The 70,862-nt window shown below is 44.3% G+C and overlaps 5 protein-coding genes and 1 pseudogene across 8 annotated transcripts; 2 read left to right on the top strand and 4 right to left on the bottom strand.

Annotated features, from left to right (window-relative positions):
• Positions 1-28,009: 28,009 nt before the first annotated feature.
• LOC125533742 (cyclin-dependent protein kinase inhibitor SMR1-like) lies at positions 28,010-29,134 on the top strand. The gene has a single exon (XM_048697105.1). It carries the CDS (start codon positions 28,279-28,281, stop codon positions 28,690-28,692), a length of 414 nt encoding a protein of 137 aa, XP_048553062.1. The 5' UTR covers positions 28,010-28,278; the 3' UTR covers positions 28,693-29,134.
• Positions 29,135-30,164: 1,030 nt separating this feature from the next.
• LOC125512766 (syndetin) lies at positions 30,165-40,352 on the bottom strand. Of its 2 annotated transcripts, none has more exons than XM_048677851.1 (25): positions 39,808-40,350; positions 39,540-39,707; positions 39,382-39,456; positions 38,973-39,051; positions 38,668-38,732; positions 38,493-38,582; positions 38,092-38,181; positions 37,740-37,826; positions 37,501-37,584; positions 37,276-37,395; positions 36,992-37,020; positions 36,352-36,484; positions 35,425-35,865; positions 34,405-34,874; positions 34,256-34,319; positions 34,055-34,157; positions 33,764-33,936; positions 32,489-32,614; positions 32,324-32,394; positions 32,092-32,154; positions 31,663-31,735; positions 31,279-31,398; positions 31,117-31,194; positions 30,657-30,707; positions 30,165-30,568 (listed from the first exon to the last, which is right to left on the bottom strand). In XM_048677851.1, the coding sequence occupies exons 1-25, from the start codon at positions 40,063-40,065 to the stop codon at positions 30,458-30,460; spliced, it is 3,222 nt and encodes a 1,073-aa protein (XP_048533808.1). In that variant the 5' UTR covers positions 40,066-40,350; the 3' UTR covers positions 30,165-30,457. The 2 variants fall into 2 exon arrangements, 1 of the variants encoding a protein (XP_048533808.1); XR_007285543.1 differs by having other exon boundaries at positions 30,315-30,568; positions 31,279-31,426; positions 39,808-40,352.
• A 3,046-nt stretch (positions 40,353-43,398) lies between these two features.
• Positions 43,399-51,975, bottom strand: LOC125512756 (annotated as a pseudogene).
• Positions 51,976-54,470: 2,495 nt separating this feature from the next.
• Positions 54,471-55,381, bottom strand: LOC125512745. Its single transcript, XM_048677840.1, has 2 exons — positions 55,113-55,381; positions 54,471-54,993 (listed from the first exon to the last, which is right to left on the bottom strand). The coding sequence occupies exons 1-2, from the start codon at positions 55,285-55,287 to the stop codon at positions 54,656-54,658; spliced, it is 513 nt and encodes a 170-aa protein (XP_048533797.1). The 5' UTR covers positions 55,288-55,381; the 3' UTR covers positions 54,471-54,655.
• A 245-nt stretch (positions 55,382-55,626) lies between these two features.
• On the top strand, positions 55,627-58,332 carry LOC125512714 (probable glucuronosyltransferase Os03g0107900). Of its 3 annotated transcripts, none has more exons than XM_048677822.1 (4): positions 55,627-56,363; positions 56,471-56,718; positions 56,844-57,317; positions 57,461-58,332. In XM_048677822.1, exons 1-3 carry the CDS (start codon positions 55,794-55,796, stop codon positions 57,301-57,303), a joined length of 1,278 nt encoding a protein of 425 aa, XP_048533779.1. In that variant the 5' UTR covers positions 55,627-55,793; the 3' UTR covers positions 57,304-57,317; positions 57,461-58,332. The 3 variants fall into 3 exon arrangements, with proteins under 3 accessions (XP_048533779.1, XP_048533766.1, XP_048533772.1); XM_048677809.1 differs by having other exon boundaries at positions 55,628-56,363; positions 56,844-57,299; XM_048677815.1 differs by having other exon boundaries at positions 55,628-56,363; positions 56,844-57,338.
• Positions 58,333-58,493: 161 nt separating this feature from the next.
• Positions 58,494-60,806, bottom strand: LOC125512738. The gene is made up of 7 exons (XM_048677828.1): positions 60,504-60,806; positions 60,305-60,422; positions 60,047-60,208; positions 59,879-59,925; positions 59,183-59,342; positions 59,037-59,100; positions 58,494-58,940 (listed from the first exon to the last, which is right to left on the bottom strand). Exons 1-7 carry the CDS (start codon positions 60,696-60,698, stop codon positions 58,886-58,888), a joined length of 801 nt encoding a protein of 266 aa, XP_048533785.1. The 5' UTR covers positions 60,699-60,806; the 3' UTR covers positions 58,494-58,885.
• Positions 60,807-70,862: the final 10,056 nt, after the last annotated feature.

The following is a 70,862-nucleotide window of genomic DNA, read 5'->3' as shown; positions in this document are numbered from 1 at the left end:
TCAAATTGTTGATGTTGGACAAGGAAGACAACTTAATGAATTATGTTTACTTATATTCACATAGAAGTTATATTGTCATAGATTCTCCAACATGTGGTGCTTTCCCAATATCTTTGCTAGCCAAAGATCCGCACCAAGTAGAGATACTACTTGTGCATCCAAAAACCTGAAACCCGGTTTCATGTCATTAGAGTCCACTATACCTACCTATGGATTGAATAATACCCTTCAAGTAAGTTGTCATCGGTACATAAAGCAATAAAAAAATTGCTCCTAAATATGTATGATCTTTTATTGTAAGGAAAAATAAGCTTTGTACGATCTTGTGAGGTAAAGAAATAAAAGCGGTGAACTGCATGATAAAGGTTGCTACCACAAGGGGCAATATAAAGTGACATTCTTTGCATTAAGAGCTTGCGCATCCAAAAACAAAAGGCGTGTGACAACCTCTCTGCTTCCCTCTGCGAAGGGCATATCTTTTACTTTTATGTATTTACTTCTTATATAATAGTCAATAGTATTCTCCCCTATTCCTTTTTATTTTTCTCTTTTGTAAGCATCATGCAGTGGGGAAAGATCTAAGCATATATATCATGCTGGATATGAGAGATCATGAGTTATTATTGTTGACATTACCCTTGAGGTAAACAAGTTGGGAGGCGAATTATAAGCCCCTATCTTTTTATGTGCCTAGATGAAACTTTTTGCTCCATATATACATTATGAGTGTTAGCAATCATAGAAGACTAAATGATGGTTGAGTATGTAGACTTGCTAAAAAGCTCCTACATGAGACCCTTCGTGAATATATGATGAACTGCAATTGCATTGTTGACTGAGAACATAGTTTGTTAGTTTTCAAGAAAGTTTATGCCTTATACTTCATTGTTGTGATTAAATTTTCCGTGCTCATGAGAAGTTCTATGATAATGAAATTGCTGCTATAATAATGATAATGATGTTATTATGTTCGTATTTTGTTTTCACCAACACATCTCTCTCTAAACATGTGGACATGATTATCGATATCAGCTTTCGCTTTGAGGACAAGTGAGGTCTAAGCTTGGGGGAGTTGAAACATCCATTTTGCATCATGTTTTCCTACTATTATTTATAGTTTTTGTTAATTAATATAACATTGTGTGGAGCAATTCTAATGCTTTTTCTCTCTTAATATGCAAGATTTACATGAAGAGGGAGATTGCCGGCAGCTGGAATTCTGGACCTGAAAAGGCTATGTTAGAGATACCTATTCTACACATCTCCAAATGAGATAACATTTCACAAAGATTTATTTTGGAATAAATAAAAAATATTGGAGAAAATAAGTACCAGAGGGGCCACCCAGGTGCCCACGAGGCACCAAGGCGCGCCCACCCCCCCCCTAGGGCGCCCCCTGGTGGCTTGTGGGGCTCCTGGCCAGCCTCAGGTGCCCATCTTCTGGTATATAAGCCCATTTGCCCTAAAAAATAAGGAGAATACTTTTCGGCGGAGTGCCACCGTATCGAGGCGGAACTTGGGCAGGGGCACTTTTGCTCTCGGGCGGAGCGATTCCGTCGGGGATACTTCCCTCCAGGAGGGGGAAATCAAAGCCATCATCATCACCAACAACTCTCTCATCGTGGGAGGACCAATCTTTATCAATATCTTCACCAGCACCATCTCATCTCAAAACCTAGTTCAGCTCTTGTATCCATTCTTTGTATAAAAACCTGATATTGGTACCTGTGGGTTGCTAGTAGTGTTGATTACATCTTGTAGTTGATGCTAGTTGGTTTATTTGATGGAAGGTTATATGTTCAGATCCATTATGCTATTCAATAGCCCTCTGATCTTGGACATGAATATTATGTGTGAGTAGTTACTTTTGTTCTTGAGGAAATGGGAGAAGTCTTATCACAAGTAATCATGTGAATTTGGTATTCGTTCGATATTTTAATGATATGTATGTTGTTGATTCTCTTAGTGGTGTCATGTGAACGTCGACTACATAACACTTCACCGTCTTTGGGACTAAGGGAATGCATTGTGGAGTAGTAATTAGATGACGGGTTGCTAGAGTGGTAGAAGCTTAAACCCTAGTTTATGCGCTATTCCGTAAGGGGCTGATTTGGATCCATATGTTTAATGCTATGGTTAGATTTATCTTAATTATTCTTTTGTAGTTGCAGATGCTTGTGAGAGGGCTTAATCATAAGTGGGAGGATTCTTCAAGTAAGAATAGCACCCAACCACCGGTCCACCCACATATCAAATTATCAAAGTAGCGAACACGAATCAAACAAACATGATGAAAGTGACTAGATGAAACTCCAGTCTGTCCTCAAGAACGCTTTGCTTATTATAAGAGACCTGTAACACCCCGTATGTAACCTGCCATATTTGTATTCCAACTCTTGCCAGTCCCGGCACTAAGTTATGATATTTCCTTGTTGTCGGGTTTCTGTCTTCGTGTTGCTTTTGTCTTTGTCATGCATCTCATATCATGTCATCATGTGCATCGCATTTGCATACATGTTCGTTTCATGCATCCGAGCATTTTCCCCGTTGTCCATTTTGCATTTCGGCGCTCCTATGTCCTCCGGTGTCCCTTTCTACCTATTTTCGTGTGCGGGTGTTAAACGTTCTCGGATTGGACCGAGACTTGCCATGCGGCCTTGGTTTACTACCGGTAGACCGCCTGTCAAGTTTCGTGCCATTTGGACTTCGTTTGATACTCCAACGGTTAACCGAGGAACCGAGAAGGCCTCGTGTGTGTTGCAGCCCAACACCCCTCCAAAGTGGCCCAAAACCCACCTAAACCCCCTCCATCATCTAGATCGTTCGATCACGATCGCGTGGCCGAAAACCGTGCTCAATTTGGAGCCTCCTAGCTCCTCCTACCTATAAAAAGGTCTCTCCCCAAAAATTCTGGATCCATACCACCCCTAACCTAGCCCTCTTCCCCTCCGCGCGGCCGGACGCGTCCGCCCGCCGCCGGACACAACCCCCGCCGCCAACCGCCGGGCGCCACGTGGCACCGCGCGCCCACATCGGCGTCTCGCCCGCGCCGGCCCGCCCGGGCCCAGAGCAGGCCCTCCCGGCCCGTTCGTGCTCCGCCGCCCGCGCCCGGCTCCTCGCCCGCGCCTCGCCTCGACGGCCGCCGCCTTCGTCCGCCCCGCCGCCTTCAGCCGCCTCACCGCCCGCCGCCAACATCGCCGCTCGCCGCCCGCCACCGACATCGCCGCTCGCCGCCTCGGCTTCCGCGCCGCTCGAGACGTCGCGCCCCTCATCGCCTCGCTACGCCGCCGCGGGTGCTCGCCGGCGCCGCCCCGCACCGGATCCGGCATCTCCTCCTCCCGGCGACCTTGAGCAAGAGCTCCGGCGAGCTCAAGTTTCCGCCTCGGTTCGCGTGCCGACGAACCCTAGATCCGATCTGAGGGTTGATTTTTTCCCTCTCTCCTAGTAATTTTTTGCACACTTTCATCGCATCATATCTCTGCAACCGTGGCTCCGTTTCGGGCGTATAGCATATCAAATTGTTCGTCTCGGCGAGTACTTCATTTCATTCCATTACATCATGTTCATTTGAGCTCATCTTGATGCCCTAAATGCTGTTGCAAGAGTGCTAGTTTCTGTTAGTTTCAGACTCTTATCAGTAATTGGACATTAGTCATTTTTGCCATGATTGTTGTGTGCCTCCTATGAACTTGAGCCCTACATGTGTTTTGAAGTATGACATGCCATCTTTACAGGGGTGTATGCCATGTATTTTTGTGATCTTTGTGGTGACTAGCACAAGCATGCAAAGTAGCTCTCGTAATGTTGCTGATTTCAGGGACTTAGAAATCTTCTAAGTCTTTGCCTTGTCAATATTTTTATGCCATGTATTCTTGTTGCTACAGAGTGATCCATGCCTATTTTGAGCATGATCAGTAAGGATGTTTTGTAGATATTGTTGTGCTCTATCCATCTGTGTCTTTGTTTGCAATTATGGAGCACCCTAGCTTGAGTCAATCAAGCTCTACTTTTGCTATAAAATGTTCCTGGCAGAATGTTTACGTGTTAAGCATTTTTGCCGAGCTTGTTGTAGTTGATCCGTGCATGCTATGTTGTTGTTCTTGCCATGTTTAGCTTCTATGCCATGTCTACTTGCTGGGTGTATGCTTAATTTGTCATGCAATGCCTTGTGGTGAGTGCATCGAGCTCGTAAACATGCCTACTTGATATCTGTTTTGCCATGTCCCAGTTTTCTACTAAGTCTGAATCTGTTAACGATAATTGCTATGGTCACATGGATGCCATTGTATTTTCTGATCCCTTTTGGCTTATGGTCAGTAAGGGACTTTTGTTGTATGCTTTGAGTAGCTTCATGCCATGCCTTGCTTTGCCATGATATGTTTCTGTAGCATGTTGTTTTCTTGCTCTAAACATTGCTTCCTGATGTTAAATTCCTGACATGTTATTTTCACTAAGTCTGTAACCTGATATCTTTTGCACTTTTGCCATGCTTGTTTGAACCTGCTATTGAGTGAATTTGCCGTAGCTCAGTTTTCATCTTTTGTCAAGCATCTTGAGTGGATCCCTGCCATGTGTTTTGTTGCCATGTTAGAGTGCAGTAGCTTGTTGTTCTTGATGCATTTAGATGGTCTCGTGCTGTTAATCGCAGATCGGTGCCATATTTGTTTTGCTTGTCATTTCCAAACCGTGCATCCGATTCCTGTGATCTTTATATCGATTTTGACCGAAATCAACTCCTCTTTCCAGTGGCAGTCTTGGATTTCCCAGTTGAGGCTAGGTTCAATCTTTCCTTTCCAAAACATGCATATGCATCGCATATCACATCCCGCATATCATGCCATGTTTTGCATCATGTTGCTTGTGCATTGCACATGGTTGATTGTGTCTCCCTTTGCTTGTGTTCTTGCTTTGGGTAGAGCCGGGAGACGAGTACATGATCGAGGAGCCTGTTGAGTACGTTTACGAGGATCAAGCTAACGTCAACTCGGAGAACTTTGCAGGCAAGATGACCATACCCTCGAAATCACTTCTATCTTTGCTTGCTAGATGCTCGCTCTTTTGCTATGCCTATGCTACGATAAATAACACTTGCTTATTATGCCTCCCATATTGCCATGTCAAACCTCTAACCCACCATGTCCTAGAAAACCGTTGTTTGGCTATGTTACCGCTTTCCTCAGCCCCTCTTATAGCGTTGCTAGTTGCAGGTGAAGGTTGGAGTTTGTTCCTTGTTGGAACATGTTTATTGTTGGGATATCATTATTATATCTTGTCTATTTTAATGCATCTATACACTTGGTAAAGGGTGGAAGGATCAGCCTTATGCCTAGTGTTTTGTTCCACTCTTGCCGCCCTAGTTTCCGTCATACCGGTGTTATGTTCCTTGATTTTGCGTTCCTTACACGGTTGGGTTATAATGGGAACCCCTTGACAGTCCGCCTTGAATAAAACTCCTCCAGCATGGCCCAACATTGGTTTTACCATTCGCCACCTAGCCTTTTCCCTTGGGTTTCGTGGACTCAAGGGTCATCTTTATTTTAAACCCCCGGGCCAGTGCTCCTCTGAGTGTTGGTCCAAACTGAGCTGCCTGCGGGGCCACCTCGGGGAAACTTGAGGGTTGGTTTTACTCGTAGCTAGTCTCATCCGTTGTGCCCTGAGAACGAGATATGTGCAGCTCCTATCGGGATTTGTCGGCACATTCGGGTGGCTTTGCTGGTTTAGTTTTACCATTGTCGAGATGTCTTGTAACCAGGATTCCGAGTCTGATCGGGTTGTCTTGGGAGAAGGAATATCCTTCGTTGACCGTGAGAGCTTGTGATGGGCTAAGTTGGAACACCCCTGCAGGGATTTGAACTTTCGAAAGCCGTGCCCGTGGTTATGGGCAGATGGGAATTTGTTAACGTCCGGTTGTGGAAAACCCGAAACTTAACTTAATTAAAATGAATCAACAGAGTGTGTGGCCGTGATGGTCTCTTTTCGGCGGAGCCCAGTAAGAGGACACGGTCTTGGGTTATGCTTGAACGTAGGTTGTTCTAGGATCACTTCTTGATCATAGTTTATCGATCGTGCCTTTGCCTTCTCTTCTCGCTCTCATTTGCGTATGTTAGCCACCTTATATGCTAGTGCTTGCTGCAGCTCCACCTCATACCTTTTCCCTACCTATAAGCTTAAATAGTCTTGATCGCGAGGGTGTGAGATTGCTGAGTCCCTGTGACTCACAGATTCCTTCAAAACTAGATGCAGGGACCGATGATACCACTCCAAGAGATTCGTCTGAGCTCAAGTGGGAGTTCGATGAGGACTCAGGACGATACTATGTTTCTTTTCCAGACGATCAGTAGTGGTGCCCAGTTGGGGCGATTGGGGACATTGTTGCATTTTGGGGTTGTCTTTATTTTGGTTCCGTAGTCGGACCTTGATTGTATCTGGATGAATATAATGTTATTTATGCTATTGTGTGAAGTGGCGATTGTAAGCCAACTATGTACCTCTTTTCCTTATTCATTAGATGGGTTGTGTGAAGATTACCCCACTTGCGACATTGCTTACAATGCGGTTATGCCTCTAAGTCGTGCTTCGACACGTGGGAGATATAGCCGCATCATGGGCGTTACAAGACCGTTCTAGGTTGTCCTTTGCAACAAAAAGGTTTGGGCTACCTTGCTACACCTTAGTTACTATTGCTACTTGTCACTTGTCACAAATTATCTTGCTATCAAACTACTCATTACCGATAATTTCAGTGCTTGCAGAAAATACCTTGCTGAAAACCGCTTGTCATTTCCTTCTGCTCCTCGTTGGGTTCGACACTCTTACTTATCAAAAGTACTACAATTGATCCCCTGTATTTCTGGATCATCGGCATGCTATCATCATAATAAATTTGCTCATAAAAAGTAGGGGGCTAAAAAGATCATCTTCAGCAAATGTAGCCTCCCCAAGCTTATGGCTTTGCATATCATTGGCATAATGGATATTCGTAGAATTAATACTAGCAACATTGCAATAATTCTTATCATTCGAGGAACTCACATTAAGAATTTCATTAAATTATTTTCCTAACACTTTAGCACAATTATCGGAATCCATATTTTCAAGAAAGACTTCATAAAGATAAAGAATTTGATGCAACTTCACTTCCATTTTTTATAATTTTGTTTTATAAACCAAACTAGTGAAAAATAAGAGAAACTTTCAAGCAGTCATCTCGCCGGCAATGGTGCCAGAAATAGCTTGATGTCTACTACGCAACTTTATTCTTGTAGACTCCGTTGGGCCTCCAAGCGCAGAGTTTTGTAGGCCAGTAGAAAATTTCCCTCAAGTGGATGTTCTAAGGTTTACCAATCTGTGGGAGCTGTAGGATGGAGATGGTCTCTCTCAAAGATCCCTAAAATCAAAATACAAAGAGTCTCTTGTGTCCCCAACACACCTAATACAATTGGTAGTTGTAGAGGTGCACTAGTTCAGCGAAGAGATCATGATATATGTATAATATGGATGGTAGAAATAGCTTTTTATATTTTGAATAAATAAAAACAGCAAGGTAACAAGTAGGAAACATCGAGTAAAATGGTATATAATTGCTTGGAAACAAGGCCTAGTGTTCATACTTTCACTAGTGCAATCTCTCAACGGTACTAACATAATTGAATCATATGATAATCCCTCAAAGTGTGGCAAAGAATCACTCCAAACTCTCAAGTCTTATCGAAGAAAGTAGGATGAAAACGTGTATCAACCTTTATGCCTAGATTACCCCAATGTCACCACGAGAATCCTCAAGTTGATTACCAAAACATACATCAAGTGATCTCAATAGATTACCTCATTGTCACCACGGGTATCCACAAGCAAGACATACATCAAGTGATGTCAAATCCAAAGTATTCAATCCGATAAAAAAAGACCTCAAAGAGTAATACTCAATGCACCACAAAAGAGATAGAGGGGAAGAACTTCATATGATCCAACTATATTAACAAAGCTCTATATCAAGATCGTGTGAAATCAAAGACACGGTAGAGAGAGAGAGAGAGATCAAACACGTAGCTACTAGTACATACCCTCAGCCCTGAGGGTGAACTACTCCCTCCTCGTCATGCAGGTGATTATGGCTTGAACTACGTCAGTATTTCCCCAAAGAGGAAGGGATGATGCAGCACAGCGATGGTAGGTATGTCCCTCAGTGATGAGACCAAGGTTATCGAACTAGTAGGAGAATCACGCAACACTACATAAACAGTACATGCACACAAAGAACAAATACTTGCAACCCGACGTGTTCAATGGGTTATCAATCCCTTTTGGGTAATGGTGCCAGAAATTGTCGAGTTGACGGGATAAAAATATGATAGATTGGATAAATAGATCACGAATAAATGCAAAATAAAATAAAGTGCAGCAAGGTATTTTTGGGTTTTTGGAAATATAGATCTGAAAATAAAAGAAAATAAAATAGATCTTGAAGGCAAATATAATAAAGAAGAGACCCGCGGGCCGAAGATTTCACTAGTGGCTTCTCTCGAGAAAAATAGCATACGGTGGGTAAACAAATTACTGTTGGGCAATTGATAGAACTTCAAATAATCATGATGATATCCAGGCAATGATCATTATATAGGCATCACGTCCAAGATTAGTAGACCGACTCCGGCCTGCATCTACTACTATTACTCCACACATCGACCGCTATCCAGCATACATCTAGTGTATTAAGTTCATGGAGAAACGGAGTAATGCAATAAGAACGATGACATGATGTAGACAAGATCTATTTATGTAGAAATAGACCCCATCTTGTTATCCTTAATAGTAACGGTACGCACATGTCGTTTCCCCTTCTGTCACTGGGATCGAGCACTGTAAGACCGAACCCATCACAAAGCACCTCTTCCCATGGCAAGAAAATCGATCTAGTCAGCCTAACTAAACCAAAGATTCGAAGAAGAAATACAAGGATGTAATTAATCATGCATAAAAGAGATCAAAAGACTCAAATAACTTTCATGGATAAAAACATAGATCTGATCATAAACTCAAAGTTCATCGGATCCCAACAAACACACTACAAAAAGAGTTACATCAAATAGATCTCCAAGAGACCATTGTATTGAGAGTCAAAAGAGAGAGAGGAAGCCATCTAGCTACTAACTATGGACCCGTAGGTCTACAATGAACTACTCATGCATCATCGGAGAGGCACCAATGAGGATGATGAACCCCTCCGTGATGGTGTCTAGATTGGATATGTGGTTTCTGGAACTTGCGGCGGCTGGAATTGATTTTCGTCGACTCCCCTAGGGTTTCTGGAATATTGGGGTATTTATAGAGCAAAGAGGCGGTGCGGGAGGCCACCAAGGTGGGGACAACCCACCTGGGCGTGTCTGGGCCCCCAGGCGCACCCTAGTGGGTTGTGCTCCCCTCGAAGCCCCCCTCTGGTACTTCTTTGGCCCAACAGGTGTCTTCTGGTCCAGAAAAAATCTCCAAAAAGTTTTGTTGCGTTTGGACTCCGTTTGGTATTGATTTTCCGCGAAGTAAAAAACAAGCAAAAAACAGCAACTGGCACTGGGTACTATGTCAATAGGTTAGTCCCAAAAAATGATATAAAGTTGCTATAAAATGATTGTAAAACATCCAAGAATGACAATATAACAGCATGGAACAATCAAAAATTATAGATATGTTGGAGACGTATCAGCACGCAGCAGGGATGATGAAAATGGCCTCCGGTGATGGCTTCCCCCCTCCGGCAGGGTACCGGAAAAGGCCTTCGTATGAGATCACTTCGGAGCAGAGGCTTGCGGCGGCGGAAAAACTCATCTTGGTTAAATTTTCAGAGGTTTCTGAATATATAGGATTTTTCAGCGTTGGAATCACTCCAAGAGGTGCCACATGGGGCCCACAAGGGGGCAGGGCACGGCCACAGGGTTAGGCGCCCCTGCCTTGTGGGTCCCTTGTGTGTCTTCTGGTGCACCCCCGAAGCTTCCTGGGTCTCTTTCCTTCCAGAAAAAATTGTCAAAAATTTTCATCGCGTTTGGACTTAGTTTGGTATGGATTATCTTGAGAAACCAAAAACAAGCAGAAATAGCAACTGGCACTGGGCACTAGATTAATATGTTAATCCATGAAAATAATATAAAAATGCACCAAAACCATATAAAATTGTTGTAAACATGGCATGAATACTTCATAAATTATAGATATGTTGGAGACATGTCAAGGCCTTTGCAGTACAATTGGTGAACAAACCCAAATTACAAGTACCATGCCTCGAATCTAGGTGGGTGGGAAGACATGAACCCCTTTCCACCACTAGGCTATGCCTTATTCTACATGTCTAGGGAGAGTGGAACACATCCAGACCTCAAAGGCAACACAAACTCCTTCGAATATGTGACCAAGGATACACATTTCATTCTTCAACTAGCGATGAACAAAGTCAATGCAAAACGTGATGAGCGCATTCAAGGCATTGACGTTGAAATGTGAGAAGTCAAAGCTCATAGCGATGAAATCTAGGATGAGCACTTGAAAGAGCTAACTGGAAATTTTTGCAACATCATAAACAACCGCACACCGCTAGCCGACCTCATACCATTCTAGAACATCATCAATTTCACATCGTCCGAGCATAACTCATTGTTAATTTCACATTGATCTAGACAAAGTTACAACTCCATGGACTGAGAGGTCATCATTCTCCACTCCTCCTTGTGGAAATGGACTACAAGAACAAACTCGAGACCGTAACGCAAGATCGTGAAGCTTGTGAACAACGTGAATGTGAAGAACGTGACCGCGCCCACCAAGACCGCCAAAGCCAAAGCCAAATGATTGGAAGAAGAAGCTCGCTTTCACACATCAATGAAGAATCCCACCGAGTGTCATGCAATACGTGAGAGTGGATTTACAGTCATATTTTCCTGAATTTAAACATGATATTCTCGTATATATATTCTCTATGATTTTCACTTCACCAATAATCGCAAAGATATGCATATCTTAGTGTTTTAATGCTCCGCTAGAGATATTAATGTAATATGGAGGGAATGAAGACACAATCAGGCAATACATAAAGTGAGTATCATTTCCATATAAAAGATGTCACTAGAGGTGACTCTATAAGAAAAAGACAACCTTTGATTGCATCGCGCGATAATCACCTGATACGTCTCCAACGTATCTATAAATTTTTTATTATTCCATGCTATTAAAGTATCATTCTTGGATGTTTTACATTCACTAGCAAAAGAGCCCGTGTGTTGCAATGGGAGAGAAAACATAACACACTCTCTTAACTCAACAGCCATCACTCAAGACCACAATAGGTCCATCTCCTTTATTTTTGTGAGGCATCATATTTGTGTTGCCACTTATCCTCCTTCTCACCCTCGCCAGCGATGGCCTCGGTGTTCACACAAAACAACAAAAAATGTGTGTTGAATATGGTTAATCCTAAGGCGTCTCTCTCTCTCGCTCGCTCGCTCGCTTTCTCTCACTCTCGCGATGAGAAATCTATTGTTTTCCCCTGCGACATTTTTCAGAGGTATGCATGTGTAGTTATCGATGTTTTCTTTTCCGTATATGGTTATAATGGGGTGTTTATTTGCAATCCGGATCGCCGCCGATATGAAAAAAACGAATCTTGTGCTATAAATTATAAGTTTGCTTCCATAACAATATTTTAAAAATATTTAACAGGTAAAATTAACATCATATTTAGATTCCACGCATTTTTCTAATAAAATTTCATATATAATATGTTAAAATCGAAGTTATGATTTAAAAGATATAGATAATTTAGAAAATCATTTGGTTTGACTCAAATATTTTCCAAAATAATATTTAAAAATACTTAACAGGTAAAAATAATCTCATATTCATATTCTACATATTTTTCTAATCAAATTTCATATATAACATGTTTAAATCGGAGTTATGGTTTAAAAGATATGGATGATTTTAAAAAGCATTTGTTTGACTTAAATATGATCCGCGGATGAATTACCTAAAACATCAGGGGGGGTTCGAAAAATGTAAAATAACGGTTCGTGTGTAACTTAAATACGGATGGCGGGTTGATTTTAAGAAAAAACAAGGACTTTTATGTAAAATACGAAAATAACGATTCGTTTTAACTTAAAACAGGACTGCGGGTTGAATTCTTTGAAATAGAGGGACTTTTTTGAAAAATTCCATGACGGACGAAAGAAACCCAATTTGCTTTATTATTAGGTAAAGATTTACTAGCAAATTTTTTATATCATTTTTTGGGACTAACCTATTAACATAGTGCCCAGTGCCAGTTGTTTTCTGCTTGTTTTTTACTTTGCAGAATATCAATACCAAACGAAGTCAAAATGCCATGAAACTTTTCGGAGATTTTTCTGGACAGAAGGCACCCAGGGGGCCAAGGAAGTGCACTAAAGGAGGCCCGTGGAGTCCACTAGGCACCAGGGCGTGCTAGGGCCCCCAAGCGGGCCCTAGTGGGTAGTGGGGCCCACATGAGTCTTCTCCACCGACTATCAACTCTATAAATACTCTAAAAATCCTAAAAATCTAGGGTGGTCAGCGAAACACAATTCCAGCCGCTGCAAGTTCTAGAACCACGAGATCCAATCTAGAGGTCTCCTCCGGCACTCTGTCGGAGGGGTCAACGATCACAGAGGGGTTCTTCATCATCACCCTTGCCCCTCCTATGATGCGTGAGCACGTAGTTCACCACAGACCTATGGGTCCGTAGGTAGTAGCTAGATGGCTTCTTCTCTTCGGGGAATTACCCACGCGGATACAAGCAATCATCGCCTTGAGAAGTCCACCCAAGGCACTTCTCTATTGAGCCATCAGGTCCACTTCACAAGATTTTGTCCTAAAACCATATTCGAAATGATCCACAACATAAAAAGGAGAACGAGGACTCTAGTTGTCCCCTCGTCGCCATGCCAAGTCATCGCTATCACGCTTAAGCTTCACTGTTGTCACCACCAAGCAGCAACCACCATCTCCATTTGAAATCAGTAAACACTAATGCATTGGTACGGTAAATCCTTACTAAGTTAGTAAACCCGCAAGATATAATAGGACCAAGGTTAGATGACTCAATCCTCGATACACAAGTAGTTGGTAGTGGTGCCCCATGAACGCGTCACCCACTTATCTAGTCACAAGTTCATTATTATCTATTCATCATAACAATGCTTGCTCGTCTATCTTATGACCCCAACCGTATGTATGTCGTTGCAGGTGAAACCTCTACTCCCGCATATTTCCTAATGTTTTCTACAACTTCTCCTAATTTTCTATGTGTTTTGCGGTGATCTAACATAGCAGTGTACTCGTCTAGGGATCATGAATGATATGTGATAACTGATACGTTACAGAAATGCCTTCACTTGCACAATTATTTAATAGTTTGATAGACCTTGGCCTCTTGTAATAAGGCCATTTACTACAATATATAATGATTCTTTGAGCCCTTTGTCAAAAAATATGTTAGACATTGCTACATGAGGCTCCTTCTTGGGTTGCCATCTGTCGTAATCCAAAGAAATTGCTAGATGATATGCAAGAAACCATGTCCAATGGCATGTGGAAAGGACTTAGACGTGAAAGGTATATTGTACAGGTGAAGAGAAAAAATCAAGAGTTGTGAGCTCCTTGGCATCATAGAAGTTAAAGAGAATATTTCTATCAATGTCTCCACCAAATCTGCTACCAATAATGTTAATTTTGTTGCTCATTGAAGCTGCAATTCCGATTGAAATAAATAAATTCTTATGGATATAATTATCAGAAGCACTAAATTAAATGTATAGGTGACCAAATAATTTTTGCAATAACAATGGCAATAGCAACGACAATTGTAAGACCTAAAGGAAACTCTAAAATCCTTTATTGCTGCTCAAACCGAGCACAAAAATTCCTTTCTCGAATTGCTAAATGCTCATGATGTTATCCCGAGAATATGACTGGAAATTTGGTTAGACTTACAAATGGCATGCTTTCTCTTGAAGAAAGAACTCATAACATCGAGACACTAGTTGTAAAGATTGTTTAAAAGCCAAACTCTAATCCTAGAAAGTTTGCGATAGAAATGAAACCAAATCATGTGGAATTTGTAAAGATGTTGAGAAGCACCAATGACAATATGTCTAAAGAACTCAACTTCAACAATGCACCAACTTAATCTTGGTCCTTATGTTAGAAATTTAATATTTAATTTAGCATGTCCAACTTTTAAGCAAGCTATGGATATTAAGGAAAACATTGTGACAGAAATCAAGTATTATCGTGTATTCCTTCGTCTTGTCATTGTGGACATGTTGCGAGATGAGAACCCCTGAATATTTTAGAAGGAACCTTCTTGAGGATTGTTAAGGCTTTAATTAATATGCAAGAGGAGAACATTATGTACTCATGCCCTATGACAATTTGTATTTTAGTTCTCTAGGAAGAAGAAGAAGAAGGTCGATGGCACTAAAGGTGCCACGTGGAAGGTGAGACACTATGGCCATGTGGTTGCAAGTGCACCTAAAGCTATCTGAATATAAATAGGGTCGATCTCGAACCAAAACAAAAGCGCTTCATGGGAGGCAACCCATGTGGAATGGAGATCGTCTTAGTTTTATTTGTTTGAATTTTGTTGTTGAATAAAAGAGCATTTTAGAGATCGCCTCGGGAGGAGGAGAAAAGGTAAAATCCCTAACGTTGCTCGAAATTTATGTGCATGCAATGTGCATGCCCTCTCGAGGGCCTCCTATGGCCCACAATCTTGGCCTTCTCGCTCCCCTTTTGTCCAAAAGCACCGTTGTTATTTTTATATAATTTTCCAGATGATGTTTCCTACAAGAATAGATACCACTAAAGAAAGTTTGCTAAAAACATGTCAGTTGTTATTAGTTCTATTTATATGAGCAAGTTTTGAGGGCAAAAGCTATGTAAAAGTATTCGGAAACGTAGAAATTTCTAAGATGTATCAGCTCACCCAAGCTTAACTTATTGCTTGTCCTCAAGCAATTCACTTGGCAAAGTGAAGCGACAAAGGAAAAGCTTATGAACACTTGCTTAATGCATTTGTAGAGATTTATGAACATGCTTTAAATATAACAATCATATAATAATATGCATGCATAGAGTGAGGATGTATGGCATGCTTTTATCTCAGGATAAAATTTTAATCTCCAAGAAAGTTGTAGTGTAATAAACATGGGGTATAACTGGTTTAAGATGGATCATATCATAGGGTCATAATACAGTATCTCCCAAATCATACGAGGCTATAATGCAAACATAAAGTAATACATATACATCAATGAAGTTGAGGTGGTGACTAGGTGCACTCATTTGAAAGTGGAAGAATCACATGCATGTTATACTCAACCTTAATTGTTAGCAAAAATGCATATTATACTAAGAATGACCTCCGAGGCTCACTCTAACTGGTGCTGCAAGATTGATGGATTTTACTTAACATAAAATTAGAAGGATATGCCCTTCACAGAAGGGATCAGGGATTGTGACACATTTATTTTTATAAAATGTTGTCAACTTCTACTACCAAGGATTTTGCAATTGGTTTTGAATTCGATGAGTTGAAAGAATAGTTTTACCATTACCACTTGTAATGGCCCCGTGCCTCCTTTATCTCTATTTTCTTTTGCTTGACTTACACTTTTCTTTTATGGGCCACTAGTGTCCTGCAAGTGCACAAGGTTGGTTGTAGGTTTTTTGGAAGAAGTATATTAGCTCGGTTATATATCAAACCAAGAGAGCTAAGAAATGCAACTATCAGCCCGGTGACTACGTTTTCATGTGCGCAACTATGCCCAAAATGTAGTTTAGAAATAGTGTAATTTATCTATTGATATAAAGATGGTAAACACGAGAATTAACTTAGTACAAACAAGAAGGTAAAAATTGTAATAAAATGGGACTAGGCTAAGTAAGATGATGCTTGAGCATGGGTTTCAGATTCATCACTACTAGTATTTTAGGTACTCGGCCATGTCGGTTCACAACCTTGTCTAATACATAATCTATGTTATATATGTATTTTGTGGGTAGAGCCAAATAAATAAATATATATATATGTGCATACTACCACAACTCTATATCATGCATGCCACCACCATCCCCTTCCCCTATTGGTGGAAGCAAGAATGATTAATGGTCTCCCTGTGGACGTTCCATAAGACTTTGAGGTCTCCATTATCCTCCTTATCAAACATCGACGAAGGACAAGATGGATTTTGTCACTGCAATACCTCCTCATCCCAGCTTTGCAATTGTAGTAATACCCTTCAAGTCCCAAAGGGGCAATATTGTGTAGTCAGCCTTCCCATAATATCGTGAAGAACATTAACACAACCATACTTCATATACGGAATATCACCGGCATTCAATACATTCAAGTACTAGAGTTCATCCATATCCCCGAGAAGTAGGGAAATTACTCAAACATGTACATGATTAGCATAAAAGGCAGAGACAAGTTATAAGTCAACAACATGTTGGGGAAGGAGAGAAGCATGGAGACACCGGTGGAGATGGCATCGGCCCTTTGTCTGGTGCGGGGAGTTAACGGAGAATCCCTCTCCCTTCTTCCTTGTCTTGGACCTTCCTCTACAATAGAGATAGCCTTTCAACATTAGTGGTTGTGTGTCAGCTCGATATTGATACGTGACAGCACTGGCGAGTAGGGTTAGTGTTGTATGTATAGTCGGCCTCTACGGGTCTCTCCATGGACCCTCCTCCTTCCCTTTGATACCAGGGCTTTAGAGCAGTCCCAACCTCTCCCAATACATTCCTTGATGTCCAAGGATCATGTGGAAACTAATAGGGACAAAATCAATGAAGAAACATGTAAGTTACAGCCAAATCGCAACCCAAATTGCTTAGTGTAAGCAGCAGTATGAGTATCCCTAGTTCATATGTGCTTCGTCTACTCCTGTGGAACTATGCATGTCATTTTGATTTTGTTCGCTATTTCCTCATATGAACTCCGCTGGGTGTTCTTGGGCTCGTTGGATTCATATGAATGAACCCAAAAAACCCCATGGCATTGGATTTTCAATTTGGGCATCTTGGAAAACTTCATTTTGTCAAACTCCACGAAATACTTGTATCAGGGGCTTGCGACTTCTCTGGTTTGGCCCCATCTTGGTTCCTTTTATCGTGCCAAGTCCATGGGAGCTCCAATACATCCACAAACACAACAAAAAACAAGGGATGGCTAAATATTATTCAATAGCCTCAATTAAATGCATTAAAATAGAATTTGTGCAAAATGTACATGAAAAAGGCTAGAAGGATATTATATGATGGATTTTGATGCAAAAATGTGCAACAAATGATCTCTAAAACATGATACAAAATCCACTAATCAGCCACCATCACAAGCTCGTAGAATATTGCTCTTCCCACCTATCAAAAACTTCGGCAATAAAAATGTAACAAGTTATCATGATAATGGAAATTTACTTGGAATGAATTTGAACACAAGGATAGGGGATATAGTGGATTCCTTTTGGCATTCACTTTTGTCTCGACAATTTGGATGCATAAGCATAATTCATGCTTTGCACAAGTGGATGATAGCATAAGATTTAGAGTGGCCAAATAGGGAGCATAGAGATGCCTAGATAGGGGCCTCAGACTCCTCTAGCCTAGGGTCTTGACCTCCCAACTCTCTTTTATGACATTTCCGGCACAAATAGATAAGCCCAAAGAAAATCTGTTGAAACCAACATCAATCCTTATTAAAAAAAATTCATTGGAACAAATTTTAAGGGCAAAAAGCTAAGCAGAGTGTTCGTAAAGTAACCACATTTAAGATGAATCCATCTTCAACATCGACTTTGAATCCACTAAACGAATATGTAGTTTAGAAGGTTTTTGACTCTTGAATTGAGGTCAACCGTTACCGCTCTCGACATAGCTAACGGTTTTGAATTCTTATGTGGAAACGTTGGCATGCAACGAATTTGGTCTGTGGGATGCATATACTTATCATCGATTGATACATCAGTATTTGAGAATATTGATGTACACCATCGAAAACTATGATGAAGGAAGTGGCATGGTCAATTTTCAACTTATGAGTTGCCAACTACAACCTCTCTCTCTCTCTCTCAACGAATGGTGTGGCAGTCATCTTCGTTATAGGTATGATGTTCTCAATCCTCCAGGCGAACAAAAGTTCTGCTAGTTTAGCATTTGGAGGCTAACACTAAGGACAAACTGCATTAACCTTCCATTTGCTACTTTTTCAATCATGTCTCTAACACTTTGCAGGAATGCGGGGAGTTTATCAAAGTTAACGAATGATACATCTCCAACGTATATATAATTTATGAATTATTCATGCTAAATTTACATGAGTTCTACATGGTTTTGGTTCACTTCTATATTATTTTTATGGACTAACATATTAATCTGGTGCCCAGTGTCAGTTCCTGTCTCTTGCATATGTTTTGTTCCACAGAAAAACCATACCAAACGAAGTCCAAATGCGATAAAAATTTATGGTGATTTTTGTTGGATCATAAAAGACCCTCGAAGCTTCGGGGAAGGACTTGAAAATTCCTGTAAATTGATAAACCCCAAAAAAGTAACCTAGAACTTATACTCCGCTGCCGCAAGCCTCTGTCCGAAGTGATCTCATCTGGAGGCCTTTTCTGGCACCCTGCCGGAGGGGGAAGCCATCACCTGAGGTCATCTTCATCATCCTTGTTGTCTCCATGATGATGCGTGAGTAGTTCATCCTAGGGGTTGAGGATTTGTACCATTAGCTTTGTGTTTGATCTCTATTTCTCTCTCTCGTGTTCTTGATTTGACGTGATGTATCATGAGCCTTATCAATATAATTATGTCACATGATGTTCACCTCCCTCGCTTATTTTTGTTGTGAATTAAGTCTTGCTCTCTGAGGTTTCTTTATGTTGGATTGAATATTTTGGATTTGAGGTCACTTGATGCATGCGTCACTCGCGGATACTCGTGGTGACATTGGGGTATCTAAGTGACATTAGAGTTGATTGATGCGTATCATATGGTGTTATTGTAGTACGATCTATAGAACTATTCGTGACACTTTGGGGTGGTTCATAAGATTGATTGGAAACATAACTTTGAGGTGGTTTACTACCTACATGATCTCATCCTACTTTCTCCGATAGGAATAGAGACTTTAGAGTGATTCTTTGTCGCACTTTGAGGGATTGTTATGTGATTCAATTATGTTAATGTTGTTGAGAGATTGCACTAGTGAAAGTATGAACCCTGGACTTGTTTATAATCATTGAGACACCATTTTGGTCGCCTTTTGTTACTTGCTACCATGCTGTTTTTAATTGTTCAGATTATAAAGGTATTTATACCATCCATATTACACATCTATCATCATCTCTTCACTGAACTAGTGCACCTATACAACTGACAGTCGTATTGGATGTGTTGGAGACACAAGAGACTTCTTGTGTTTGGTTGTAGGATTGTTTGAGAGAGAACCATCTTCATCCTACACCTCCCACAGATTGGTAAACCTTACGTCATCCACTTGAGGGAAATTTGCTAGTGTCCTACAAAACTTTGCGCTTGAAGACCAAACCAAGTCTACAAGAATAAAGTTGCGTAATAGACGTCGAGCTATTTCTGGAGCCATTGCCAGGGAAGTGAGTGCTTGAAGGTATCTCTTTAGATCTTGCAATTGAATATTTTAGTTTCTTTTTTTTCACTAGTTTGGTTTATAAAAGAAAACTACAAAAAATGGAAGTGAAACTGCATCAAATTCTTTATCTCTATAAAGTTTTTCTTGAAAATATGGATTCCGATAATTGCTACGAAGTGTTAAATGAAGAATTTAACACGATGTATGGTGTGAATGATAAGCATGATTGCATTGATACTAGTATGAATTCTTTTATCCATGATACTAATGATATGCAAAGCCATAAGCTTGGGGATGCTATGTTTGATGAAGATGATCTTTTTAGCCCTCTACTTTTGATGAGAAAATTTACTACGATGAAAACATGTCTCCTATTTGTGATGATTATTTCGATGAAAGTGGGTTTGGAAGGGTCACTACTGCATGAAGGTCCTAAATCCTAAGACGGCACATGTATAGGTGACCATTCGACCAAACTATGTGCGATGCATGAATCGCAAACGATATTGTAATAAGAATCGTCGCCAACAAAATGAACTTTGTGCGATGTTGATCCATCAAGCATGATTCGGATAAGAGTTGCATGTGCGAAACGTGGCATACAGTTGATCCATACGAACTGTTTGCGATGAGCGAAAAAACACAAACGGTTAGCCAGGTCCAGATGTGTGCGATAGACAGCATACATGTCACTTAGATGAACTGTTTGCGATGAGCCAAAACAACACAAACGGTTACCCAAATCAAGGTGTGTGTGATAGACGGCATACAGGTCACTCGGATGAACTGTTTGCGATGATTCGAAATAACACAAACAATTTGGCATAACAAGATGTGTTTGATATCCGGCAAACAAGTCAGTCATTAGAATTGTGTGGGATGACTGATTATAATGATTCCTCCAAATAAGTTGTGTGTGATGCTGGCAAACGCTTGCTGGTAAACAATTGTCTGTGATTGTTGAGATCATCATCGGCAGGTTCCTTAGTTTAATCATACGCGATGTGATTTACTGTCTACACAACATCTATGCTCTTTCTAAAGAACAACAACATGTATACTTATAAGATCATGATTGCATAACGAAATTAAACATCCAATTACATAAGTGACTACACATAACATTTGCAGACACCTCAATAAACAATTGCATGCATTCTAAACTAGGAGAAACGACCATCATATCATCTACTTCTTGTGATGCTTGCCGCCACTGCTCTGCTTGTGGCTCGATCCCTCGCCTCGGGTAGGACGAAGGCACTTCCTCATGTCAATGATCCGCTTGTACATCTCGTAGCTTGTTATGTGTCCTTGGTCGCGTACTTGATGTGATCTTCATCTAGTCTCTGCACCCATGCCCTGTGCTAGGCAGGCTTGTTCTTGTTCCAGGCATCCTTCATGTTACTGTAGAAGGGGTCAGTGCTGGCCACGGCGAGGTCAACCAGGGAGTCATTCTCCTTCTTGTTGCCCCAGACCCTGCACTGGCCTTGGATGTCGACACGATTCTGACAGGCCAAGCCCGAATTCTTGAGCACCTTTAGATCGTTGATGGTGTCCACCATAGCAAACCTATAGTTGGGGTTGTTGACAAACCTGGCAAAACTCTCGCAAGGCCTTGTGGCCAGGAAGTAGTGGTAGACAAGGATGTGATGACGCACGCACAACTAGGCGACGGCAACTTTTGGATCATACCCGGCACGACCACTGGTGTACTCGAGGTCGAAGCCGACCACTTGGTACTTGTCCTCGGCAAGCAATTGCTCTATATTGTTGACGGAGATTTCCACACAGACCGGGTTGTTGGTGTACACCACCGAGAGGTCCATCTCCCTCACATGGGTGTCCACTACGGGACACAAGGTGAACTGTCGCTCATCGTCGTCAGCCGCTGGGAGCGCCATTGAAGCCGCTAGATATCCTCTATGTATGTGTCGTCATGGGTGTCCTTATTGTGTTGTGGGGCATGGTTGAAAAATTGAAGAGATTAAGGTAAATGGCTGTAGGAATAAATGGAGGTCGAACATCCTAGAACCTCGGCACGTCTTCATGGTAGTTTTTGCAGCGCGTAACTGCATCATGGTGGATGTAACTACATCATGGAGTTGCGCCCGATGCAACAGCATGCATATGGTGCCCTGAATGAACGTCATCGTGTGTTGTCCCCAACCGCTAGCAGTGTGCGTAGAGGGACGCGAGCATAACACGCTCGGCACAGAGGGACGCGGGCAGAGCATACCACGGTTGCCTCAACCATGAGCAACCGCATGCATAGAGCAGTTAACACACAAGGAATGGTTGTCCACAAGCTAGGTAATTAAACCGTAAATATTCTCTATTATTAACCGTATGTGTACGTGTCATTTCGTCCTCCTCTAGCACCTCTTGTCTGCATTGCCGCCGGAGGATTCCAGTGCACGCTTGAGCACCGCACAGGAGGTTCATTTGGCCACGTCGTCTCAAAGAGGCACCAATGAAATCGTCGGTGAGCCCGTTGCCACGTGCAACCGCAGAAGCTTCCCGCCCGGCTCGGTGAAATCCCCCAAAATCGCAATGCTTAAGGGCCTGCTATATAAACCCTCATGGCCGGTGACTCTGCATCGCATTCATCCCCTCCCTCCTCGTAGCTTATCTAGTTTGCTTCTCCCACAATTGCCAATGACACCAATCCGTCATCATCACTCGGCCACTCCCCTAGAGGACATCTCTAGCTGGGAGGCTGCACCGTGTCGGCGGCGCAGTCCCCGAAAGAGTGCAGTGCGTGTAGCGGCCCTATTGGGTGTGTGTGTGCCACCCACCACATGCTCCACCACCGCTGTCTGAAAGCAGCTGCTGTCCGCGGCCGCTGTGGCCACCACCCCACCGTCGGCCACCGTGGCCGCCACCCCACCGTCGACCATCGGGCCCATCACCTGCTCCACCATCGCAGCCCGAAGGTGGGAGGTGGAGGCCGGCGAAGGCCAGCCGCTCGGCATTTGCGCCAGTGACCTTGCGTGTTATATCAAGTTCCTAGGGAGGAGGCGGAGCACCAGGTTGCGCACACAATGAAGCTTACCTCTGCCATGGCTGCAGGAGTGGTGCGAAATGCGGAGATCTACAAGGAGTCCCAGCACTTCGAGGAGGCACGTCAGGAGCGACAGAGGGCAACGGCGGCAGGCGACGGATTCCAGTCCTCTAGCTCGTCAGTAGGCTCTCCTTCTCTGCCTCTTACTGAGCATTCTCAGCAGAGTAGAGGCTGCTGGAAGTAGTACAAACCCCTCTATAGTAGTATTTAGGGGCTATTTTGTCCAATTCATCTTACTATAGATATGGTTGAATTGTACTATGTACTTAAAATTAATTAATATATATAGTTGAACTAGCTATTTCAGTACGTGGTTGGCAACAATTGGGGAAAAGTTTGTTCGGTTCAGCTGTCGAGTTGAACTGTTTGTATAAAGAATGACTACCTAATCTATGAATGAAATCAATTCTTAGTGAATTTCAGTTGCAAAATTAGACAACACTAGTTATTTTTAGCTGCAAAATTTGAAAAATGGCAGTGTTACAAGGTTGACAAATGGCAATGTCACTAAATTGACAAATGCTAATGTTTCCAATTTGACAAATGGCAGTATACCCAATATGACAGATGCAAATCTTACCAAATTGTTTGTAGTAGGCACACTGGTCATCATACAAAATCATTTGCGATGAAGCGATGCACAAATCCTTCGCGCCAAAATTTCTCTTGGCTTAGTGGCAAAGGAACCATAGCTCTTGCTTTGTATATGGGTATTCAATCTGAATCGTTTGTGATGAGTGTTTTATTCAGATAAAAACACTGTTGTTTTTTTACTTTGATTCGTGTGTGCATTCAGAGAAAAACATTGAGTTGATCAAACCATAGATTTCATTAAGTCACAATTTACATTCATACGATTGAGATACAATATTAAAACAAAATTGTTGCGGCAACCTGCGGCGGCGCTGTCGTCCTCCGGGACGATGTTGCTCAAGTCTTCAAGCCAGCCAGAATGATCTGGATTTCCAAATTAAAGAGTTGGTCATTGCACGATCGACAGGCGGGGGGTGGGGGTGGTGACTCGTGGCGCTGCGAGGAAACAATCGACGGTGGCGACCAATGCAACTGAAGGGGGCGTGACGGGTATAGGCGCGTGCATGGGCACAGGCACGGCGGGTGCAAGCACACGCACGGGGACCGGCACGGCGGGCGTAGGGCGCGCATGAGCACAGGCGCGGGCGTTGGCGCTTGCAGTACACGAGCTCACGTGGTTCCGCGGGGACCTCGATGACGCCCACAATTTCCAGCGCTGCTATGGTGCTCGGCGACCAACCCGTCAATGCCACAGGGATGGTCGCTGCCGCGGGGATGGGAACTGGGACGGGCGCGGGGTCAACATCCGCCACGACCAGCTCGTTCAGAGCTATGTTCATGAGGTTCCATTCCTCCTTATGTTCCATCTCCTCGGGCTCGAGATCGACTTCACCAAACCTAAAGACTAGTGGCATATGATCCTTATGCGCCATGGCGTAGGTGGAGATCTAGATGCTAGGAGGCAGGCGAGAGGGGAATGGGAGGCGAAGAGAGAGGATTACGAGTGAGCGAGCAGTAAAGCCTCCTATTAAACAGTGGCTCGGGCGCCCTTAATGGAGAGGTTGGAGCGAGGCGGCGATGATGGAGTCAAAGGACTCGCTTCCCGGTGAGCTTGCGCAGCGTACTGCTTGCATGACTCTTGTCTACTCACACAGCTGCCCGCACGGCACCTCCTAACCAATAAAAAGTGGGACGCGTGGTGGCACATAAATGGTCAGTAGAACACCACGATTTATAAATGATACAACCATTTGCGATGATAATGTGACAATTATTTGTTCCAGAATGCCTTTGTTGGTCATTAGTGTGTGCGCCTTCTCTCAAATTGTACATGAAAAATACCACATCATATTTGTGCTATATCATGACACCCTGCCCAATTTCATAAATTTCATGCGAATTTTAGATTTGCTAGGATTTAAACCAATATTCTCAATGTTGGCTCTATAGAAGAAAAAACTTGTCTCGAATTGGAAAACAAAACCCTACAATGCCTATATGTGTCATGCCATGACACCATGTCAAGTTTCATGAATTTCTGATGTGTTTTGAATTTACAAATTTTAAAAACCAAGTTTCTCAATGTTTGCTGCCGAGCCACAATGCCGAGATGTTTGAAATTCATTCTCATTTCTTACATGGGACCTAAACATGCACCCAGGGACACAAATGTGATTTTTTTAAACCCATTTTGGTGCACTAGAGACTGTGTTTGTAGTTCAAATTTGAATTATGCACATTAAATGCCTAGAAAACTCAGTTAATGTATAAAAAGGTCAGACGAATCTTGAATAATTCCAAATTTTAACATGGCACACCTGTTGGTCTATGTTACCTCTACAAAAAAATAAAGGCAACAAGAGGCATCGAATGTCATATCGTCCAAAAAGGTGAGACACGTTCCTTATCGGAACCACGAGGCTTATTGTGAGAAGCTCCAGTTTGTAAGAAGCTTTTACCAAAACTTGTCCCAATGTGGACAAAAAATTACCACGGCATAAATGTGCCATGTCACGATATCATGCCAAGTTTCATGAATTTCAAGTGAGTTTTGGATTTGCAGGAATTTAAAAAACCAAGATTCTCAATGTTTGCAGCTGAACCACGACACTGATATGTTCGAAATTCATTCCCATTTATTTCATGGGACCTAAACACGCACCCAAGGACATGATTTTACAACCCATTTTGGTGCACTGGAGCATGTGCTTGCAGTTCAGATTTGAATTATGCATATTATATGCCTAGTAAACTCGATTAATGTATAAAAAAGCAAACAAACCCTAAATAATTCCACATTTTAACACGACACTCCTATAGTTGCATGTTCACCGCAGATAAATGTTCTAGCAATCCAAACACCGTCCTTTGTTGATGTAACCCCATTTTTTCTTTTCGGTCAAAATGAAAATCAAGTACATCACAAACAATTGGCACTAAGGCGACACCAAGTTGTTGTTCTTTACTTTGATGACATCCTAGTTAATAGAAAATATCTTGATAATCACCTGATGCGTGTTGTGATGAAGTGCTACGTAGCCAGGAATTGTTCCACGACATTAATAAGTGGACCTTTTACACTGCCCAACTCGTTTTCTTAGGCATCGTTGTTTCCTCAAATGGCATAAAGTTGATGAGTTTAAGATTGGAACAATAAAAAGTTGGCATCAACCCACTAATGTGACACAAGTACCAAGTTTGCCATTTATGAGCTTTCTAGGTTTGCGGGGCCGACACCATCCCCCTCAAACCAAATTGTATCAAAATTCTAATCCTCTTGCCTAAGAGTTTGAGCTTTACGAAAGGCGGCTTCAGCTATCGCCACTTGGACCTCCTTGGGGCGGATTGGCAATTACATTTCGAGGCATGGCCCGTGCTAGGTTCAAAGATAGGGCAACTATCTACTACAATTTGTTCAAAATCAGAATTTGGCAAAGCGTCAAGTGCACAATAGGTGATACTCTTTCTTAGATTTCTTCACACTATTCCAACACAACACTACTCCCTCTGTGTTTGAAATGCTTGTTTTTTGGGATATTTATACGGTCTGCTTTGATCATCTATTAAAAATAGTTATACACTGCAATATTGTAAGTTTGATGTTTTCAATGTTGACAACTCTTCTAGATTGATAATCAAACATGTAAAGGTTGACCAATGCAATTTCTACAATGAGTAACATTTTGAAAAGGAATGAGTAGTAGTAGATTTATCCATTTTTTTTGTTGTGGAATTGATACTAACACAATTCATGAGATTCGCTCACAAAATTGTTATTTAATGTGATGATGACTTCTAAGATAACTAACTTAACTGACATGTTTTCAAGAATCTTTCTATATTTTTAATATCAAAACTGAAAGGGGAAATTTTGTTTCTACCACTCTAGATTTTGCTAATTTTACTTATGCCACTCTCAAATTTGACATTTAACTTTTGCCACTCTTAGATTGTGACAGTGTATCACAATTGACATTCCGTGGCAAAAGCAAAAAGAATTGGAGTGGCAATTGTGATACATTGTCAAATGCTAATAGTGACAAAAGTAAAAAATAATACTTTTGGCTTTTGTCACAAAATGGCAGTTGTGATACATTATCAAAAGCTATAATGGCAAAAGTGAAATGTCAAATTTAGAATGGCATAAGTAAAATTGGCAAAAGTTAGAGTGGCAAAAACAATTTTTCCCAAACTAAGAAGTATTATTTCGAAAAGGAGAAATGTTTTCTATCACCTGATGGTTGTTACACTCACATGAGTTTTGAATGTTGTATGCAGTATCTATCAAACCAGAGAGTATGCACGCATAGTAGCTAGTATATATGCTTTTTAGGTTGTATATACTTTTTTATTTTTTTATACGTATAAATATAAATTTAAAAAATGCAAAAAATTATGGACTCACGTGTAGTTTTTTTTCATATAGTTTGCTTTGATCTTAGATATAGTATATGAACATACTTAAATGAATAAAGTAATACTCCCTCCGTTCCTTGATATAAGGTATATAGATTTTTGAGAAAAAAATCCGAAATATAAGATGTATTGCGTTGTACCACTCGTCTGGATAATGTTTTTAGGGAATTGATTACATTTCCTTATATTAGGCAAGCTCCTCTATTTTCTCATGTAAATTAGTTAGGTGTAATCTTGCCCAAAACTTATGAAATTTTCCCAAAAACTATACACCCTTTATTAAGGAACGGAGGGAGTATATATTACCATATGATAGTAGTGTCAAAAACACTCTTATGTACGGAGGGGTATATATGACATGAAATGTAAAACCACCGGATGGTAGGATATGTTTTCCTCGTTAGAAAATATGTATGCCTTTTCGGAAAAAAAAAGGAAAAAATATGTATGACTTAATGTCTATGTGTAAGACGTTATGCGTTATGAAAGAGGGAGAGTGCAGACTTTAGTTAGACGGTTGAAAGTGTAGTGTTAAAAAACACTCCTCTATTATGAGACAGAGGGAGTAGTTTGGGTTGCTTAGGATAAGATGAGGTAAAAGTGAAGCGGAGTTTAGGTCAAATACGGCCAACAAAGGCTCCACTGCCGGTAGTCCTATCCTAGCCGCACCACCACCTGTATCTGTATGTACTACAACTAAACTATAGTAGTACAAAGAGAAGAGAAACAGTAGTACAAGGACCTAAACGCAAAAACGAAATCGAACTAGCCGTGGTGGGCACAAAAGGACACGCGCCCAGTACAAAAGTGCGGCTACAAAGGCGGGCCCTTTCTCCCAAAACCGGAGCATATCCCCAGCTAAACCCACCTCGCATCGCATCAGCAACAAAGTGCCCCAAGCAACCTCCCCTCCTCCCCCTCCTCCTCCTCGAGCTCCCTCGTTCCCTCCACTACCCCGCACGCGCCGCCACCATACGCCACGCACCACCACCAACCCAAGAAGCTCTCCCTTCCTTCTTCCTTCTTCCTTCTTCCGTCTTCTTTCTCTCTGGCAGGCACAAGAGTAGGTGCCCCCGGCCGGCATCGAGATTCGAGACCAACCATGTCGGCGTCGCCCGAGTTCTACAAGCCGGCGCCGGCCTTCTCCCCGTGCCGCTCGCCGCTTGCCCCGCGCGGAGACGTCGCCGCAGGAGCGGCCGGCGGAGCAGGAGGAGCGGACCAGCAGGCAGGCGCGTGGGAGGAGCAGTGCTGCCGGACGCCGACAGGCGCCGGGAGCGAGCTGAAGCAGGCGTCCGCGACGTGCCCGCCGGCGCCGAGGAAGCCGCGGGCGCCGGCCGCGCCGTGCCGGAAGCGGCTGTTTGAGGTGGAGGTGTTCAGCCTGCGGCTGGAGGAGCTGGAGCGCCTCTTCTGGCGCCCGCACGCGCCGCCGCCGCCGCCCGAGAAGAAGGCCAAGCTCAAGCGCCGCAGGGTGGCGCCGCCGAGCGCCTCGCCGTCGCCGGGGCCCAGCAAGAGCTAGCTCGCCAGCAGGACGCGCGCCTCCCGGCCGGCCAAGCCGCTTTGGCCTGCCGGTGCTGGTCGCGGTAGGCAGCTAGTGTAAGATTTGGTACCGCGTTTTTACTGCTGTACTCGTGCTCTATGCTACTACTACTCGATTAGGTCAGTTCGTGGTACCCGTAGCTAGGTAGCAGTAGTAGCAGGAGCAGTTCTTTCTTTTTACTGTATGTGATACCCCGTAGCGCCGTGGGCAATGGAGTAATAGTACTAGTGGTAAACTTGTAACAGGTTAAATTTCCTTCTTCCATAGTGTAATAATAGGTTTAAATTCCCTTCCATGGAGATGGAGTGCAGGCTGTATAGATGTGTAATGAGACGCTCGATCGATGCTGTATCTGCCTATGTACCAGTCCAAGCAGTCTCGTTCCCAATACAAGCACTCCATACTGCTTATTTGTTCTTCAGTCCTGTGTTTATTTTCTCTGGAATTTTAGCCTTGTTCTGTTTGGAGGGATTGGGATTAATAAATCCAAAATCCCCTCAATTCCCTCCAACCATCTCAGAGTCTAATCCCATAGCATGAGGATTGTTAACCGAACAAGGCCAAGTGGGTCGCTGCCATGCTTAGGGCAAGCTAGGGCACGAGAGATACTGTGATTCGTCAGTGATTTTGAGCAGTTTTCTATGGAATAATCCTGGCTTCTTTGCACGATGGTTGGCGTGGGGCGCCTCGTACGCCGGCGCGGCCGGCCCTATGCGGGCGCTGCGAGCTGCTGTCTCCGTCCGTCGCTGTCGCCTACGTTGGCCGCTTGGTGGCGTTCTGTTTCCCTTTGATTGCAACCCTGGTTCCTAATGGATTCTTAACTCCTTCCCTTCAGTGGATCACACAGCGACGGCCGCATCTTGTTACTATAAAAATCTGGCCCTGCGCGATGCAGGCCGCAGGGGAGAGGAGGAATCATCCGTGCAGAGGTAAAGAGAGCAGTGGTACAAACTAGCAATGATATGCCGCCGTGACTTTTACCGAAGTTTCTGCAGCTTTTTGGCGCCCGCAGCTCGTGAGGCGGAATGATTCCGCCACCACTGGTGCTCATGAATGTGTTGGGGGGTGTTCAGTGTTCGCAGGCAGTTTCTGTCCTGGAATAGTCCGGCCGCAGGCGCTGCGAGAGGAGACGGCGTACGGCCGGGGAGATCTCCTGATGCCCGTTGCAGCCTTCCAGGCCCCCATCATCACGTCGTCCTCAAATCCTTCTGCCTTGCCGGGGAACACTATTCTGGGCGCAACTTTTCTAGGTAAATTGCTGTGTGTACGTATACGATTTCCATACGGGTGAACGCAGCAGAGCCCGTATCGTATCATTATGGTTCCGATATGGGCATTATTACAGCATCATTCATTTGAAATTTTAACACCGCAATCTGCTGCATCCATGACGCGCAATTGCTGTCATTTAAGACGCGTGCAGAAAGCTGAGGACGAGCAGCACGTTCGCATACCTGGATGGCTATTCGATTTCGTATTTATTGAGCCAACGCTCGTCATGTACGGTGTACATACAGTACTGTACTGTTCGTTTGCTTCTGGTTGCTAACCCAGCTAAATCACTATGATACAAGGCTCTTGTCCCATAAATATACACCAAGGAAGGATAATGATGGTAGCATCAAAATGTAAAGAGGTTGAAAGAATTGACAATATCGATGCAGACCAAAAATATAAGAGGAAAACAGCTCTATATGCAGCTGGAGCAAACAAAAATGAAACGGTTACAAACCACAGCCTTCACCTACGACGCTGCCTCGATCTTCTCAATGGTTTCTAACCTCGTTTTCCTTTTCCATCCTTTCATGGTGGCCACGAGGTTAACCAGCCCAACAACCTGGCTCTTGCTGTATTCCTACAGAGTTACGCAGCGATAGACGGTGTAAATTATTTGCATCTTCTAGTTTAAAATGAGCTTCTAGTAAGATTCTCCGAGTTCTTACTGGATGAGACCGTGCCCAGTGGACATACTCCGTCTCTGGCAAATAATAAGCCTGTTTTATTCAAGGAAGAATCGTTAACAGCAATGGTCTTTGTCAATACCGAATTTATATGGGAAATGAAACACAAGGTTAAATGACGTCCGTGTAGAAGGTACTCCAGGCAGAACTAATGCCATTAAATTACGGCAATGCTATTCAGCTGACGTTCGCTGGGAGGGGATGGCAAATCAAACGTTTTTTTATGGCAATTTATACTGTCGTGAGGATGTCAATTTTACTTTGCAAGCACAGCAAATCCTGGCAAAAAACTGAACTGAGGCAGATTTGCCATGCTTGCCAACTAAACTTGCCATCCTCGGCCAACATAAATTGCCATGCTTCCCAGCTGACGTTCGCTGGTTAAGCCAGTCCTTAAGGTACTGGTATGCACATGATGGTTCAACAAATCTGTGTTACATACCTTCACGAAAGTCTCCACAATTTGTAGCCTCGGCTTAACATTTGACGATACTATGTGTTGCAGTCCATTGATCAATACCTGAAAGAACAGCAAAACTCTTATACCAAGTCTTGCTCCATGCCTTTCATCAACTCACAAAACATCACTGCGTAAGATTACAACCTGAAGGTCAAGTGACATCAATGCACGCCCTTCATCAGTGCACCTTTTCACTCTAGACAGCCCTTCAACTAACACTTCTGCAATGCTCTCTATGCCATAGTCCAGCAAGAGGTGTTGGAGCTGGGGAGAACATGAGAAATTTATTTGCCTTCAATATCGGTAATCATCAAAATTTTGTTAGGAGGAACAAATGCATAGATTCTTGAATTCTGGAAAGTTACTCCCTCCGTTCCAAAATAAGTGTCGTGGTTTTAGCAAATTTGAACTAAAACCACAGCACTTATTTTGAAACAGAGGGAGTAAAAATTTAGTTAACACACGCGTAATAAACAAAGTCAAGTGATACTAAAGAGAAAAATATTCAGTTAACTGGCTCACGCTAACCTCCTTAGAAATTCCTCCATGATCCAATCTTGTTTTGTAATGTTTGAATTCGCCCAATAATAAATCAACGTAACTGGAATAGAAAAAAAGGTCCAAACCAAACAATAATCAGTGGCACTTTCAGAGCATCATGTATTCAGCTTCACAGTACCAGGGAGTAACACTGACTGCAAGCGTAGAAGGTGTGATTTTATCTTTCAAAAACTAAACTTTGCAAGACATAGAAAGGAAGCAATACTATATAGCCATAGAACTCCATCAACATCGCATGCAAATTGATGGATTTAATTTGAAAACTATAATGCACAAGTGAATAAGACACAGTGCCAGAGAATATTCAAACGGAACATAAAAAAGGGGCCAAAGAGAGAGACTCAAAGCAAGAATTTTCAAGCTCCTGGCAAAAAAGCGGCTTAAATATAACCATACCCATTGTGGTCTGTGCCAAGCTCCTTGACCTCCCATTTGGCATTTGCTATCTTATCCGGATACCTGAAAAGCACATCAAATGCAGTAGCTGAGCAAGATACTATTGTTATATACTTCTAATAGCATCTATGGAGATGCCTATCTCACCCAAGTTATACTCGGCCAAAAGAAATATTAATGACACCAAATTTCAAGGGATTCGCGAAACACATGAAAAGTTTATTCAGCATACCCATTGATATGCAAAAGCATCCGTGCACTTGTTCTATGAATGTGCTCAGCCAAGTCTGGAACTGTGTCCACCTATCATAAACAAGAAAAATGGCAGATTTCAGCATTTACACAGAACGTACCATGGACAATAGCAGCAGCAGTTACAACGAAAGTCGAGATTTACCAATGTCCCAAAAAACTCTTCAACAACAGAAGTATTATTTTGAGACAACACAGAATGTAGGTGGACTCTAGATCTGGTCAAAACTCGAGCAACCAGTGATACTGTTTCGGCAGCTGCGCATCTCTCCTGTGAGAAAAGGAAAAGTTCCAAATATAGATTCAGGTATTCACTCCCCACTCATAATAGTAGGTTTAAGGTAAACTGGGATATGGAACTATGGGGATTGTGGACATACAGACATACATTTTTCTTATACTAATGTGAAGAAAAAGCTTATAATAGCATCCATGGCGCTTTATAAAGCATATGTTCAGGCACAAAAATAATCTGCTAGTCATATGCTTTTTAAACACCTAATTAAGCAGAAGGAAACTTCAGAAAACAAAATTTTCAGTTTGACCTAGTTCATGAGAGAATTACACTGATAGTGAGGCACGCGTTCAAGGACTTATGTAAGGATGTTATCATAAAGGAAGGATCACATCAGCCTCATGCCTACACCTTATAAATTTCTCCCAGTCCTACATCTAGATTCTTTCCATTGTGCCCTTTTTTAAATGACACATAATCCTCCATTAATTTGTACATGAAAATCATCTGCAGACAATATTTGTTTTTTCTTACTTTTGCCCTCCACTTTCTCCACCATACTCCAGTTATAGGCCGACAATGACAAGGACTCTGCTCTCCTCACTATCCACAAGTAACTTCACAAGGCTAAAAGGACTCGGCATCCCCTCACATTACATCCAAAAGTTTTGCCTTCCCAATAACCAGCTGCTATAACTTCTTTCTCATATTCACACAAATCAATATAAGCTACCCCCTCCGTATCAAAATATAAGACGTTTTTGTAGGCTGAGGTGCCAAGGGGAGCAATTGGCTATTAAAAGAAAACCGTGAACCAAATATGGAAAACTGTTCCATGGTAACCAGCAGAAATGAATGTACTAAATTCATCACAGCTGCGAGTTTATCTTTTTAAATTTAGAAACATATTGGAGCAGTTAATGCTGAAGCCATGAAAATATAGACATGTCGCTAATGTTATGGAACTTCATTCACGGCCTCTTAATAACTCCAAGGGCTGCATGAAACCATGAATTAACAGACATGACCTGAATTCTTATGAAGCAAGCTCAAGCCAAATGTGTTGTCTATGACAGGCAAACATTAAATTTATGGTGAGTACTGTACTCAGTTCCAAATACTAAAAATATGTTAAAGTGCACATACATAAGGCTATAAGCATAGCCATGTAAAACAAGCTGTTACCTTTAGCCCATAGGAGGTGAACATCGAGCTTGGGGGCGCAGTAGGCATCACATCCATTTGGGCAATAGTTGAACCAATTGATAAAGGTGATGAAGATGGATACAAACTGTTCTGTGGTTTAATCCACTGATCAGAGTCTTGTGTTATTTTTGATAAAGCCGCTTTAAGCCGAACTGAATACAACACAAGCATCAGAAAGGACATACGAGCTCCAAATCAGCAATCATGAATTTGCATTAATAGCAAAGAACCACGAGCCAAGAAAAATGTTGGATAAAGCATAACCCATACATGATTGAGAATCAGGTAGTGGCTTGCCACTTTGACTCCTGTCCTGGTACCCAAATGTCTCGTATATGTGGTGATAAAAGATGCCAAAAAGTTGGAACATGCCCTGGAATAAGTTGTTAAGTATGAACAGCAGAAGATATTCCACAAACTTCAAATGCATGCAATTTACCGCAACAAAAATCTTTTGACACCATAACTGACCTTAAAAAGCTCAACATTGACCATTTCCAGCTTTTGCATAAGTCTAGCGTATTTATCCATCATCCTGATTCCAGTGAAGCAGTGACAGCTTAGCTTAGGCAGTTATGTTATAGGAATTTCTCAAGTTAAGGTACATAAGTATTTGATACCTTAACAAAGAAAGTGATGATCCTGTCTGTGATGAAATGTCTCCATCTTTCCAATGTGAAGTATTGCCTTTCACAATTTTTGTTTTCAATGTCCTACTGGGCAATTGACTATCTTCATCAATGAAATCAGCAAGAAGGTCTTCATTCTCTTCATCAAATGGTGAATTATTTCCATTGCCAACTGATGAGTTGAACAGCACATTGCCCTTGGGGGATTCCGCAGAGCCATTCTCTAACTTGAAAGAAAATGGGTTCCCCATATTATGCCAGGAAGCAAATCCATTGTTTTGCCTTCCTGTATTGGTTGCAGTAGAATTTCCACGGAAATAATCTTTTGGCAAGGTAGAACTACCACTGGTAGGCGAAATCAGTGCAGCGCCATCACCAGTAAGTCCTGCTAAACTAATTATCTGACTAGCTTCAGCAGACATTATTGTCCAAGATTCCTTTTCCAGTACCATTTTAAGTGCCTGCCAAAAGAATCACAAAATGAAAACTATTAAAATGCCACACTGAAATAAAAGTCAAGAATGACCATGTGCCATCAATAAAGTAAAATGCCGACTAGAGCAATCCATACAATACCAGAACACAAAACAGTAGTGAAACATAGCAAAGTATGTAAATGCCCCAGTTCATAATGCGGTTGTACTTGTACTGTTAAAAAACGAGCCGGGGGAGGGGGTAGATAGGGAAGCCTCAGGTTGTTTTATCAAAAGAGTGACAAGTGGATTTACTGTTGTACTGACTCAGGAAATTGATGCAAAGATAAACAGAAGCAGCCGCATAGAGATCAGTCTACAACAGCAAATCCTGAAATGCAACGGCTAAAACATTGGCACCATGTTTCTACAGAAACTACACTCTTTGCTCGATGCAATAGTTTCAACAGTGGTTTAACAGCACTCATGGAGTTTGCATAGTTGGATAAAGGTCTAGTGTGATAGTTTCCTTTTATCTGACCCACAGAACAATTAATGCTTGTACTCCTAATAACTGAATAGTAGTCATTGGGCATACATATATATTTTGCCGGTGAAAGGTCACTATGTAGTTCAAACAGACTGTCTTCAACTTCTGTCGGAATTCGCTAGCTTCAAACCCACAAAATGCTTCACCGGCCAAAATAAATATTGTGAGATCTTCATAGTTCTTCAGAAATTGGTATATGCTAGTTGAAGAAACAGCTGAACAAGCCAGTAAAACAGACAGGCGACTTGTTGCCAGTTGCCAAAGATTTCTCCGCCCCCTTTCAAATGTATATGCAACATGTTTTGTAGCATCTGTCCTCAGTTGATAGAATGGAGCATCTGTTCCTGATGTGCTAGCATCAGGATTACTGACAGAAGATGGCATCCTGTCGCTCTTCGTGGCAGCAACATCATCCTGATTGACTACTGCACTTGAATGGCTTCTTCCTGTATCAGCTGAAGTTCCACTTGGACTCTGAGATGTTTTATTCTGAAGAGAAGAAAACACAGGTTCCATTAATAACAAACATTTAAATCAGAATTGTTAAGAACTCAACCAAAATATTTCATCAGATTTAGATGCAAGTCTATGGGAAGATAGATCAAACTAGATTTGATTTACTTCATACTGAGATCAGGTCGACTGGCAACATATATGATTTTTACCAACTATCAGTTCCATAAACAGAGAAGAGTTTAAAAAACTGTTGACATTTGACACCTGTATATAAGAAGCTTCTTCAGCTGGAAGTTCCTACGGCATCACATATACAATCAATAACACAGAAAGTTTTAGTTTGTAGTTTTCCATAATGGCTTACACTTACTTAGAAATGGATTCACCAATTCTAGTACAAACATGATTCAGAAGGCAAGTCCAAATACGAATTGGTTTGCTTATGAGGCTGCCATTAATCTAGACACGCCATCAAAATTTCAAGAAAAAAATTGACCGCACACCTATAAAAGAAGTTACCTTTGCTTCTGGGCAAAAGCTCATAATAGCATAATATGACTGCATCAACGAAAATATGCTCTCAAGAGTTTTTAACAAGCAGGAGCGGAGTTTGGACTCAGGAACTTGAACACAAAGATCACTATATGTAAATCTGCAGAAAATAAACATCAGTGGAGTGAGTACTCAAGAGAAACTTGAATAGTGTCTGGTTTTATATTTGGAGTATCTAGCCCACAAGATTCCCTCAAAAAAACTGACATGGGTTTATCTGTAAAATGACACAAATGATAGGACACATTTACATACATCTTATACTGCTTTAGATGATTGGAAACAGTCGGTCAGTGTATGGCAACATGGACTGGGTTGGTACACCACTATTCTAGCAGAGAAGGGACCATGATTTTCCACAGAAACTGCAGCACTTGAGACAATAGCATGCGAACATATGAAGCTCCAATTTTTTAGTAAATCAATCCCAGTGTAAGATGTAAATTGTGAAACATAATCCTTTTAAGTTAATATAATAGTTTGGTTTGCCAAAAAAAATCGTCCAAGGCTGATAAAATTCACCCATCCATATGTTATGGAAAACAGTGTAAGTTCTATTTAATCTTAGTGCAATGAAAAGAACAAACATAAGGTGCTAAATACATACCTATTTCTCTGCGTATTATTTCCCACCTCCTGCAATATTAGAGAAAATGGTATGTTATGGAAAGAGCTGTCATATTGCACAACAACCCAAGTGAGCAAAAATACATTACTACATAACTTGGACTGCAAGTCAATCTACTCTTATCTGGACCAAAGCAATCTACTAGACCTAGACTAACAGGAAACCCCTAAAAAATATGGCATGTGAAGAAGTTAACAGTAAAAGAGCGTATGAACAGCAAGAGTATAGCAAGAAAGAGTATGCCAATAAATCAGATGTGATACCTCTTCCAACATTTCCTTCAGGACAATATGTGTTCGAGAGAGTACTTCTTGCAAAAAGAAACTCTGCATCTTTTCAGCCATGCCAACAATGTCACCCATCAATGCGAATGCATCAATCACCTATAATTCAGAGTTAATTGTTAAAAGGATATAATTCAAGAAAGTTAGCAAAAAATATAACCAACCCAAGAAAGCATACAAATTAATGGCCAGGTAAATACTCACAGTTAGATAGCTTTCTTCACTGAAGGTCTGACAAACTCCCAGTAAATGGTTGTCCAACTTTCTGATTGTCCTTGCTAACCATGCCTGCAGGGCAGAAATACCATCATCAGAATATAAATATGAAAAATAAAACAAACGAAGTGAGAAATGCAGATGACTCCGTCGAATTTGATGGTGCTCAAGAGTTTTGTTTCTCTGAATAACCCAACAGAAAACCATGGGATGAATGCCACAATTACCTCAATCCCTCGTCCCATTTCTTGTACGGCAGAAAGGCCTGAATAGTTCTCCAAGATTTGCAGATACTCTGGTAATAATTGAAATGCCTGCGACCATCAGTAAGGTATCATAAGGAAACTAACATAATTTGGACGAAAAATATGGATTGCCATACACATAGCAAACACACATCACTAGGGTCATTTAAGTGGAGTAACAAACAACCCTCATTCCAAAATGTGATTATGGGGTTGAAAACTACTGTAGTAAGATTGTGAAGTAAAGATTATGCATATACCTATCTTGAGTAGAGAAGAAGATAAACAACGAACTAGAGCAAATTAAAAGTGCTCATGGCCAAAATCAGCCTACCTGAAAGTAATTTTCTTTCTCAACAAAAGTTTCTAGCTCCATTTGCATATCTTGAGCATGTCGAAGTTCTGTAAGAACAGGAAGAACATCCTGCATTACACAAAAACTAAACCTTTTTATGTATAGATCCTCAATTCTAAGTATCTAGAGCTAGCTGTGGTGAAAGAGATATAGCATTTAAATTTAACAGTGCATTAAACATTAATAACTCCATCTTAAGAGTTAACACCATGATAGACAAAGGAAGTGTTGACCTAGAAGGAGTTAAAACACACCAAGAACCTCATCTTATAATAGAATTAGAATGGCAGCTCAGTGATCTTTATGAACAGCCTAGGGACAATCACCAAGCTTATCCAGTTAACGCAGAACATACAGATAAAACAACAGCAGGCACCTACCAACAAAGCTTGTTTTTTCTTCGATTTTACATTGACAACCAGATCCCTTGACACCTCATTCTTGGAAGAGGATATGTGCCTTCGACCGTTCTGAAATAATAATTAATTCATAAGGGCCAGATACCCATTAGGGGTAAAATAATGTTTGCAAGGAGAAATTTTCGTGAGGTAATACCATGCAGATCACATTTGCAACCTTTAAGTCTTGTTCTAACTCCATCACTAACTGCATCCCCTTCACTGGCCAAAAATTAGTATCAGAAATCTGGTTTTCGTTGAAAAGCGACATTTTGGTAGCAGATAATACATGTCTATTAATCATAACTAAAAGAGCTTAAAAACCTAAACATGTCAAAGGAGAAGCACCCATCGAATGGATCAGTCAAAGACAAAATTGCAAAGGAATTCAATGGAAATATATCCTATAGCATGCAGAGAAATAGAAAACTAATCAACTGTACAGTCTGATCGGACACATACCCATTTCTTCATGGTGACCCATAACATGATGAGACAATCGTTCTGCAATCTTGTCGAGCTGCGCTAATCTCGAAGTTGACTGTAAAAAGGAAATGTGCATCGTTAAGAAAAAAGATGGAAAGTGTTAATGTGGTAACAGAAGTGCACATGCATAGAGAGAACTGAACTTTTGGTGGCGATTGTCAAATATATTCATGGATAACTAGAATGATAGGAACGACAAAAGGGAGTCGGTTTCTTCTACAGAGGGCATAAGTTGCATTCATAAGGCAATTACTTCCGAACTGTCATTAACATATCCGCACTGGTATGCGGGCAAATGTCACTCGGAAGAATGGACTACATAAGTTTGTACATAGCATGCACTGTGGTGATAATGACTTGAGGTGATTATAACTGGCACACTGACCTGCTTATCAAAATAGGTGGCGTCACCAGCTCCTTCCGAAATATTTGCCAGAATGTACTTTATGGGGTCGAATTCCTGCACATAATTCGAACTCAAAAGCATCAAGCCCAACTGGCACAAAGCGGCAGCACCCACGCCTCGAAAAATGCAGCACCAACCTCCTCGTAGAACACCTCCTCGAGCTCATCCACTGCTGGCCCCTGCGGGTTGCTCCCGTAGATCGAGACCAGGTCCTCCGAATTGGACGGCAGGTTGATCCTCTCGTGCGGTGGCAGCCCGGCGATCGCGCGTGCAGCGGCCGCCGCAGCAGCAGCTCGAGCTGGAACCTATAGGCGCACGGCACAATGATAAGCAACCAACCACTAATCGCCGGATCCAACACGGGACGACGGGTGGACGGCGGGGAGGGAGGGAGCAAGACGGTACCTCGGGGCGGGAAGGGGCAGGGGCTGGGGTCGCGGGGATGAGGCCGAGGGAGCGCGCGGAGCGGACGGAGCTGAGGAGCCTCTCGCCGACGCGGGAGAGGTCCATGCCGCCGCCCTGGATCAGGAGCAGGGGCAGGAAGACGAGCGGCGAGGGCCCCGACTCGAAGAGCTCGCCACCGCCGCCGCCGAAGAGGGAGTGGGAGGCGGAGGAGGAGGAGGAGGCCGATGGCGCGGTAGGCGGCGGCGCGTCGCCCCGCATCTCAGCGGCGCCGCGCCCCCTCGGCGCGGCGGGGGACCATGGGAGGGAGCGCCGCCCGCGGCAGCTCCCAGATCCGCGCGCCGGTTAGGGCTCGCCCCGCGCGTCGTCGGTGGGCTGGATCGCGCGGGGGAGAGGACCGGGTGGTTGGTCGGTCGGTCGGTCGGTCGCGTGGCTCCTGTGTGTCTGCGTGTGTTGGAGTGGGGGGAGAGGACGCACGGTACGGGGCTGGAGGAGAAGAAAGAGCGGTGAGGTAATAGGCGAGACGAGGAAGGGGATGAACTGGTTTTTTTTCTTGTTTCTCCGCGGCATTTTTCCATGGGGAAAGGTCGCCGTGTTTTCGGGTAGTAGCTTCGAATCACTATCTTGTGAAGCGTTCGGGCTACGTGTGTTGATATGTTTCCTTTCCAAACAAGAAAAACAGGAGTAGTTTAAGTTTTTGAACAGTGCATAACTGTAAAAGAAAACAGTGCAGGCTTTGATTCAAAATAATCGCAAAGGAAATTTGGAGGATTCTAGTTTTATGAAAAAAATCCGACGCACGATGTTTGCTTCATAGAACCGTATTCCATAGTTTTTTTCTTAGGATTCATTTCTACGAGATTTAGAAAAAAATCGTCCACTCCAACCACATGTGAAGAATTCTTTGTTTTGCATGTACACAATCAAACATACAACTAACCATGTATTATTGAAAAATGGCATCACACCGTATGAACGTGCTTTTACCTTTTTTTTATGTTTTTGATGAATCCTTTGAACCACATAGGCTTTGATTGAGTTTGAGCTTTTGCTTGTTTAGGTCTAAGCCATTATAAATTTACTTGGTGAGATGCTCGGTGCGTGTAACTATAAAGTGAAAGGCAAAGACACGCCTATGTGCTTGAGGCGAGCTCAAATGATCCGACAAAGGTAATAATCGACCAAGCCTTAACAAAAAGAAAAATATGATACATATTCCGTTGGTGCATGAATTGGTTGCGACATATTTCATTAGGATCTGGTTGTTTAATAATATGAGAACTAAAATTTAAATTTCATTTCTCATATTATTAATTCAAATACATAAGATTTATTGTATTTGATTTGCCCATAGATTTTATGGCGATAAATTTGTATTGATCATCCTTACGCTTGTGTAATTATCGGTGCTAATTGTGTTGGGACACAACCAACACATACAGTGCATAGCATACAGCCATACACCACATGTTATACATTGATACCATAAATTTCATTGCACTTGCATAACCAAAGAGGATTAATACAACCCTACCATATGTTTGCATACAATGTTATGCCACATGTATGAGGTTTGCACAATATAACAACAACACTAGTAAAAAGAAGATTTGATGAATTATGGACTCTGTCAACCATGGACAAAGCTAATTAAGCTATGACCGGGGTGTCCACCCCCCCCCCCCCCCACACACACACACACTCCCATTAAGTCAGGGAGGGGGCTTTTTCCTTTGACCTGTTTATAAAAATACACCACATAAAAATTAGATAATCATCGCCTTGTGTCAATTCTAAAACCCGGTCGATTTAGTTTGCTCCATCTAGTTTCCATGTTTGTGTTTATCATCACATAATATTTTGATCCACTTTGCTTTTCACCCAAGCTCACCGTAGCGATAAGTCTAATGTTGATGGGCAGTCAATGAAGACGATCTGCAGCCCCACTCAAGTTGCTAATTTAGTGATATCATGTTATGCATTTGCTCTACCTCAGGAGGAATTCTAAAGGTTTTGGAAGATTTTTTGGAACATCATTTTTCACGGTTACCTTCTCATCACTAAACTGGAATAACTCGATCGGTAGCACCATACAACAATTTTCATTCAAACCTGCCCATTTTAATCCCTATGCGTTCCAAAAAAACATAGCCATGTGGATTCAAATACTTTTGATTGTATTTTAACATGCAAGAGGCGGGGTGGTGACTTCGTCATTCTCAAGATTGAAATTGCACATTTGATCTACCGATGGTTGATTAGTGTCGGGATTCGGGCGGGCATCGTACAAAAATGTCCTACATCCAGCGGTGTTCCTCACGACCCGCCGGCTCGGCCTCGCAGATGTGCTCATAAAGATAGGGTCTACATGTGTAAAAGACGAGTGTACGTGTGTATATGTGAGCGTCTGTAATGTACTGTGTTTATACAAAAAAACATAAAAGAAGCGGAGAAGTTCACATGATTTGAACTGTTAAATAATGATGTTCATGAGCGAAAGATGAGAATAAGAATGACCAAGAACAGAAATTGTCGCCACAAACATAATTGGTGAAATTGGGGCATGAAAAAGGAAACTACAGACTTCTGCCAGTAATCTATACCAATATAAAAAGGCCCAAAGGGGCAGATCCAATTGATCTCGATCATCGAACTAAGTTAATCCAACGACCTAGACTGCTCCAATGGTGAGCGTTAAACGTGTTTAACATGCAATTAATATCATACCAAATATTACACTAATCACAGGATTAACACACAAATAATGACATACCTAATATCCGCGTGCAATTAATATATTACTTAAATATTAACGTAAGTTGCACGTGCGCATTTACTAGTTATAATAAATAAAACAATGTGCATCTCCAGTATTCCGTCACACAAACCTCCAACAAAGTTTCTAATTCGTTCAGAAGCATCTAGCATGTGTAGGGAACAACAATGGGCAACCTTTGAAGTCAATTGTAGACATACTCCCTCCTTTTCGGTTTATAAGGCTCAATTCAAAAATCTCACCAACCAAAGTAGATGATGAGTGGTGAAATATTTTTTATAATTTGCAAAAGCACCCAATTAATGCTCTTATTTTCCTCAAAAAAATATGTTTACGAATGCATTAATTGCAATGCATGCATGCATTGGTCAGTTTTCTCTTAATACTTGCATGCAATGATTTAATGCACCTTAAAGTCTGAACATGTGATGGGGAACAACCAAATTGAGCTTTATAAAATGAAAAAACTAAAATTTTGAGATAAGCCCTATAAACCGAAAAGGAGGGAGTAACCAGTAAGACATATTTCGTAGCCTTGAGTCAGAAAAAAAGTCCAAACCAGTTTTCCATTTGAAGTAACAGGCTGCTTATTCTCTTTTCAGTCCCGATAGCTATTCCAACGTCATTGCAGGTTGTATACCGTGCGAGGGTTTGGCCCTAGCATGAACACACTGTATCCACACACTGTCTTTTTCGCCAAAGAACCTACTCTTATGATATTTCATACTGTATATTGCTATTGGCACCTAAGCATAGCCATAGCGCTGTGAGACCATCATGCTGTATGAGTTATCCATAATTTTGACAAAAGAAGATCGGACAAGCCACAAACAAGGTCATATTTAACTATGAAAATGTTAAAATTACCAACGTCAGATTTTTTAAGCATTGCAAAACAAACGTTCTATATGGCAATTTGTGTTGTTGTGAGGATGACAATTTCTTTTAGCAAGCACGGCAAATCCTGGCAAAAAACTGAACATTGACAGGATTTGCCATGCTTGCTAAAGGATTGACATCCTCACGACAACATAATTTGCTATAAAAAAAACTTTCGTTTTGCCATGCTTAGATATCTGACGTTTGCTGGTTATCAAAGCGCTTTAATTATTGCTCTCGCATCCGTGCGTGGCTCTCTACTGGGAATTTACATGTACAACGGTGTGTGGTCGGTCACAAGTCCTACCAAAATTCTGCTCCCCGTGCGTGCAGCTACTACCAGTTCCATAACAGAACGGGGAAGACAAAAATAAAGAATGGGAACCAGTGGAACTACGTAACCTATTTTTGTATGAGCATGAAGAAAAACTGTTCCGTGTCCAGCCCGTGTCCTCCAGCTTCGCCAAGCTCCTTTGGAGAGGGGAGATCCGGGGGTTGGAGGAAAGAATGCGTATTCACAACCACGGCGCCTTCACGCTTCGTCTCCTCTGCAGCAAGAATGTGACATGCTCGCCTCTTGTCGGATTGCCGCGAGAGAAAACATGGTGTATCAGCACTGATGGACCGGATCTTGCAGCTGACGTGATCGATTCATTCGTATATCTCTTTTGGTTCTTCCGGTTTTACTACTGTTATTGTCCCAGCGGCTTTTGTTTGTAACCCAACTTCTGCCTCTCTAGCAACTTCACCTTGCTCTTGAGCTTCTTGTCCAGTTTCTTAATGTATTTCTCTTCCCTTTCACGGTCGGCAATTCCCGGCCAGAACACTTGGCCAGTTAACGGCCACAGCCATTGGTCCTTCCCGGGGCGCATGCCGTCATCCGCTTCCTCTGCTAGATCCTCGTCCATGCTTTTCAGGAGGGTGAAATCGAAGAACTTCACCCACATCTCGTTTCTTTCCTCGCGCAGATGCTGCTCTTTGCTCTCTCCACTGACAGGGTTAAGGTACACCATCTTCCTTCCACTGTGATAAGCCCAGATATTTACAAGGATTTCCAGGATTCGACAATAGCAGTGCCTTTTCTGAGGTAAAGATGATGGCTGCGTTGAGATGGCATCTATATTGAATTATAAAGACAAGTTAGGGGGGGAAATGGTCACCTCAGGTTGTGATGCTCCAAGCAAGCATGAAGCTGGCTCGGTATTGTTTCCATTCAAGCTATGAAGCGAATCAACAAACATCCTGCAAAACATGACTCAATGAAAATAATGAACACATAAAGATAAGTGAATACCTCCTGAAAATATGGATCATTACCTCGTGAACATGATGAACTTTAAAAATGACGGGGTGGGCATTACCCAACTATGAAGAGTAGACCAATAATCGCCATCATTAGGCATTGGCGGCAGGGCTGCAACGCCCTCTGGTAATCCGTACATATTCCTAAATGCGTCCTCAAAAAGAGTTCTGCCAAATAATAATGAAGGTAAAGCCTAAGCAAGCAGATTGGAATAGAGCATTGTATAAATCTCTTGCCTAATACACCATGGCAGCTACATCGTCAAACAATGATGCAAAAGGTAGGAACAAATAGCACAGGTCCCTTCAGATCAAGTTTGAAGCAAAGGAAAAATGTAATAGTACACCAAAGACAAAATGATTTGGGGAGTGGTTCCTCACCCTACCGCCTGAACTCAAAGGAACATAACCAAAAAAAAGCTAAATAGAAACATGCGAAGACTTCAAAAGGCACCTGCAATGACCAGCATTTAGGCAATCACACGTTGACCAAAAGTTGGATGTTTGATCAGTATCCATTGGCACCCAGTAGTATATAACATCCTCATGATTTTCCCCAGCCATAGTTTTCTCTAAGGTTTCTTCAGCACTTTCAGACAAGGAAACCTGATGAGAGAAAAAGATTAAAAACATAATCATATTCAGAGAATGCACAGTTGATATTTATGCCAGTCTCCAAAAAAATAATATAGGCAAAATGTACTTTTTTAGTACATAGTATTAAGCTGCAATAATATCAGATATCAAATTCAGAGAATGCACCATTATGACCAGCGGAACTATTGCTGCTTAAAAATATAATTATGTAGGATCATTGCTGCGTGAATGAATGACTGAAACGAAAAGTTACTTAATAGCTTTACTGGAGCAGGCCGTATAAATAGATATTGTCCACCCAGAAAACCTAAAATACCAGGGTATTTAAATTTGACCTGTGTGTTCAGGGTGTAGAAAAGTTTCTATAGCAGCATATACTGGACATAACACAAGAGAAGAACAAATTGACTTCCATAGTTCCATGGTTAAAATAAAATGATTGCAGAATCTGAACTCCTTTTCTTCCTGGAAGAATACAAGTTTCTCAACAAGTTCACAAAACTAATATGGCCAAAAGTGACACAGGACTGAGGAAAATCAATGAGAAATTCATAATTTGTACCTTCCTTCCAGCAGCTCGCCATGACTGGAAACCTATCCACGGTAACTTATGTACAGTATCAATTCTGTTCGCAATGGCAAACATAGCACCAAATTCACAAAGAAGATCACGATAGTACGCATCGTCTAGAACCGAAAGCCGCATAACAGCATCAACATCATCTGATCTGGGTCTCCTGCCTCCTTTTGACTGACACAAAATTTATCCAAAAAAAAAAATCAGAAGTGGTGAATGCAACTTTAACTAGCAAGACCAACAGGTAGGAATAATACAATAAAGCATTGTGCCAATAAACATACATGAACTTTAAAATATAATTGCTAGAACGGCTAGCAATTCCAATGAACTCCAAATTTTGATTCTTTAAAAATAACAATTAAACAAAGTGGAAATGATCCACACTGCCAAACTGAAAACAGAAGTTGAACACACAAGCACAGTTAGGTCAAACTGTGCCCGGACTTACAAGAGTAATGCCACGATATAAAGAACCATGGTGTAAAAATGGCCATGCGCCCTCTCCACGGTAAATCTCATATATACAGACGGGCTGCCCGGTTCTTTCCAGTTCACCTTCATCACGTTCATTTCCTTCAGGCTTCATCCTTTCCGATTTTCGGGCATTTCTGTACACCTCATCCCATGTTAACAGAGGTTTTTCCACCCTTTCATCAATCTACATAGCACAAAAGTATATGAAATTTTGTCCAGAATATTACATTTTAGTATTGTTCAAGAAGAGGGGTTATGTTAAAACAACAACGAAAAACTCACCTCCTCCATTTCTCTCATCTCAATGTCTTCAAAGATTTCAACTTCACTTAGATCATCCCAATCAGACTGGCTAGGGTAGTCATATGAAGAAGTATCATTGCTATCAGAATCGATTGTCCAATTACTTTGAGCGGATTCCCCTAAGAGAATACCAGCAATTCTTGTGTGGATATGTCTTTCATCTTCTGAAGAACTATTGCCCAGTGCAGCTTTCGACTCGAAAGGATCCCATAACCATGTCCTCTCTTTAACTTGAGAGAAGGAAAGTGGTAATCTTGCATCTGAAGGATAGTGCAACACACTTTCAAGAAGCTTAACATGAGCAACAATACAATCATATGCTAACATGTTTTTTGAAAGTAGCTTCCCCTCCAAAGCAACAGAATAGGCAGTGTCCAAAAGTCCCTTTTCTCCTAAAATCCGCATGAAAGCTGAAGCTGCTGTGCTTGGGTCATCAGAATTAAAAAGGAAGGCATGAATACCATCAGTAACCTGAAAATAACAAACATGTTTGTGAAAAGGATCTCCCAACACAACAGTGGCAAAGCAAATACTCCCTCTGTAAGCAAATGTAGGACGTTTTTGCAGTTTAAATTAAACTGCAAAAACGTCTTACATTTGTGTACAGAGGGAGTAACATATTATGGAATGGATTAAGTAGCATACATATTTTGTTATAACAGTTAGATTTGGCGCAATGATTGGAATTTCAGAGGACATAGACCGCAATAACAAAGGAGGGAAACCAGGTTCCTGTCTTAAAGATCCATAGAGAACAATATCAACGAACATTAGCAGGTTTCCGATATCATGTGTCATGGGGAAATGCTTTACAGAATCATCAGGAAATCCCATATGAGATGCAAGTTCCTGTACAAAGAAAAAAAAGGATAGTCAGTGGAGCCAAAGATGACCTGATATGGGACAACCAGTAGCCTCCCTCTCCCATGTGTGTAATGAATCCATTTCACAGCACCCAAATGTTTATCCAAATAAATATATGTCACATATAACATGCCATGCATCAGTGGTCTAGTGCCTTCAGTCAAACATAGGAAGACCTTGTAGTCCGAACTCCTCTAAATAAAAATTGCTATTTTCTACAGTACAAGGCATTTCTGCCGAGATTCACGACAAAAATAGTTTATAATATTACCTGGAAAGCAGAGTTATAGGCGTCAGTGCCATTTCCACAGAAAAAGATGAACTGCACTCCCAATTTTTTAGTTCTTGCCATGTCCATGACATGTGGAGCTGATGCACGCAAGACTGTTACGTAATCCCATGGTAATTCATCAAAGAACAGGTAGCTCCCAACAACCAAAACAACAATATCTTCTTCTTTGATTCCATGTTGATTCCTTATAGTTCCTTGAGAATGTGACAAGCCGTATCGTTTAGCAGCCCAGATATCAATCGGAGAACCAGGAATCACCAAGAAATTCCCAGTATCAAGTGGAGAGTATAATAACTAAAATCAGAAAGATAAAAGTCAGATAAAGGCTATGCTCATCTTTAGTTTAATTATTTCAGAATACAAAGTTGGGGCAACACATACAGGGAGGTGGCTATCTGGAAACACAACGTTAGTGCATGCATTAAAATGAGCTCGCCAATCTTCAATATGATTTGGAACGGACAGATGCGGCTCCGGATAATTCCTAAGGTGCTGCCCAAGAGCATCATCATGAATAAGCCAAACCACTGGTAGAAGTCGAAAAGGTTCCTGCATAAGGCTGAACACAACATAAACGTGCTGAGTTGGAAAACAAATAATGTTGAGATAAAGGGGAAAGAAAATCCAAAATGGTAAAACAAAACAATAACTCGTTTAATAACACAAAATTTAGTCAAACGGCAGAATTGGAGCAGTTGTCATTTTAGGGTGTGTTTGGTTTTTGGTTGGACTGGAATGGAACGGGTTCGTTCTGCACCCGGTCAATATTCCTGTGTTTGGTTGAGGAATATACCCGTGAGATGCGGAACGCACCAATACTTCCGAATCGGTGGATTACATCGTTCCGCCTCCGCCCCTGAGGCTCTCCTCTCCCTCTTGTCTCTCCACTCTCAGCCGCCGCTCTGCCATCTCATCTCTCCAGCTCGTCTTTCTCCCTCACAGCCGGCCGTTTTGTCTCTCCCAGCGATAGGAGGAGCGGCCGTTCTGCCGCCGGCACATCTGGGCGAAGGAAGGAGGAGCGGCCGTCCTGCCGCAGGCACATCTGTGCGGCGGCAGCGGCTAAGGAGGAGCGGAGCAGTGGCCAGCTTGGGCGGTGCAGTGGCAGCGGAAGGAGCAGCATCAAGCATGGGCTGCGGCAGTGGTTGGCGGTTGCCGGTGGTGGCCTCACCTGCTAGGTGGCTGCCGGACACTGCACAAATCAATTTGTTGAGCGGCACAGCATGGGCAGCTCGCGCAGCGCGAGCAGACGGCGGTGTAACACACATCCGGGTACTGGCCGGCGACTTGGAGAGAAATTGGCATACGGTGGCTACATCACGGGAGAGAATCGGGCTCTGCTCCATCGTCCACTCTCACTTGTGTGTTCGCCAGAAACTATTGATAATCACATACATGGATATTTGTACATGTTTGTTGTTGCCTTTTGCAATTGTATATTTGTGCATGCCCGTGGACCATTTATTGAGGATTCTTTCTAAATTTATTAGTAAACATATGATTGTGTATAGACTATTGATGTCATTTATTTGGCATGTTATGAAGCATAATACAAATTGTTGGTGATGAAAAAAAAACTGTTGTTCTGAAATTCAAATAAAATGCTTATGAAAATATAATTACGTTGCATATATTGCCAGAAAAGCAAACACTAATTTGAACATTTCTCATTTCATTCCACCAACCAAACACCGAGACGTAACAGTTCTGTTCCACCTCATTATTCGTACCAAAGACAGGGATGGAACCACTCCATTCCTGTCGAATGGAAGTATGGAATAATTACATTCCGTTCCACTTGGTACTTCAACCAAACACACCGTTAGTTATCAGCAGAACCGGAATGCTTCTAGTACAACCAGAACTATTTCATTTTGGGAAGATTTGTCTTTGTCAGACACCTGTATCGCAATTATTACATTGTGCTCACATCAGAGCATATACAACCTTCCACCCAACCAATTACGTGGAATTCCATAACTAATCAGAACTCTACAGCTAGATAACAATAATGTTCAAAAGGTTCCATCATTTTCCTAGAGCATTTCATTTAAAGTGCTATATGAGACCATGACTAAGCTAAAGTAGATTAACTGTTCCAGGAGTTGATATTCCGATTTCTGGAAACATAATGTTGACTCCAGTCCAAAATCAGCAAAAACAACCAACTAAAACAGTCATAAAATGATGCAATTAAGTCTTAAAAGCTGTACAGATGGTTAAAAAAAAGTGGTGCAATTAACTAATATTAGTTTGTACTTTGTAGTCAAAATTGCCAAATTTTTTGCAACAGTAAGTTGACTATACCAGGTGGTCATAAACAAAGGTTGCAAATAAAGGAATTAGTTGATACAGTTATATATGATGCATACTGTTTTAGCTAAATTAGACATGGAGAAAAACAATATAACTGTATCTAAAATTGTACTGTGTCTCAAAAGAAACAAATCACTGGCTCACATTGAAACAACCCTTTTCCCTTCAAGAGAGCTTACGAGCACAGCATTGTATCTACAAAATCAGGTGCAGAGAGTATAAGCACCAAGAGATTAGTAAGAATAGCATGTGAATAAAGGGAAATGTTACATGTTAAGTGTTCAGTACTCACTTTGACCAATCGACATACTTCAGCTTCTCAAAGCTCACAACATTTACATGGCAAATAGTTTTCCAAATATCGTGAGCTTTCCCATCCGTGAATGCTAAAACCTGCCCCATAGCAACTCAGTCAACAAAAAAAGGTGCAAAGTTTTCTTGACATGGGATAAACTGGCCACCACCAGTTACAGATTACTCTCAGTCTACGCTTGTCGCAATTCGAAATATGCAACCAAGTGACAACTGGACTTTCACCAAAGAAGCCATCTGTCTACAGTGTTTCATTGCCATTGCAAAGCAACTCACCTCGACCTCGTATCTGAGTCCCACAAGACTTTTTGCCAAGGTAGTGAGCATCAGGGATTCTGCGTCTATGTTCATACTTCCCACAACCTGAAACAATGCAAGAGCCAAACTCAACTCCATGGCATGCGGCTGCAACAAAAACAATTCATACGTACGAGACTTGACCAATAAAAAAAAACCAACTACCCAAGCAAACACGAGGTGCATAGGTAAGCATGTTTGTTCCTCCGCCCAATAATCTCTGATCAGTACAGATAAAATGATAAATAATTGTAGTAACACCAGCGATTGAACTGTCTTTTTCTTTGGCGAGGGGATTGAAACTGTCCACGTTTCACCTGGGTAAACTCCAAGCAGAGCTCCACTAGATATATAGATTTAAAATGAGCATTCCTCACCGGAACCGAAATTTTGGAACTGATGCAGCTAAGCTACGAGGTACTGAGCGCGAATTATATAGAGTATATATTTAAGTAGCGCGAGAGCGAGGGAACAGGCAGACTCACGAGCGCTAGCCTGACGGGCTCGAGGCCGGGCCACCAGCGCCGCGCGGATCTCGCGGCCTCGAGGCGGCTCTCGGTGTCGAACGCGCGCAGCACCATGCGGGAGGCCGAGAACCGCATCGTCCCTCCCCCGTCTGGTGGCGGCGGCGCCCCCTCCCCGTCCGCCGCAGCGTCGCCGTCGCCGATGGGGAGTAGCTGCCAGACGACGAGCAGGGAGGCCGTGAAGAGCGCGACGAGGAGGGCGAAGAACAGGTGGCTCGGGCGGCACGACAGTCCGGGTCGCCGCCGCCTCCGCACGGCGCCCGCGGCGGCGGCCGACGTGGGCCCACCAGCGCCCGCGGCGGGGAGGTGGTGGGCGGCGTCGGAGTGGGCCCCGCGCCGCCACATTGGAGCGGCGGCGGCGGCGGCGATCGGTCAAGTGGCTTGGCTGGCTGGGCTGGGTCAGTGGGAGCTGCGCGTTGTTGCTACCATGCCCATGCGACTCGTCACCAGCCCACGAGTAGGGGTTTGATCGACTCGGGGTTGGTTCGGGTGCGGGTTTGGATTTGGCGGCGCGTCACGAGGGAGGGGGAGAAGGAGGAGTGAGGAGCAGGGTTGGAATCGATCAAGCGAATTGCCGAGCCGAGCAACCGCCGCGCCGCGGGGGGGAACGAACGAATCTGTGGACGTGCGTGGCCGTGAGAGCCCGAGCAGGACGCACTACCTTTCCTCTACCTCTGTCTCGCTGTAGCGTACATAGAAATATCGTATAATTCGTAGTAGTATTTGTGTTATTTTTTTTGGAGACACGCAAAATAAGGGAGGGGGCGGTTGTGATTATGTTAAAATAGAAATGAATATTTGAACCAACCTGTGGTTGGATGGTTAGAAGGACTGTGTATCCCTAGCCACCAGGGTTCTAATCATGGTGCTCGCATTTATTTTTAAATTTATTTCAGCATTTTCAGCGATGCGCATTTAGTGAGAGACTGGGAGGAGACGTTCCCACCGACGACGAGGTGTCTACAGTAACTTCATAAATCTCAAGATGATAGCGTCGACGGACCGGCCAGAATTCAAAACGATGGCCTCGGGCGCCGCCCAGTCGGCTCACGTGTAGTCATTGGATTAAAACAACACCGTGCGTCCAAAAACAGCATCAACGTCAATACAAGGTGCGCGCGGGAATAAAACACAGTGTGTCATGTTCCCATTCCCGTCTTCACATGCCCGCATGTCTGGCGACTTGGCCGTCGGCGCCGCTCTACCCGTCGCCGAGCTTCGGTGGCGGCCGACGAGGTCACTGGTTGCAGCAACTCGAGCCTCCCAGGATCATCGTGTTGTATCCGTGGTCGTAGCGTCCCTAGTCACGTTGTCCCAACATGTCGCCCGTGGTCGTGTCGCAGTGCTGCCCCACATTTTGGGAGCCACAACATACGGTCCGCACACTGATATGTGAGCTGGTCATCCAAATCTAATCACGAACGTCTAATCACATTTAATGCAAATTTAAACAAACTAAACAACTTTCGTTCAAACTTACATAATTTTTGCATAAAAACGGGTGGGGAATAAAACACAGTGTCTCATGCTTCCATCCCCATCTTCACATGCCCGCATGTCTGGCGACTTGGCTTTTGGCGTCACTGTACCCGTCGCCGAGCTGCGGTGGCTGCCGACGAGGCTGCTGGTTGCAGCAACTCAAGCCTCCCCAGGATCATCGTGTCGTATCCGTAGTCGTAGCGCCCCTAGTCACGTTGTCCCAACACATCGCCCGTGGTCGTGTCGCGGTGATGCCCCACGTTTTTTGAGCCACAACACACGGTCCGGAAATTGATACGAGAGATGGTCATCCAAATCTAATCACAAACGTCCAATCACATTTAATGCAATTTTAAACAAACTAAACAACTTTCATTCAAACTGAGATAATTTTTGCATAAAAAATGGTGATTTTCATCAAAATCATAGTATATTCATTATTTGCATAAAAAATGGTGATTTTCATCAAAATCATAGTATATTCATTATATTTTTGACATATTTCAACTAAATTATAGAGCATTAGGCTATTGTAACCTAGCCTAAACAATCTTTGGCGCCCGTTTCTCGCAACATGTCTTCCCCTAGTCCGGCAGCAAGCTCGTCGGCCGACCATGAGCCGCGGGAACCGAAGCTTCAACGTGAGGGGAAGAATAGTGGCTTCCGCCTTGGTAAAACGGGCAAGCTCACCGGTTGTGAGGCCCGGGAAGACAGTGGTGATGGCCTTCCATGTTCTACTTTTCCTTGCTATCGGCGGCGGCCTTGACGTGCCGGCCTAGCGGCTGACGCGAGCTAGCGACGTTGTCAGTGTCGTCAACAAATTCCTCCGCCACTGTGTCGATCTCCGCGAGCATAGCGTCTTTCCGCTCACAACGGATGTCGCGGGCGGTGCGGTAGGCAACGCCTTCTGCTCATCCATGTCCGCCGCCATGCCCGTGACAGCGTTGGCGGTCGCCTGGCCGCGGGCGATTTGCTGTTCGACAAACCAGTGCTCGTCGAGGAGTTGGAGACTGTACCTCTGGTCGGCCTACCGAAACACTGCCTCCTGCTCTTCAACCACCATGTCAATGTAGTGTACCCGCGCCTCACCCATGGTGATGCCGACATGGACCGGCGAGGGCGGTGGCGCCAGCTCATCGTTGGACGCCTCTCCATTGGCTTATCCGCGTCGCTGCACTCTAGAGAGCTCGTCGACAAGCCAACTTGTATCCAGTCGGCTGCAATGCCAGAGAGCTCCTGATTCGGCTCGTCCGGTAGGCTCTTCTATAGGGCTTTGGAGCTCGAGGTCATGGTAGATGTGGTGCAAAGAGGAGACCGGGAGCCGAGGTGTGATGCCGCTGTTGCCGGCCTGGCCATGTTTAAATAGTAGACGGATATCAGGCCAAGCGACAGGGAGTGTAATGTCTGTTGACAGACAGACGAACGGGTGGCGTTCGCATGTGGTCGTCGGGTAGGTTCCTTGGCACCCGCACTTGTTTGAAGGATGGAGAAGGCGCGTACAGGGCACGGCGCCGACGAAGCTTTTGGCCGGCGCGCCATTTCAATACTGACGCGCGGCTTCAATGCCGTGTTGGTCCGGTCATCCAGACGGTTGGAGGGTTGGAGATGCACTTAGCTAATTTATGACTAGGTATAAGTATAACAGATGTTGTGAAACATAACACATAGACCAGCTAAAAAAAAGCAACAGTCATTGACAGTACAAATCAGATCATGTTACAAAAATCGCACGCACGGACATTTTAGAAGCAAAACAAAGACGCACATGTATGCTAGCGTCGAACCATCCAGATCCCGTAGAAAACATAAACCAAAACACGAGAACTGATCATTCCAGCGCGAAGCTAGAGATGAGTCGATCAGGAGCAGCTCTTGTCGTCGCCGTCGACGTCGCACTGCGTGAAGGTGGCGTAGTAGGGCCCTGCCGAGTAGGCGACCTCGGTGGGGCTGACCCGCGAGGGGCGGTACGGCTTCTCGCCGGTCGTGCCGCCGTTGAAGTTGGTGAGCACGGCGCAGCCCTTGTCCCCCGACCTGACGAGGCGAACGAGGCAGTGGGCCGGGTCGAGGCGGCAGCTGCCGCCGTCGTGGGCGTACGGCACCTCCACCTTGAAGACCCCCTCCTCGTCCGTCGTGTCCGTGCGGTGGATCACCGTCCGCCCCGTGTGCTCGTCCAGGCACGTCACCGCCACCACGCTGCCTGCGAACCATCACAGCATACATATTCGTCGGTCATGTCGTCGTCCGGTCGCCGGCGGGGAGCGATGGCTGGTACGTACGTGCTAGAGACAAGTATAGAAGGGTTCAGGCGAACCGTACCGGCGATGGGCTTGGCGTTGTAGGCGTAGGCGTTCCAGTTCTTGGTGCAGTCCTGGCACAGCACGGTGCCCGTCACCGTGAACATGGACGCGCCGTAGCTCTCCCCGGCGTCGGCGCACGTCGCCGCGGCCACCAGCACGAGCGCGGCCAGCATCGACGCTCTCCTCCAAGCCATTGTCGACCAAAGACCAATTAGCAGGCTAGCTCGATGGAATGGAATGGACGGGCCGGTGAGATGGGGTCGGTCGAGCGAGCTGCGTGTCAAGCTAGCGCGCGGCGGCTTTATCGTGGAGTGGCCTCCCGGCCATGGTGGTCGACGTGAGCCCAACTCGTTAGGCCGACGACGACGTGCGCGCCATTTCCCGGTGTCGGTACGGCAGAGTAGAATAGCCTCCTCTTGTTGCAGCCACGACGTGGACGCCGCACGCGCTGATGTGACGCCGACACGTGGGCCAGACGACCCAACAGCCTACGGTCCCACACGCCAGTGGGTGATCATCACACGCATCTCCTCTCCCTTCCGCTCACTTTCCCCTCACTGTTCTCAGCTTCTCAACTCCAAGCAGAGTCAAAGCTCCGCCAGCAATGGCCGTCGCGAGCGCCGCCGAGCCGAAGAATCGAGGCGGGAATGGAGAAGAATCCGAACTGGAGCTACTGTCCGCAGCCTAACACTTGGCTCTGATGCTCGATCGGACGAAGCCCTCTCCCGCCATGAGAGACCCGAAGCTCAAGACAGCAAGAGCCCACAAGCCGCGCCACTGCCACCTCCTCGACAGGCTCAGGAAGCGCCACTTCTACAGGTGGCGGTGGCTCCTCTGGCTGGCCGTCTCCGCCTACCTCCTCCTCCCGGCGCTGCCCCCCTCCCTCCGCGGCCCCGGCTCCGAGCCCCTCCCCGGCGTCCGGATCTACGCCTACGACCTCCCGCCGCGCTTCAACCGGGGCTGGGCGGCCGCCGACGCGCGGTGCGCGCGCCACCTCTTCGCCGCCGAGGTGGCCGTGCACGAGGCGCTGCTGCTGCGGCAGCGGCGCGCGGGCCTGCGCCCCGAGGAGGCCGACCTCTTCCTCGTGCCCGTCTACGTCTGCTGCAACTTCTCCACGCCCACGGGGCTCCCGTCGCTGGCGCACGCGCGCGGGCTGCTGGCCGACGCCGTCGGCCTCGTCCGCGCCCAGATGCCCTTCTGGAACCGCTCCGCCGGGGCCGACCACGTCTTCGTCGCGGCGCACGACTTCGGCGCCTGCTTCCACCCCATGGTGACACACCGCTGCTCGATCCAACCTCCAATCCCTAGCTGTTTCCTGCAGTGCTTGCTGGTTGCATTCTCGCGTCTGATTTTGCTGCATAATGGTTGATCGATCAGGAGGATGTGGCAATGGCGGCCGGTATCCCGGAGTTCTTGAAGAGGTCGATCCTGCTGCAGACATTTGGCGTGCAGGGCCGGCACCCATGCCAGGACGTGGAGCATGTGGTGCTCCCGCCGTACGTGCCGCCTGAGGTGGCTCCTCGGGAGCTGCCGGAACCGGAGAAGGCGCGTCGCGACATCTTTGCCTTCTTCCGGGGCAAGATGGAGGTCCATCCCAAGAACATCAGTGGCCACTTCTACAGCAGGTAAGCATCCACTTGGCCAGGAGTACATTGCCTCACGAAATTCATCATGTTCAGAACTTCAGATAACAATTTGGCTCGATTACTCAGCGTTGCAGTTTACAACTTACACTTTGCACTTGGGCCAGGAAGGTGAGGACTGAACTACTGCGGCTGTATGGCCGCAACGGCAAGTTCCATCTGAAGCGGAAACGGTACGACGGCTACCGGGCGGAGATGGCGCGCTCCATGTTCTGCCTCTGCCCGCTGGGGTGGGCGCCATGGAGCCCTCGTCTCGTGGAGTCGGTCCTCCTGGGCTGCATCCCCGTCATCATCGCCGACAACATACGCCTGCCGTTCCCCGGCGTCCTCCGGTGGCCGGACATCTCGCTGCAGGTGGCGGAGAGGGACGTGGCCGGCCTCGAGGCGGTGCTTGACCACGTCGCGGCGACCAACCTGACGACGATACAGAGGAACTTGTGGGACCCCGTGAAGCGGAAGGCGCTGGTTTTTAACCGCCCGATGGAGGAGGGAGACGCCACCTGGCAGGTGCTCAAGGAGCTTGAGGCGAAGCTGGAGCCGTTGCGACGGCAGGGGCGGAGGAGGTGAGGCAACGGAGAGTGGTACCGTCGCCATTCCTGAATGTGAACCTCTTCTCCGACTTCACTTGTTGCGTTGATATGTTCATATGTGCTCTACTCCCATCTCATCAGAAATGAATTGGTAACATATTATCTACTTACTGAATGGCATTGCACGCATGCAGGATCCATATCTAGCACTGACACGTCCTGCCCGCGCTCCCTCGAAGCCGTGCTGTGAAGGGCGGTACCGAATCCAAGGACAAAGATCTAAACCTTTCATCTGAGCGAAGTGATTCCTCAAGGTCAGGTTAAACAAGTGAATCATCGGTTGCAAACACGAGAGCAAGCGATCGAAAAGGAGGAGAAAGAACCACGATAATCGGATGTCGAAGCCAGCTTTCCTGGTTGAGATTATCATTTGGAATAAAAGGTTGAAATTGGTCCCTGGTAGAGGAAGCCATCAGTGGCAGTGGAATTCGTACGTGCGCAGGGAAGAGAACACAAGCAAGCACAACACGCTGGAGGTGACATACGGCATGGTCGTCGCCTCCGCCGTGCGGGTTGTTCCGATGCCGGTTCACTGCCTATAGCGCCAGCATGGGCCAGGAGGAAGTCTTGTTGCCGCCGATGGCGCGATCAAGCTCTCACGCCGTGCTGTTTCTGTTGAAAGTTCGGAGCAGCTGGTGCTTTCCGCTGGGGCGTGGCGCAGTGGCGACCGAGTCGCAGGAAGGTGTTCTTCACGCCTGAGGACGCCGGCAGGAGCTACGATGAGCTTGACCTGGGCTTCTGTAAGATGAAGTCACCGTCGCCTGGTCGCTCTTCCTCCCTTGTTTTCTGGGAAAGATTTTCCTGTAGATGAGGTGTCTGGCGAGGCTGGCGCCAGCACTGAATAGTAGCAGGAGTTGGTGGCTGAGGCTGGTGGCAAGTTGCTTCTGAAATGGCCTAGTGTTTGGGAGCTCACTGTTTAATTGACATATTTTCCTTTCTGGTAGTTGAATTTGTTCGTCAAGTAGTGTTCACTTTGAGCAAACTGATAGTATGATTTGTTCTCTTACTCGACTCTTGTCCCTCGAACTGAAAACGACACAAATTCAAAAGGCCGTGCCAATCGAAATTGATGCACAAAACCGTTCCTCTTTCACAACTTGTTCCCAATTACGTCGACCAGGCCCCAAATCAAATTGAAACTGAACGATGCAGATAAACAAGAGCAAGTGTCTGCAAGCCATAACTGAAATAAAATAGTAACACAGAACAGAACAAGCCAGGAGTCGAACTCTCTTGACCACTCAGTTCCTCCCAATACATGGATTCTATTCCCTACGAGTACGTCTTCAGAGGAGCAGCATTTGGCCTTTGCATCATCCAACTATGTTCAGTAGCAAAGGCACGATAAATCCTAAAAAATGGAAAAAAATATATTTTATATGAACTTAGCATCATAGCATGTACTCTGTCCTGCACTTTCATGCCATGAATTAAAATTACTTTCATTTCCACAAGCGCGACACGAGTCAAAACGGCCAGAAAACTGACCAACCACAAGCCACTCTTTGTAAGTTCACATATAGCAAACTTAAACCAAGATATCAGCATCTCTAACTCTGTCAGTTGTCATCCTCATCCTCATTAGCTTGCAGCAGAGCTCCTCGCACTCTTGCCCTAACGAAAGAATAGCATACATTAGAGCCGGTCTACTATCCGATGTATTAAACTTCCATTCACATCAAAGTAGTGTTTCAAGGATTGTTGTACAACCTCCGAGACGCGGGGGCTACCCTCTTCGTGACTTTAGCAGGAGGGGCTTTACTAGGTGAAGGTACTGCAGATTTGCAATTGCATTAGCTGATACAGTACTATGTTATCCTAACTTGCAATTCTACATGAAGAAGAAGCATGATCACCTGATATTTGCTGCTGCACAGGAGCTGTAACTTGATCAGAGCCCAGAGTCACAGCAGACACACTTGGAACCTGATCTGCCAACAGCTTTGGCTTTGTTGCCTTTCTTTTGTCTAGGAAAGAAAGAGATTCGAGTTGTTTTTGCATGATTTCGTTCTTTTCCTGTGACATGAAACTATTAGAAACATCCCAGCAATTTACATTCCCATAGTCCAACTATTGAGCAAAACAAAACTACACAGGGATTGCTTCTCCGTTATACAGAATACATGCTCATAACTCTGAAGAAACATCACATGCAAACGACATATCACAAGGAACCTCAAACGATATATGGAGTGCTTATCAAAACTGGGTCAATCGAGAAACCAGGATGTTTGAGCTTTCATGAAAGCTTTTGAGAGAAAGAATGGACTGCTGAATGTAAGCATTCGTATACAGTGAATTTCCACAGATCATGTTTTAATGTGCAAAAACATGCCAGGTAGACTTTGGAGTAACAAAACCTTGTACAATGGAAAGCGGTTAAACTACACTGTTGAAAACTATTCGACAGTTTAACAAGAAAATACACAGATTCAGTGAGCGACACTCATGATACCATTTGCACCACTGTATTCGTCAAGCAGCAGCAATAGCAACACGAACAACACTAGTTCGGAAGTATAGGTTAGGAGTTAGGAGATAAGATGACCTACTCTTTCAGTTGACAGACTCCCCATCAGCTGTGACATTTGTTCTTGTTCTGCATAACAAATAAATAGCAGATCCTGAGTATAGTTTTGAGTCACAGTTTGATGTTTTGTGAGCGACAAACGAACTACCAGATAGGCAATTAAGCGTACAAAACAGCAAGCAACAACAACCTTTGGATACAAGCTCCCGTGCAGTCCTATAAGCTCCGTAGAGCGCTAGCGAGAAGTCGGCTATGACATCACTCGTCGCAGCGCCAGTAACACTATGGAGAGAAATGGTGATGCGAGGCAGGCCCTTTGCCTTGGTAGCCACAAGCTTTGCACCATCAGAACCTGAGCAAAGCAAAGATGGCATTGTCTATCATGTAATGTTTGCCACAGGTGAGATGAATATTTGGGGAATTTGAAGTGGGCAGGTGGGTGACATGCCGGTTGACTTGCGGAGTTGGTCGGCGGCGAAGAGCAGCTTCACCTCGCCGGAGGACAAGGAGGACTTGAGGTAATCCAGGAAGTCGGCCCAGGAGCCCCCGATTCCAACATCGTCTCTCTTGGATGGAGAATCTTTGTGTTAGCACCAGTTGGATGCAGATAGGTGCAGACGAGGACGAGTGGGGAAGGGGGAGCTTACGAGGTCGTCGAGGTCGGAGACGGAGAGGGAGCAGTCCCAGGCGAGGGAGTGGCAGTCGGTGGCGACGACGCGGAGGGCGGCGGCGGAGCGGGCGTGGGCGCGGAAGAGGATGGGGCGCGCGGTGGGGTGGCCCTCCGGCTTGGCTTCGCCGTAGACCGCGCCGAACGCGTCCTCCAGGTCCACCGCCGCCGCCATCTCGCAGCTGGACCGGACGGCGACGACGAGCTGAGGAGGCGGAGGGACGGGCGCCGTCTCTTTCCTCTCGTCCTCTGGGTTTGACTCGACCACATCATAGTTACGTGACGCGCACTAGAAAGCGTAATTACGTGCTAACAGTAGTTTACATATTCTGTATTGAAAGCATCTCTACTCCTATTCTACTCCTAAAGGGACAGTCTGTTGCAGTGATGGTACGTTCGTAAGTCGTCGTTTGCTTCCATCGTTCATCGTTCTCTATCTTTTCATGCGTTAGAGCTAGCGATCTCCAAACCCTAATCGATATAAATCAATACCCTCGTGGTAAGTAGAACTTACTTATCTACGAGGTCTTCTTTCCTTCCTTCCGGAGCACCCAATTACCTCTCTCTAATATGCTCCTCCTCCCGACGCTTCGTCCTCCACCTCCACTGACCACACAGGCCATTGCCACCTGCCGCTCATTCGACCTTCGTCCTTACTACTCTTCCTTAACTCTCATGTTGCTTCGGGCCTCTCTTCCTCCACCACAGAAACAGTGGTGACTTGAGGAACGAAGCAACATCTCCACCACATGAGGGATGGCAGCATGTTGGGAACAGAAGCGCCACAGTCATGGCAGAGCGGGCTCCCGGCGAAGTCCTCAGTGTGCCCTTCTTATTCCCTCTGCCCGCTGCTCACTCCTGCATCTCTCCCTTGGGTGGAAGCCTTAATGACGGCAACCATGACACCTTCCTTGACCTGCAATAGCACCAAGCACCGGCGGAACCTACACCTTCTCTAACTACCATGCCCCCATGCGTCCCCGCGACGAGTGCCTGGCTCCCACCGAATGTCCATGGCAAGGATCTGCGGTGGAAATGAAACACGTCGGGAGAGGGACGGTTATTGATGCTAGCAGGAAGGCACGAGAAGGCGTGTGGAGACCTCGAGCTCTTTGGACGTGCCTGGAGGCGGGCGGTGTATGGCAGAGCATAGAGCCTTGGCAATGTTGGCAGTAGGGTGCTTGGTGGATTAGGGTTCCTCAACGGTTCTCTTCATCTGTTGCCGATTGCAAGCGTGATTTAGGTCTATGTAATGCTTTGATTGTTGGATTTGAGATTATGTATTGTTCTCTACATATGCTCACATTTGAATCTATAACCAGTTTGAGGTTGCCCACACCAACCTACCGATGAGTTGCTTCAACCTGCAGATACAAGCTCATTACCGGCTACAAGGAGAAGACCTTCATGAACCAGGAACAACGAGAAGAGAATGTTTTCTTGCTAATGCTTCTTATCTTCCAAGGTACAACTTTGTTTGACATGTTCTATTCCTAATATGGATTGAACAATGATACTTTTCCTTCTTGGTGTGGATTTGAATAAGTGATCATCGTTTTTTTCTAAAACTTAATTCTCTTGTGCAACACAGCTATGAGCCTACCTCATGATTGTACAATTGTGCTAGAAAGGGGAAGACACAAACTATGAATGATGTTGCATGAGCTCCAACATATATAGGTTGGTATTTTGGAATATTGATGCACAAAAATGTAAATATGAAATAAGAGGTCGTTCTGAAATACTGACCGTATGGACCGTAGTTTTAGTAAAGAGGCAACACCTAACATTTTGCTTATATTAAATTATATATGGTCTGACCATGTGTCTGCAGGCAAGGCTATAATCTGAGTATGTGCTTTTTGACTGGATCAAGTTTTCAGTCTTTCTTCCTATTCCTGTGACTCCACATTGTTGTAGCAGCCATCTGTAGATACGAATGTAGTATGAATATGCTCTTTGTGAAGGCGAAACTGGTGCTTATATTTTCTACTAGCATTAGTTTGAGGAATTTTGGTGTCTCAGCTACCTAGCTAATAGACCATTCATTAAAGCGTGGTCAAGGTTATGGATTCTTAGAAAAGCCTCTCGTCTATTATTCAGTTCTGAAGTCAACCCGATGCCTTTGTCCAGGGAGAAAACTTTGTTGAATGAATGCTTTTAATGTCTTAATTATGAAACCCTCATGCACCCAGAAAGTTTGTTACTCCAACTAGGTGATAGAGGAAGAGGAAGAAGCAAGTCGTGTGTGCATACAATTAAATGCTTCCTAGCTCACAAACAAGTTTAGGTGTATACATTGTGGCATGAATTGGTTCTTTGGCAAATGTTCATGCCTGAAAATTTGTGTGGGTTATTCAGTTCGGTTTAAAGAACATGTTCCATTGCCATAGTTTTTGGTCTGTAGCTAATGCCCAATCAAAGAATAAATCTTTTTGAGTCGGGTCTCTATAACTTTTACTGTTATTCTGTACCAACACGTGGCCATTACGAAGCAAGACCATGATAAAATGGTTAGTAACAATCCTAAAGTTGGAACTTCACCGTCGGCTCCTTTGCTTCACAACCTCTCTCAACATTGACTCTGCTACCTCAAATGACGCGTCGTTGGCACCAGACCCGTATGTCCACATGTGCAACAGGAGCAACTGAACAGGGCCCCCCAGCATCGGAGGCCCCCCAATTTTTTTGTTAATCAAGGTATTAAATGAAGCATTAATACTAGAGTAAAAATTGTTGGAAGTATTTTACGCCAAGCAACCCTAGGTATCTATGTCCAATCACGATCCATTAATCTAGTGCTTCCAACTAGTGTAATTTCTTATGAAAAATTGCAATGTTGACAAAAAATGATTGTTTTTCTTCCACACAAAGAGCCTAATTTTGATTTGCACAGGGCCTCTAATTTCCATGGTACGGCCCTGGTTGGCACTGTCCCGCTTCTTGACAGTGTTGTTGCACCTCTGCCACAAGCATTTTTGGTGGTACACCATTTGCATCCCGACAGTACCATGTGTTGTTGCGGATCGGTTGCATGATACGAGGGAGCACAAAAGACTCGGCAGAATAATCGACATATTACTAAGAAATGTCAATTCTACTAGGTTTAAATTGAATAGCATGCTTGTACATAAAAAACTTATTGATTTATCCAAACATTATCATCCATCATCATAATGCAACGACAATTTCTATTGGCTTGTAGAGATTGAAGTAGAGAGAAAGTAGATTTGTGCTAATCTTCTGTGGCATGTTTGTGAAAAGATATGCATGGGCAGGAAGAGAAAATAGGAAGGGTGTCCTTCTGATGAAGGAGGATTGAGTGAAAACCTAATGCACGTCTTGTAGCATTCACGGAATGGGTCGGGACAAGCCTCTAATAACCTTATATGATCATGATAAATTTTTAAGTTAGAAAATGGTCACATTTCAAAGTTTTCCTTTTTTGAGATTGTTTATTCTAAATTTGGATGCTTTTAAATTGGTCTATTGTTGCCAATTCTTAAAATTATTACTACAAGAATATTTATGTAGTATACCAATTAAAATGATTCTTTTGTCAATGATTGATATTTATTAGTTTATTCTGTAGCAACAGACCCGCAGTGGTAGTAGTAGTGGAGGCGCATATAGTGTTGTAAAAAAGTTCGACAATACTGGTTGATGTGTATGAGGATCCACAAGGACACATACATGTTGAACCATTGAAGTATTTATGTCCACTAGATAAAAGGATGGACACATAAGCTTGGGACCTGGTTGTGACCGCCATACTCGGAGAAGGTGCGGCATTGCGGTGAACAACAGGTTGTGTCGCCATGGTGGTCGCCCTGGGCTATGATGGTGTGCCTTGCCGTGAAGAGGAGGGGACACGATGATGAGAGCAAGGTGCATGCTAAATGATGTGGCGTCGAGGGGAGGCGACAGTGAGAAGGCGTGGTGGGCAGAGCGGGCTGGGGAATGAGATGTGAGCGTGAGCATTGTGTCATGCGATCAGAGAGTGAGAGGGTGAATTGTTTTTTAAGATAAGAAGAGAAGGAGCGGTTCTTTGCTTTTCTAGGAAAAGTGATTGTTTTATTTTTTAGGAAAAAGCGATTATTTGTGATGAGAGAAACGTCGCATACTTTTTTACACAGTGAAAATATCACAAAACTTAACAAATTATTTCTAGGGAATAATTACTAACAAGTAATATATTGGGTTGTGACTCACTCTACAAAAAAGCATGATGCCACTCACCCTGACTAAAACGGTCACATGCTTGCATGTAGCAGCTGACCAATGAATATATATTGTATATGATCTTCTTTTCTAATATATGTATAGTTTGCCTTTGTAGATCAGAGATAAAAACCAATGGCTTCGAATGATGCTTTGAGAATGTCGATTGACAAAGCCATTGATGTAACTATGTTCTACCAAACTAAAACCTCGATTTGATAGAATTAGAAGAGATTTATACAAATAATTGTTCTTCTTTGTAGACATGTTGCACATGATAATATAATAGGTGTATTTCATTTTTGCAGATTTTAAGAGAGATGAGATGGATTATGTCAACGTTAAAAAGAACACATCGAGAAGGGTCCCAGACAATGTCATTGGAATGGGCCAAAAATTAACCAAGTTTAAGCAATCAAAAAAAAGCCCGTAGCAACGCACGGACATTATACTAGTAACAACATATTACTAGTATGGCGCGGAGGAGTTTTCTCCTAGGGGCGATCTAGGGTTCCACCTATCCTCCGGCGCCGCCGCACCGGAGTCCACGTAAAATCTCACCGGAGGACCGGATTGACCCAGCCGTGGGTGAGATCTACTTCTCCCGTCACGCGCAGTCGTGTGCATGGCAGATCCAACGCAGCAGGTACAAGGGGGTAAGGAGGGAGAGACCGTGGCGGCGGAAGCTTTGGCGACAGCAGGAAGGCCGAGCGGACCGGGAGGAGCGAAGGAGGGGGTTACGGATGAGAATAGGAATAGGGATGGATTTGTTCACAGTTCGCAGGACGTGCGGAATCAATTTGGAGGAGAGGAAGAGGAGTTTGCAGATTACCATGGCCCTGAACCTGATTTGGAGGATCAATTTGCAGGTATGAAGCTCCATGGAAGGGAGGAGGAAGAGCTAGATTTCTCAGCGGAAGTTAATGATCTGATTAAGGATGTACGTTGGCTTGCCCTGTTCCGTGTCCATACTACGAAACCTTTTAGCCACGCTGCGCTCTTGTCTCAGATGCGTAATGCATGGTCGGCGGCTCAAGGGGTAACGTTCAACATCAAGGGACCCAATCTGTTCCTTGTGCAATGCCATTGTCTAGGTGATTGGAGGAGGATTATGGATGGAGGGCCATGGCTGTTTAGGAGGGCACCGGTGGTGATCCAGGAGTATGATGGATTTTCGGACAAAGGTTATAGACTCAACAAAATTCCGGTATGGGCAAGGGTGAAGGGGCTGCCGGATGGTCTCACAAGAAGGAAAGAGTTAGCGGAGAAAGTAGCAGCTAAAGTAGGTGATCCACCTTTCTCCGTGATAATGAATGAGGGGAGAATCAACCTAGCTAGTACCCTCCGAGTGAGGGTTTATGTGGATGTCAATAGTCCGCTTGTCCGTTTTGTTCCAACAACCTTGAAGGAGTATAAAAGATACAATGTTTATTATGAGAAGCTACCGGACTTTTGCTTTGCGTGTGGTAAGATGGGTCATGTTGCAGACGAGTGTGGTGATGGGATTCATGACCCAAACTCCTTTGAGTGGGGTGAGTGGTTGCTGTGGGAGCCTGAAGTGCCTACAACCCAAGGTGTAGGAGGCCGAGGTAGAGGAGATGGAGGGAGTAGGGGAAGAGGTTGGGATGCAGGCAGGGGAGACCGAGGAGGTAGAGGAGGGAGAGGCTCAATGGGCGGAAGGGGGAGGGGGGATCCCGGAGCAGGGGTGCAGCAAGCTGGAACGCATCATATGGATGTGGAGGGCCTAGGAGACGGTGTAGGAGGTTTAGGGGAAAGGGGTGCGAGGAAGAGGCTGGTTGAGGCAGATGGAACCCTAAACGTCCGGGGGCAATAGCTTAATCATTTGGCCGGACGGGTAGCTGGTACTGTTATGATGATCGAAGGGGGATCTCAAGTGGCAAGCACAAGTACTGTGATCTCCACCCCGGAGAAGGACCCAATAGTAAAGAGAAGACGTCAGGATGGAGAAGAAGGTGCTTTAGTGGATCAAACAAGAGAGGCGGCCTCCCTCGAGGAGGGCCGCCGGGCCTGATGAAGACATTGTGCTGGAACTGTCGCGGAATTGGCGACCCCGCGACAGTTAGGGAGCTCCGCGATCTCGTGGAGGCGTGTGCGTCGTCGATCCTTTGCATTGTTGAAACTCAACTTGTGAAGGCCCGAGTGGAGGGATTGGCTGTTTCATTAGGTTTTTCAAGTTGCTTTGCAGTTCCAAGTAACGGGCGTAGTGGTGGTTTATGTATTTTTTGGAAAGATCATGTTAATCTTGCAATAAAGAACTTTTCGCAGTATCACATAGATGCTTGGATGTCACAACCAGGTGCTGACGATTGGCGTTTATCATGCTTTTATGGTGAAGCCAACAGAAGTCTGAGGCATAACACATGGGAGACGATGAAGAGATTACGAGGGGAAAGTACACTTCCTTGGGTGTGCATTGGAGACTTCAACGAGGTGTTGCGTCCGGAGGAGCACATGGGTGCTAGTACTCGAGACAGTGGTCAGATCGCAGGCTTCAGAGAGGCAGTGGATGTGTGTGAGCTTGCTGACTTAGGCTACAAAGGCCTTGATTGGACGTGGGAAAGAGAGTCAGAGGAGGCGAGTTCTGTAGGGTGCGACTGGATCGTGCGCTGGCTAGTCCCAGTTGGTCGGCACTGTTCCCTTTTGCATCTCTTGAGCATCTAACCGCAGCCAAGTCAGATCATTGCCCCATTTTGCTTAATACAGAGCTGGAGACAACAAGTATGAGGCACGCTCTAAAAAACCCTTCCGATATGAGTGTATGTGGGAAACAAAGGAAGATTTTCATCAAGTAGTGGAGGAAGCCTGGAACCGTAATCAACCTTCTCTTTCAGTTTCGGACCTAGCTGCCAAGCTCAGTTCAGTTTCTGTAGCGCTAGCTCAGTGGGGACGCAGGTCTTTTGGATCAGTCCGGCAGGAGCTTCGTTCGTTGCGACATCAGCTAGCTACCCTACGGGCAGTACCGGGTCGGGTGGGCCCAAGTGAGGAGGAGAAGCGAGTCCAAGATCGTATGATTGAAGTTTCTCTGGCGGAGGAGATCATGATGAGGCAGAGATCACGAATAAAGTGGCTCACTGAAGGGGATAAGAATACTGAATTTTTTCAGAAAAAGGCAAGTGCCCGCAGGGCAAAAAACAAGATAACTCAGTTGCAAAAAAATGATGGTACAATCAGTACTGATCCGGAGGAGCTGGCACGCATGGCTACTGAGTTTTACTCTAATCTCTATACCTCGGAAGGTACAATTGGTATGGAGGAAGTGCTCTCCCATATACCATCAAGGGTAGATGCTGCGATGAATGCACGCCTAATAAGCCGTATAGCAAAGAGGAGGTCAAAGAAGCGCTATTCCAAATGTTTCCAACCAAAGCTCTGGGACCTGATGGATTCCCGGCGCACTTCTTCCAGAGGCATTGGGATTTATGTGGAGAAGAGATTACGGGGATGATCATAAGAGTGCTCGATGGAGTTGACTCACTGGAGGATATCAATCGTACGTTCATTGTTATGATTCCGAAAGTTGCTAGTCCAAAAATCTTAGGACAATTTCGGCCAATAAGCCTTTGTAACGTAATCTACAAGATTGCATCAAAGGTCTTAGCCAATAGGCTGAAAATGATTCTTCCAGAGGTGATTTCAGAAGAGCAGTCAGCGTTCATTCCTGGACGTCTCATCATGGATAATTTTATAACTGCCTACGAGAGTTTACACTATATGAAAACGAAAAGAGTAAAGAGCAATCGGTTTTGTGCGTTAAAACTGGATATGATGAAAGCATATGATCGAGTGGAATGGCCATACTTGAAGGCGGTCATGACGAAGTTGGGTATTGGCCCGAGATTCATTGATACTATTATGAGGTGCGTATCGTCGGTGTCCTTTTCGGTGCTTTTTAATGGAGGTGTGCTGGATGATTTCAGGCCTTCTTGTGGAGTTAGGCAAGGGGATCCAATATCCCCCTATTTGTTCATTATTGCAGCAAAGGGTCTATCTTGTTTGCTGAAAAATGGCATCCGCGGTATCAAGGTGGCACCGACGGCCCCGGAGGTCAATCATCTTCTGTTTGCAGACGACAGTTTGCTGTTTTTTGAGGCATCAAATGACGAAGCAAGGAGAGTCAGTGACTTGCTGCAGGTTTATTGCAACGCCTCCGGCCAGAAAATCAATGCTGACAAGAGCTCCATTTACTTTAGTAAGGGAGTTCCGGACAGTTTGAGAGGTGAAATCAAGGAGACTCTAGCAGTTCATACCGAATCTCTTTCGGAGAAATACTTGGGTCTTCCAACCGATGTTGGTAAATCCAAGGAGGGATGCTTTCGATATTTGAAGGATAGGATTTGGAAACATGTGCAAGGGTGGATGGAGAAGTGCCTCTCTGCAGGAGGAAAGGAGGTCTTAATTAAATCAGTTGCCCAATCAATACCAACATATTCGATGTCATGTTTCAAGCTGCCTCGTGGGCTTTGCAACCATATCAATGGGCTTCTGAGGAAATTCTGGTGGGGGAGTAAGAGGGGTGAAAGGAAGGCAGCATGGGTCTCCTGGAGCACTATGACAAAGCCAAAGTACATGGGTGGAATGGGTTTCCGCGATATTGAGCTCTTTAACTTAGCTTTATTAGCTAGACAAGCTTGGAGGATATTACAAGATCCGAGTTCATTGAGTGCCCGTGTCTTGAAATCAAGGTACTTCCCGGAGGGAGAGTTCTTGGATGCGCCACTTGGGTCAAACCCATCTCAGGTGTGGCGCTCAATCAGGGAAGGAAGAGAAGTTTTGTCTCTGGGCTTGATTAAGCGTATAGGTACGGGAGAGGACACACAAATTTGGCAGCACAACTGGCTACCGAGGGATTTCAAGCTGAGACCGATCTGCTCTCGATCAGCTAATCCGCCCCTGTTGGTGTCTGACCTTATTAATCAGTCAACCAGGACATGGAATAGGCAAGTATTAGAAGATCACTTCATTGCACCAGATATAGATGTCATTCTGAATATTCCCCTTAGTACACGAGTGCATGAAGATTTATGGGCGTGGCACTATGATCGCCGGGGCATATTCTCAGTACGTTCTACTTACAGAATGATCTCCGGCATTAAATTTCAGCGAGAAGACTGGTTGGAAAATCGAACAAGCAACTCGAACCAAACGGCGACGAAGAATAACTGGTCAAGATTGTGGAAAACAGAAGTGCCATCAAAGGTCCGGGTTTTTGTGTGGCGTTTGGCCCACACCTCTCTGCCGACCGGATCGACCAGACACGAGAGGAAGATGGCTACATCTCCAGTATGCGCGATATGCTCGGCGACCGAAGATACTTGGCGGCATTCTCTTCTCAACTGCCGGATGGCTCGGTGTGTCTGGGCTTTGGGAGATGAAGGAATTCTTGAGCATGTGATATCAAATCAATCTGAAGACGCAAGACAGTGGCTCTTTTGGCTGTTTGACACACTACCTCGACATGACCTAGCCCGTGTGCTAATCACAATGTGGTCTATCTGGTGGGCTAGGAGGAAAGTCATCCATGATAATGAGTTTCAGAGTCCCTTAACTACAATGAGTTTCATCAATCGCTACCTGCAGGACCTAGAGATCACCGCTGCTTCTTTACCGAAAGCAAACGCAGGAGCGCTGCCGCGCCGGGTGCGGCGGAGCTGGCTTCCACCGGCAGAATCAGAAGTGAAAATAAATGTGGATGGAGGTTTATCTCGTAGTGGGAACAAAGGTGCAGCGGCATCTGTTTGCAGAGACTGCAATGGAACTTTCCTTGGAGCATCAGCAGTTGTGTTTGATGGACTATCTCATCCTGCCACTTTGGAAGCGTGGGCATGCAATGAGGCTTTGGCCTTGGGCCAGGACTTGCATGTTCAGCGACTGCTAATCGCCTCTGATTGTGCCGAAGTAATCACCAATATGAGCCGAGACACCGCTGCAGTTTATGCGCCAATTATGCAGGAGATAGATATTCGCAGAAGGAATTTTGAGCATGTTGTCTTTCGTCATGAACCAAGGGAATGTATTAGTGAGGCTCATAGATTAGATAAGGCACGCCGACTCTTGACATGGGCCGCCATGTGTGGCTAGGGACTGTCCCGGACATTAT

The sequence above is a fragment of the Triticum urartu genome, chromosome 1 (genome assembly GCF_003073215.2).
Source record: "Triticum urartu cultivar G1812 chromosome 1, Tu2.1, whole genome shotgun sequence".
NCBI lineage: Eukaryota > Viridiplantae > Streptophyta > Magnoliopsida > Poales > Poaceae > Triticum > Triticum urartu.
The sequence above is the reverse complement of the archived record's forward strand: the minus strand, read 5'-3'. Positions and strand labels throughout refer to the sequence as shown.

Bases quoted from the DNA above. Each gene is read 5' to 3' on its own strand.
- LOC125533742 (XM_048697105.1), top strand. From the start codon at position 28,279: ATGTCGGCGTCGCCCGAGTTCTACAAGCCGGCGCCGGCCTTCTCCCCG.
- LOC125512766 (XM_048677851.1), bottom strand. From the start codon at position 40,065: ATGCGGGGCGACGCGCCGCCGCCTACCGCGCCATCGGCCTCCTCCTCC. The intron at 32,615-33,763 runs GTAACAGCTTGT...CTTTTCTCACAG, and splicing joins TCACCTCCTATGGGCTAAAG to GAGAGATGCGCAGCTGCCGA. The intron at 31,736-32,091 runs GTATGGTTATAT...TTTCTATTCCAG, and splicing joins CTTGGCACAGACCACAATGG to TTACGTTGATTTATTATTGG.
- LOC125512745 (XM_048677840.1), bottom strand. From the start codon at position 55,287: ATGGCTTGGAGGAGAGCGTCGATGCTGGCCGCGCTCGTGCTGGTGGCC. The intron at 54,994-55,112 runs GTACGGTTCGCC...GATGGTTCGCAG, and splicing joins CAACGCCAAGCCCATCGCCG to GCAGCGTGGTGGCGGTGACG.
- LOC125512714 (XM_048677809.1), top strand. From the start codon at position 55,794: ATGCTCGATCGGACGAAGCCCTCTCCCGCCATGAGAGACCCGAAGCTC. The intron at 56,364-56,470 runs GTGACACACCGC...TTGATCGATCAG, and splicing joins GCGCCTGCTTCCACCCCATG to GAGGATGTGGCAATGGCGGC. The intron at 56,719-56,843 runs GTAAGCATCCAC...CACTTGGGCCAG, and splicing joins AGTGGCCACTTCTACAGCAG to GAAGGTGAGGACTGAACTAC.
- LOC125512738 (XM_048677828.1), bottom strand. From the start codon at position 60,698: ATGGCGGCGGCGGTGGACCTGGAGGACGCGTTCGGCGCGGTCTACGGC. The intron at 59,926-60,046 runs GTTGTTGTTGCT...TTTGTTATGCAG, and splicing joins ACGGGAGCTTGTATCCAAAG to AACAAGAACAAATGTCACAG. The intron at 58,941-59,036 runs GTTGTACAACAA...TTCTTTCGTTAG, and splicing joins GTAGCCCCCGCGTCTCGGAG to GGCAAGAGTGCGAGGAGCTC.